The 72,089-nt window shown below is 42.4% G+C and overlaps 3 protein-coding genes across 3 annotated transcripts in view; 1 reads left to right on the top strand and 2 right to left on the bottom strand.

The window, feature by feature from the left end:
• The first annotated feature begins 10,612 nt into the window (after nt 1-10,612).
• On the top strand, nt 10,613-33,197 carry LOC115163143 (glucagon-like peptide 2 receptor). Its single transcript, XM_029714800.1, has 13 exons — nt 10,613-11,489; nt 19,627-19,741; nt 20,075-20,179; nt 20,359-20,480; nt 20,624-20,730; nt 21,101-21,257; nt 22,560-22,719; nt 22,818-22,878; nt 23,045-23,111; nt 32,153-32,241; nt 32,331-32,469; nt 32,680-32,721; nt 32,832-33,197. The coding sequence occupies exons 1-13, from the start codon at nt 11,394-11,396 to the stop codon at nt 33,195-33,197; spliced, it is 1,626 nt and encodes a 541-aa protein (XP_029570660.1). The 5' UTR covers nt 10,613-11,393.
• A 3,530-nt stretch (nt 33,198-36,727) lies between these two features.
• Nucleotides 36,728-38,589, bottom strand: LOC115148472 (recoverin-like). Its single transcript, XM_029690388.1, has 5 exons — nt 38,248-38,589; nt 38,003-38,140; nt 37,738-37,888; nt 37,502-37,613; nt 36,728-37,348 (listed from the first exon to the last, which is right to left on the bottom strand). Exons 1-5 carry the CDS (start codon nt 38,337-38,339, stop codon nt 37,230-37,232), a joined length of 612 nt encoding a protein of 203 aa, XP_029546248.1. The 5' UTR covers nt 38,340-38,589; the 3' UTR covers nt 36,728-37,229.
• A 17,814-nt stretch (nt 38,590-56,403) lies between these two features.
• The window catches only part of LOC115163150 (growth arrest-specific protein 7-like), a 117,481-nt gene continuing 101,795 nt past the window's right edge, over nt 56,404-72,089 (bottom strand). Inside the window, exons 9-13 of the mRNA XM_029714813.1 lie at nt 69,647-69,775; nt 66,609-66,732; nt 59,728-59,807; nt 59,416-59,514; nt 56,404-59,216 (exon numbers count right to left, since the gene is read on the bottom strand). Of these exons, the coding sequence (XP_029570673.1) occupies nt 59,103-59,216; nt 59,416-59,514; nt 59,728-59,807; nt 66,609-66,732; nt 69,647-69,775 (546 nt within the window). The 3' untranslated portion in view covers nt 56,404-59,102. The remainder of the gene's footprint in view (nt 59,217-59,415; nt 59,515-59,727; nt 59,808-66,608; nt 66,733-69,646; nt 69,776-72,089) is intronic.

The following is a 72,089-nucleotide window of genomic DNA, read 5'->3' on the forward strand; positions in this document are numbered from 1 at the left end:
GATACCGTGACGAGATCCTGAGGACCATTGTCTTGCCATTCATCCGCCGCCATCATCTCATGTTTCAACATTATAATGCACAGCCCCATGTCGCAAGGATCTGTACACAATTCCTGGAAGCTGAAAATGTACCAGTTCTTCCACTGCCTGCATACTCACCAGACATGTCACCCATTGAGTTTGGAATGCTCTGGATAGATGTGTATGACAGCGTGTTCCAGTTCCCACCAATATCCAGCCGCTTCACACAGCCATTGAAGAGGAGTGGGACAACAGGCCACAATCAACAGCCTGATCAACTCTATGTGAAGTAGATGTGTCGTGCTGCATGAGGCAAATGGTGGTCACAGCAGATACTGACTGGTTTTCTGATCCATGCCCCTACTTTTTTTTAAGGTATCTGTGACCAACAAATGGATATCTGTATTCCCAGTCATGTGAAATCCATAGATTAGGGCCTAATGAATTTATATCAATTGACTGATTTCCTTATATGAATTGTAACTCACTGTAAATCTTTGAAATTGTTGCATGTTGGGTTTATATTTTTGTTCATTATATACAGTACCGGTCAAAAGTTTGCACACACCTGGCTACCACAGAATTCTGCAGTGATACGACATCCTATCTGGTTTGAGCTTAGTGGGACTATCATTTGTTTTTCGACAAGACAATGACCCAACACACCTCCAGGCTGTGTAAGGGATTTTTGACCTAGAAGGAGAGTGATGGAGTGCTGCATCAGATGACCTGGCCTACACAATTACCCGACCTCAACCCAATTGAGATGGTTTGGGATGAGTTAGACATCAGAGTGAAGGAAAAGCAGCCAACAAGTGCTCAGCATATGTGGGAACTCTTTCAAGACTATTGGAAAAGTATTCCAGGTGAAGCTGTTTGAGAGAATGTCAAGAGTGTGCAACGCAGTCATCAAGGCAAGGGGTGGCTACTTTGAAGAATCAAAAATATTAAATATATTTTGATTTAACACTTTTTTTTGTTACTACATGATTCCATATGTGTTATTTCCTAGTTTTGATGTCTTCACTATTATTCCACAATGTAGAAAATACTAAAAATAAAAACCCTTGAATGAGTAGGTGTGTCCAAACTTTTGACTGGTACTGTACATACATATACACACACAGAGATCATCCTTGGCATGAGGTAGCAATACCAGGGCTACCCTAAGGCCATGTCTCTGTGAAATTGCTTTTATCACATTTAGACTGTCTGGGACCTGAGATCATTTCTCTATATATTTTCATTGTCTTGTAAACCCCCTTAAACTGTTCATTTTTAGTTAAGATAATGCTGACATATGACTACATCTGGACTTTATACAGCCATGTTTAAGGAGCCAAGTGTAGAAAAAAAATGTCTTGTATGTTTAGTATATTTCAAAGTCACAAATGGATTGTGTGACTGGTCACAGTGGAGCCTTAATACCTTTGTCATCATAACCCCTATACCATAGAGTCACTGGGATGGATTCACTGTCAAATCTGCCCTGTTTATCACAGCACTAGATCACTCTGTAATTAAAACACAATTACTCCAGTTGATGGATACCTTCTGGAAACAAAACTCGTATTATAAGGAGGATGGGATCCACCAAAATAATTTGTGTTCCTGGATCCTTTCACAGCATAATAAGGCTGCATTAAGACAATGATTTATCAATGACCCAAATCTAGCTAATTTAATCCCTTCCATTGTGTCACTGATGTACATTATCGTAGGGGCGTTGTAAGAAACAATGTTAAAAATAGCCCGCGTTAACACATGTAGCTTAAGGCTTGGGGGCAGTATTCAGAAGTTCGGATGACTGACGTGCACAAGGTAAACTGCCTGTTACTCAGGCCCAGAAGCTAGGATATGCATATTGGTAGCATTGGATAGAAAACACTCTGACGTTTCTAAAACTGTTAGAATAATGTCTGTGAGTATAACAGAACTCATATGGCAGGCGAAATCCCAAGGAGAATCCATCCGAAATGTATTTTATTTTAGGTCACAGTCCATTCAAATGCTTGTCTATGGGATATTCAAAGGTATTCCTCCCAGATTGCAGTTCCTATGGCTTCCACTAGATGTCAACAGTCTTTAGAAAGGGTTTCAGGCTTGTTTTTTGAAAAATGAATTAGTAGTTGTAGTTTTTCAAGGTGGCTCTCATTTTGACTGTAGTCTTGTGGCGCGCGTGGATGAGGGCGCGCACCTCGTTATTTATCTCCGGTATTGAACATACTACATTCCGTCTTAATTTTTTTAGTTTATTTACATATTAGGGTACCTGAGGATTGATTAGAAACGTTGTTTGACTTGTTTGGACAAAGTTTATTGGTAACCTTTTTGATTCCTTTGTCTGCATGTTGAACGAGTGGAACGGGTGGATTACTGAATCAAACGCGCCAACTAAACTGACTGTTTTTGGATATAAAGAAGGACTTTATCGAACAAAACAACCATTTGTTGTGTAGCTGGGACCCTTGGGATCGCAAACAGAGGAAGATCTTCAAAGGTAAGTGATTTATTTTCTCGCTATTTCTGATTTTTGTGACGCCTCTGCTGGTTTGGAAAATGTTTTTAAAGCTGGTGTATGCGGGGCGCTGTTCTCAGATAATCGCATGGTATGCTTTCGCCGAAAAAGCCTTTTTGAAATCTGACAACGCGGTTGGATTAACAAGAAGGTAAGCTTTTAAATGATGTAGGACACTTGTATGTTCATGAATGTTTAATATTACGATTTTTATATTTTGAATTTCGCACTCTGCAATTTCACCGGATGTTGTCGAGGTGGGTCACTAGCGCCCCACCTAGCCAAAAGAGGTTTTAAGAAACAAGGTTCATGAAATCAATAATTTGCTAGTAACAGATGACATTCATATTCTCTGAAAGTCACTTAGATAATACATTTGATGATACAGTGGTAGCAATACAAGTTTATAACATTTACAGAAAAGACAGAAATGCCAACGAGGGCGGTGTTGTGGTTTATTTTCAGAACCACATTCCTATAAAGATTAGAGATGATCTCATGTTAAATACTGTTGAAGTAATATGGCTACAGGTTCACCTGCCTCACCTAAAGCCCATTCTGGTGGGAAGCTGCTGTAGACCATCAAGTGCTAACTGTCAGCAGTATCTGGATAATATGTGTGAAATCCTTGATAATGTAATTGATGTCAATAGAGAGGTATATTTTCTTGATGATTTAAATATTGACTGGCTTTCATCAGGCTGCCCACTCAAGAGAAAGCTTCAAACTGTAACTTGAGCCTGGAACCTGGTTCAGGATATCAATGAACTTACCAGGGTAGTTACAAACAGTACAGCAGAGGTGGAAAAAGTACTCAATTGTCATACTTGAGTAAAAGTAAAGATTCCTTAATAGAAAATTACTTAAGTATAAGTGAAATTCACCAAGTAAAATACTACTTCAGTAAAAGTCTAAAATTATCTGGTTCTAAATGTACTTAATTACAGTGGTATAAAAAGTCCTCAATTAAACTTGAGTAAAAGTAAAAAGTAAAAGTAAATGTTATACAATAAATTCCTTATTTTAAGCAGTGGTGGATGTATTTAAGTATCAAAAGTAAAAGTATGAAACGTAAGAGCCGTAAAGAGCCAAAAAGCTAAACAGCCATACCTTTAATTTGGTTTTACCTTTTGTGAAAGGTAACAGTCTTATGGATGCAAGAAGAAAAAAGTGGATTCTCAAATAGGTAACACTTCAAAATACATCTCTTACAGACAAAATAGAATTATGCCTTAAAAATTAAGGAATATAGCCAGTAAATGTAAGCACTTACAATCACAGTCACTTTGATTTAGAAACAACATCCTATAATACAACCCTATACACACAACCTCACTGTAGGAATATGAGGACATCACCACTGATGGAACTGTATTAGAAATCACGGTGTCAGGTCATGCCTTTGTAACAAGCACACATATAACATGTGAATTTTAAACATAAATTAACAAAACGCATTAGGCATCAGTGTCCTTGGGCTTGCTAGCGTTAAGCTGTCATTACTTGAATTTGAAGAATTTACAGTTCATCTTCAGTAAAAGCTGGTTTTCAAAGTTTGTGGAATCCAGCCTTGTTCTAAAGGGGCTGGAAACCAGTCCTGCAATGCTGAACAGCCTTTCACAGGCAGCTGATGCAGGTGAGGCTGTGTTTAACCTCAGAGAACAGCTTACAGACTGCCGGGAAGGACTTGAGCAACTCCATATGAATCGCTGAACAGGCCAGGTATCCGTCCAGCTGTTTGGAGCTTTCTTGTGCTTGAGACATTTTCAAAGCAGAGAAGAAGTCCTCCTCATCTGATGAACTGGTGCCATCACCTAGCTGCAGCAAGGGTTCTTCCAGGTGGCCCATGATGTAGTCCATTCCTGAAATACAAGTAAGATGACAATAGACATCATGCAGTTGTGAGCCTACATTAATCCATCCCCCATCCAAGAAACAGGCCTAAGTAGGTTACCCATTGGACCTGAACCACAAAGTCAGGAATGTAGTTTAAATGGGTGCTTCTCAAATCTATGAAGTGTCAAAATGTACACTATACACAGTTGTTTATGAATAATAAAATACTGGTAATTAAACACGTTGTCTTACCCATTCTGATAGTGGCTTCATCCTTTGTCCACATTGTATTACATTTGGGGAGAAGCTGCGATCAGCTCAGGGTCGTGAAACATGTGGCTGAAGTGCTTCTTCAGTCCCAGTTTTAGCGCATCCACCAGAGGCTTACAGGACTTCAGGGACAACTTGATTCAGTCATGTTTAGTGATCAGCAGGTTGATAGTTGGAAGTAGTCACCCCATCTGGACATTGGTTTCAGCCTACAGGATGTTGATGGCCTTTGCGACTGGGCTCATGGCGGCAGCATACTCTGTGAGGAAGGAGAGTTCAGCTGGATTGAACCTATGAAAAAAAATCATAATAATACTGTGTTTCCTAACCCGATACAAAGGGGACCACTAACCATTTCACCTGATTCAACTACAGTAATCAATGGATGGATGAATAGTTGACTAAATTGATCAATGATAGTTCATGGCTACAACATGTGAAACAGTTATTAGTCCCCAAGCAACGAGTCAGGAAACACTGCAACAGATTTAGAGAACATTCAAAACTGTAAATTATGACAAAATAATGCATAATCCTTACTTACATTGGAACCTCAAAGTTTGTGCAAAGAACTCTCTTTGTCGTTGACAATCCTTCTACAGCCATGAACCAGGAGTTCAACCTTGTAGCATTCGGGCGCAGAAGCTGGAGGGTCGCAAGCATCTTCAACAGTATCGGCTGCAATTGTGAATCTTCCACATTTGTTCCAAAATGGTTGGCACTTGCTGAATGTTGAACGGGACACTTTTTTGTAAGATTCACTGATGTGGTCAACTCCTCTCATTGCCTCAGTCACCTTCTTCTTCATTTCCTTGGAGGCTTCATCAATCCTGGAGCGCAGTGTGGGCCTTGATAAGATATTTGAGTTAGGCTGCAGATCCTGGACAAACTCTCTGAATGGATCTTGTTCTACAACAGCGAATGGTTGGAGCCCTTGGATCACATACTTCACCACAGCTTTGTCGATAGATTTATGAGATACTGTCTTCAGTAATGTGCTCATGCATCAAAAACCCACTTATATTGCCAACTACTTTAATGATTTTTACATTTGCAACATTAGCAAACTTAGGCATGACATGCCAGCAACACACGCTGACACTACACATCCAAGTACAGTTGAAGTCGGAAGTTTACATACACCTAACCAAATACATTTAAACTCAGTTTTTCACAATTCCTGACATTTAATCCTAGTAAAAATTCCCTGTCTTAGGTCAGTTAGGATCACCACTTTATTTTAAGAATATGAAATGTCAGAATAATATTAGAGAAAATTATTTATTTCAGCTTTTATTTCTTTCATCACATTCCCAGTGCTTCAGAAGTTCACATACACCCAATTAGTATTTGGTAGCATTGCCTATAAATTGTTTAACTTGGGACAAATGCTTTGGGTAGCCTTCCACAAGCTTTCCACAATAAGTTCGGTGAATTTTGGCCCATTCCTCCTGACAGAGCTGGTGTAACGGAGTCAGGTTTGTAGGCCTCCTTGCCCGCACACGCTAATTCAGTTCGGCACACACATTTTCTATAGGATTGAGGTCAGGGCTTTGTGATGGCCACTCCAATACCTTGACTTTGTTGTCCTTAAGCCGTTTTGCCACAACTTTGGAAGTTTGCTTGGGGTCATTGTCCATTTGGAAGACCCATTTGCGACCAAGCTTCAACTTCCTGACTGATGTCTTGAGATGTTTGTTCAATATATCTGCATCAATTTCCCTCCTCATGATGCCATCTATTTTGTGAAGTGCACCAGTCCCTCCTGCAGCAACATGATGCTGCCACCCCCGTGCTTCATGGTTTTGATGGTGTTCTTCGGATTGCAAGCCTCCCCCTTTTTCCTCCAAACATAACGATAGTCATTATGGCCAAACAGTTCTATTTTTGTTTCAACAGACCAGAGGACATTTCTCCCAAAAGCATGATCTATGTCCCCATGTGAAGTTGCAAACCGTAGTCTGGCTTTTTTATGGCAGTTTTGGAGCAGTGGCTTCTTCCTTGCTGAGCGGTCTTTCAGGTTATGTCGATATAGGACTCGTTTTACTGTGGATATAGACACTTTTGCACCTGTTTGATCTAGCATCTTCACAAGGTCCTTTGCTCTTGTTCTGGGATTGATTTGCACTTTTCGCAACAAAGTACGTTAATCTCTAGGAGACAGAACGCCTATCCTTCCTGAGCGTTGTGACGGCTGTGTGGTCCCGTGGTATTTAAACTTGCTTACTATTGTTTGTATAGATGAATGTGGTACTTACAGACGTTTGGAAAATGTTCTCAAGGATGAGGTTTTGGCTGATTTCTTTTGATTTTCCCATGATGTCAAGCAAAGAGGCACTGAGTTTGAAGGTAGGCCTTGAAATACATCCACAGGTACACCCCCAATTGACTCAAATGATGTTAATTAGCCTATCAGAAGCTTCTAAAGCCATGACATCATTTTCTGGAATTTTACAAGCTGTTTAAAGGCACAGTCAACTTAGTGTATGTAAACTTCTGACCCACTGGAATTGTGATACAGTGAATTATAAGTGAAATAATCTGTTAGTAAACAATTGTTGGAAAAATTACTTATGTCATGCACAAAGTAGATGTCCTAAACAACTTGCCAAAACTATAGTTTGTTAACAATACATTTGTGGAGTGGTTGAAAAACAAGTTTTCATGACTCCAACCTAAGTGTATGTAAACTTCCGACTTCAACTATATATCTGACTAAATTAGGAAAGACAAGAACTGTAATTTTGAATTCCATACAGTAAATGTGGAAGAGGTGAAACAATGGCAAGCCACAGGGGTCTGACAACTTGGATGGAAAATTGCTGAGGATAATAGCGGACGATATTGCCACTATTTGCCTTATCTTAATTTTAAGCGTACTAGAAAGTGTGTGCCCTCAGGCCTGGAGGGAAGGAAAAGGTATTCCCCTACCTAAGAATAGTAAAGCCCCCTTAACTGGCTCAAAGAGCTGACCAATCAAACTGTTGCCAACTCTTTCAGCGTGCTAATAGGAAAGGACATTCTACAAGCACTTATTACAAATTACTGATGATTGGCTGAGAGAAATTGATGACAAAAATTTTATGGGGGCTGTTTTTTTAGACTTCAGTGCGGCTTTTGACATTATCACTCATATTCTGTTGCTGGAAAAATGTATGTGTTGGCTTTACACCCCCTGCTCTATTGTGGATAAAGAGTTACCTGTCTAATAGAACACAGAGGGTGTTCTTTAATGGAAGCCTCTTCAAAAAACTCCAGGCAGAATCAGGAATTCCCCAAGGCAGCTGTCTAGGCCTTTTACTTTTTTCAATCTTTACTAACGACATGCCACAGGCCTTCAGTAAAGCCAGTGTGTCTGTGTATGTGGATGACTCAACACTATACATGTCAGCTACCACAGCGACTGAAATGACAGCAACACTTAATTAACTTCTTTGGGCTCAAATCCCGTTAACGGGATCGATTTGACAACATCCGGTGAAATGGCAGAGCGCCAAATTCAAAAAAAAAATATTACAAGTGCCATACACCAAATTAAAGCTGAACCTCTTGTTAATCTAGCCACCGTGTCAGATTTCAAAACGGCTTTACGGCGAAAGCAAACCATGCGATAATCTGAGGACAGCGCCCAGCATACCAACACATGGAAATCAGATTTCAACCCACCAGGCGCAACACAAAAGTCAGAAATAACGATTTAATTCATTCCTTACCTTTGAAGAACTTCGTCTGTTGGCACTCCAATATGTCCCATAAACATCACAAATGGTCCTTTTGTTCGATTAATTCCATCGTTATATCTTCAAAATGTCCATTTATTTGGCGCGTTTGATAAAAAAAACACCGGTTCCAACTCGTGCAACATGACTACAAAATATCTTATAAGTTACCTGTAATCTTGATCCAAACATTTGAAACAACTTTCCTAATACAACTTTAGGTATTTTTTAACGTAAATAATCAATCAAATTTAAGACGGGATAAACTGTGTTCAATACCGGAGGAAAACAAAGAAAGCGCGTTCCAGGTCGTGCGCATCAAAACATTAGAGTGCACTCGGCTGGACCCTCGTTCTGAACTGCCGTACTTCTTCATTTCTCTAAAGAAAAACATCAACCAATTTCTAAAGACTGTTGACATCTAGTGGAAGCTACAGGAACTGCAAGCATATTTCTATTAAAACGGGCTTACCATAGAAAACCAATGGAAAACAGATTGACCTCAGCTCGAGGTTTTGCCTGACAAATCAGTTCTGTTATACTCACAGACATTATTCAAACAATTAGAATGTGTTCTATCTAAATCTACCAATTATATGCATATCCTAGCTTCTGGGCCTGAGTAGCAGGCAGTTTACTTTGGGCACACTTTTCATCCGGACATGAAAATAGCGCCCCCAAGCCTAGAGAAGTTAACAAAGAGCTGCAGTTAGTTTCAGAATGGGTGGCAAGGAATAAGTTAGTCCTAAATATTTCAAAAACTAAAAGCATTTGATTTGGAAAAAATAATTCACTAAACCCTAAACCTAACCTAAATCTTGTAATGAATAATGTGGAAATTGAGCAAGTTGAGGAGGCTAAACTGCTTGGAGTAACCCTGGATTATAAACTGCCATGGTCAAAACATATTGATACAACAGTAGCTGAGATGGGGAGAAGTCTGTCCATAATAAAGTGCTGCTCTAACTTCTGAACAACACCATCAACAAGGCAGGTCCTACAGGCTCTAGTTTTGTCTCACCTGGACTACTGTTCAGTCATGTGGTCAGGTGCCACAAAGAGGGACTTAGGAAAATTGCAATTGGCTCAGAACAGGGCAGCACGGCTGTCCCTTGGATATACACAGAGAGATAACATTAATAATATGCATGTAAATCTCTCTTGGCTCAAAGTGGAGGAGAGATTGACTTCATCACTATTTGTATCTGTGAGAGGTATTGACATGTTGAATGCACCGAGCTGTCTGTTTGAACTACTGGCACACAGCTCGGATACCCATGCATACCCCACAAGACATGCCACCAGAGGTCTCTTCACAGTCCCCAAGTCCAGAAAGGTCTATGGGAGGTGCACAGTACTGCAGGACATAGAGCCATGACTACATGGAACTCTATTCGACATCATGCCAGCAGTACAATTGAACAACAAAAATCAGTTTGTGCTGGCCGACCACGAGGTCAAGAGAGACAGAGCTGGCCCTGAAACAAGGTAAGGTGGCTGTCTCCTGGGAAGGCTACATGCAGTCAACACCAGGCACCACGCTTACTTCTCATATTAATGCACACATCCAATCAGGTGACAGACCAGTTAACTAGGCCTAAGACCCCTAGACTTAGCAATTGTAACAATATTAGCCGGCTAGTTAATAATTTCGTAACACATAAAGTTTTAAGCCCCTCCCTCTGTCTATAAAGTCCTATTTTTTTGTTAAACATACACAGTAATACACTTTGGATAAAGTTGATTTGATTCAATATGTTGTATCATTTTGTCTGCACCGCCTGCACCGTCTGTACCAACAGTAGCACCACATCTTACCTTGGCTGCTAATCTATCCTGTGTGTTTGGTCACGGCCACTGCAGCTCCTGCAGTGCGTTTGTAGATCCATTGGACCACACAGGGATACCATTAGTGTCAAATACTGTTGATGAGGCTCTCTTACTGTGAGTTAACCACCCACATAAAACTGTCACTGAACCTGTAGCACCAGACATGGATCAACATTGCACGCTTTACCACGAATGTGTTTGTGTTTGTGTGGATGTTTGTGTGGTCGTAGGTGTTTGAGTTTGCATGCATTCATTCAACGTAAGTGTGTGCGTTCCCCTCCTGGACTACAAAGTTAAAATTGCTTTCCCTTGTCTTATCTTGATTGGCTGGGAGAATGCCGGGTGGAAAAGGGGGGCAGGCTGATGGGTGAGGAGCCACAGACGCTCTGTCACTTTCAGGTCACCAGGGAGTACAGACAACAGAACCCCCGCAGCAGACAGTCTTTATCAAATACAAAGAAGCCGATGATAACTTAACTATACACCTGAGGGACAGAGGACAACTTTACAAACTCACGTTATCTAGATCAGAGGACAACTTTACTAACTCACTTGATTTAGTACAAAGGACAACTTTATGAAATACTAAAACTAGGAGACATGTAGAGATCTTTACTAGACTGATCACATCTGGAAAAGGATTGACGTTGAAAGCCTCAAAGAAACGAAGAAGTGACTGGATATCTTAAGAAAACACCTGTCATTCACCTTTAACGCCCAAAACATTGAAGCTTTAAGGAACGATTTACCTTCAGAATATCAACCACAACTAAAAGAAGTGAAACTCAGATCCTAAACAGGAGAGGAGCATGCTCCATTTCTACCAGGCAGTTAAAGAGATTAACCTTAACAAATCACAAATCTTTAGCTGAAAATCCCACCGTTGCAAGAGGAGCCTACATAGAAGAGAGGACACTGCTTTTGGAAAATCTGCGTAGAATCCAAATCAAATTCAATTTTTTTTAACCTAAAAACCTACCACTGAGATCCTGCGCGGTGAATCAGCTTCATTAAGCACATCAAACATAATCATCTTTACCTGGAAAACCACAGTGGTGAAAAGACTGGACCATTTAGAGGAGAGGCTTGTGTCCATGTGGAGTGTATGCGTAGACCTAAGACAAGGACGACTGTGAAGAAGGCATCGATGGCAGGCGGATCCAGGAAGTGCCATCCAGCTTGTATGTAAACAAAGTGCCATGCCCATGCTACGACCGGCCTGGCACAGAGGAGGGTGGGCACTAGGGAGTACAACAGTCTCTCCCTTACTCATACTGCTCCTCTCCAGTCTGCAGGTAAAATGGTCACCAGTTTTGGAACCATGTGACATCTTCCTAACAACTCGTCCTACTTGTTTCCTCTGTCAGCTCAAAGAACGGCCAGTAAAAAATATCCATATAGAATATTCTGTCAAATATGGCAAACATAATATTCTGTAAAAAAAAGAAGTGTGTTGAAGTAATCTCACAAATAATCCAATCTGACAACAGAGAAACATAGTGGATAAACTGAAATCTGATTTAGGTGAGAGGATGAGTTGCTACTGTTGGACTGTAAAACCCATAAACTATCTTACTGACTCGGTGAGATGATAAGCCCTGAATTTATGGTATTTAATACATTTTTTACAGATATGCAACTGGGATAGACAAGAACACTGGAGTTGCTTAGCAACGTGGCTATATGATAATGTACTGGGTTGTATGGCATGGCAAACATATGGCCATAGATATCACTCCAGACATGAATATTATCACAAAATATACCAGAGCAGCCAGAAATGGACATATAGTATACAGCACCTGCTGTAGAATGCACGACAAAGCATGATTCTATCAGAGTAACTCCTAAAACTCTGCTTACTGTAAATACATCCCTTAAAAGGAAATGTTCACCCAATTTGAATATTATATTGTTTCTGTGCATCTCTGAGTGATGTTATATCGATTCCCTGGGTCATTTCATGTTTTCATGTGTATCTGAGTTACTGGCGTTCAAGCAGGCAGAGATCCGTCCGGTATGACGTAGCACTGTGATAAAGTCTCTCTCACTACACTATAAGTGTATAGGAATACGAGTTTTAGATAGTTAAAGCATCTATCATACATGTCAGATTTCAATACCGGCCGATGTCATAACGCGGTAGGTTGTCTTCTCTTCAATGAGCCATTGATCATATTTTTGCGATATTCCTACCTCAAGAAATGTTTTCTTTAACAGAGGGTCTAGCACATTTTTCCTATTTGTCTGTCTCTTTAGTCCAGGGTGCATTGCATGGTGCCATTGCCAGAGATATTACAGAAAGGAGATAAGAATCCAATGAATGAAGGAAGGTATAACGCTCCACCCAGCAGGCTGTCGACCAATCGTGTTCACGTTGTCATGCTGCGTCACGCGGTTGCAAAGCTAATCATCACGTAATCCCTTCTGAAATTCAGGTTATATGTCGAGAAACGACAGATAGCAAGTTAATTATCTCACATTTTGGAAAATATTTGTAATGTTGTATTTCTTATTGATGAAATTTGTGCTAATGTTGGGTTTTTGAGCTGACGCCCAATAGACTCCCATTCCCTCCTTGAAGGAGAGCGCTCCTTGTCCCAAAATTGCCTAAAATGCACCGAGTGGCCCATTGACGTAGAATGGGCAACGTTTCCCATCGCCTCAAAATGTAGATCTGCAGTTGCGAATGTTAGGCTCCACTCTGTGAGGCACATCAATCTGCAGGTTGAACATGGTGAGATTGTAAACCCCTAAATTGATAGTGCAGTTTGTTTAACCCAATTTACAGCTAACTAGCTACATTACATGCTGATATTGTCTTTGGTATTATTGTGTGTAGCTACGTTTGCTAGCTGGCTACCTAGCTAGCAAACTAACAAGCCAGCCCATAGAGAGAGCATTGCATTGTGGATTTTGTAGTTGACTTTGGCTGTAACAGATTTCCACAACGATTTGCCAAGTTGCTACCAACCTTATAACTCCAAAATGAAACATTTGTTCACAAAAATAGAGAACTCTCACATTTAATTTCAGGTTCCTAAATTACATCAGCACTCTCTCGAAATCTATAACTGAGTTAAGCTCAGAATCCTTAAGTGTCTTGTGCATTTTAAAGCCTTTTCTCTTTAAGGTAGAGGACAGCCCATGTATTTTCTTTTCACCCCAGATAAAAGTAGAGACCGACACAAACTCTTTCTCTCTCTCTCATCTGTGATATCTGCTGTCCAGACAACCTGATGATAGGAGCAAAACAACCTGGTGGTAGGAGACAGACAACCTCGTGGTAGGAGACAGACAACCTGGTGGTAGGAGACAGACAACCTGGTGGTAGGAGCAAGACAACCTGGTGGTAGGAGACAGACAACCTCGTGGTAGGAGACAGACAACCTGGTGGTAGGAGACAGACAACCTGGTGGTAGGAGCAAGACAACCTGGTGGTAGGAGACAGACAACCTGATGGTAGGAGACAGACAACCTGGTGGTAGGAGACAGACAACCTGGTGGTAGGAGCAAGACAACCTGGTGGTAGGAAACAGACAACCTGATGGTAGGAGACAGACAACCTGGTGGTAGGAGCAAGACAACCTGGTGGTAGGAGACAGACAACCTGGTGGTAGGAGATAGACAACCTGGTGGTAGGAGATAGACAACCTGGTGATAGGAGACAGACAACCTGGTGGTAGGAGCAAGACAACCTGGTGGTAGGAGCAAGACAACCTGGTGGTAGGAGATAGACAACCTGGTGGTAGGAGGCAGACAACCTGGTGGTAGGAGACAGACAACCTGGTGGTAGGAGATAGACAACCTGGTGGTAGGAGCAAGACAACCTGGTGGTAGGAGATAGACAACCTGGTGATAGGAGACAGACAACCTGGTGGTAGGAGCAAGACAACCTGGTGGTAGGAGACAGACAGCCTGATGGTAGGAGACAGACAACCTGGTGGTAGGAGGCAGACAACCTGGTGGTAGGAGACAGACAACCTGGTGGTAGGAGATAGACAACCTGGTGGTAGGAGATAGACAACCTGGTGGTAGGAAACAGACAACCTGGTGGTAGGAGGCAGACAACCTGGTGGTAGGAGGCAGACAACCTGGTGGTAGGAGGCAGACAACCTGGTGGTAGGAGACAGACAACCTGGTGGTAGGAGACAGACAACCTGGTGGTAGGAGACAGACAACCTGGTGGTAGGAGATAGACAACCTGGTGTTGGGAAACAGACAACCTGGTGATAGGAAACAGACAACCTGGTGGTAGCAGGCAAACAACCTGGTGGTAGGAGACAGACAACCTGGTGGTAGGAAACAGACAACCTGGTGGTAGGAAACAGACAACCTGGTGGTGGGAAACAGACAACCTGGTGATGGGAAACAGACAACCTGGTGGTAGGAGACAGACAACCTGGTGGTAGGAAACAGACAACCTGGTGGTAGGAGACAGACAACCTGGTGGTAGGAGACAGACAACCTGGTGGTAGGAGACAGACAACCTGGTGGTAGGAGACAGACAACCTGGTGGTAGGAGACAGACAACCTGGTGGTAGGAGACAGACAACCTGGTGGTAGGAGACAGACAACCTGGTGGTAGGAAACAGACAACCTGGTGGTAGGAGACAGACAACCTGGTGGTAGGAAACAGACAACCTGGTGGTAGGAGACAGACAACCTGGTGGTAGGAGACAGACAACCTGGTGGTAGGAGACAGACAACCTGGCGGTAGGAGACAGACAACCTGGTGATAGGAGACAGACAACCTGGTGGTAGGAAACAGACAACCTGGTGATAGGAAACAGACAACCTGGTGGTAGGAAACAGACAACCTGGTGGTAGGAAACAGACAACCTGGTGGTAGGAGACAGACAACCTGGTGGTAGGAAACAGACAACCTGGTGGTAGGAGACAGACAACCTGGTGGTAGGAGATAGACAACCTGGTGGTAGGAAACAGACAACCTGGTGGTGGGAGACAGACAACCTGGTGGTAGGAAACAGACAACCTGGTGGTGGGAGATAGACAACCTGGTGGTAGGAGATAGAATGGGTAATTGAAATGTTAGACAGTCAGGGAGCTCTTATCATACAGAGGAACAGGTGGTGGTGTGTACGGGGAATAGAGTGGGTCATTGAAGTGTTAGACAGTCAGGGAGCTCTTATAGGATATAGGAACAGGTGGTGGTGTGTACGGGGAATATAGTGGGTCATTGAAGTGTTAGACAGTCAGGGAGCTCTTATCATACAGAGGAACAGGTGGTGGTGTGTACGGGGAATATAGTGGGTCATTGAAGTGTTAGACAGTCAGGGAGCTCTTATAGGATAGAGGAACAGGTGGTGGTGTGTAAAGGGATAGATTGGACAGGCACAGGGAGGATACACTGCTCAAGATTGAGATATGTATCCCTACTGCAGAGTGAAGGCAAGGCAGGGAATGTTAGTCAGAGATAGAGTACCACACATAGAAATAGAACCCATTGGATGGTACTACACCCCACCCGTGGAACAACAGATTCTAAATGGGAAACTTTGATTCTCTGTTTACCTTTAAAAAGGAAGAGAAGGGTTGGTCTGTCACCAGAATCAGAAGGGTTAGTATGTTACTAGAATCAGAAGAGAAGGGTTGGTCTGTCACCAGAATCAGAAGGGTTAGTATGTTACTAGAATCAGAAGAGAAGGGTTGGTCTGTCACTAGAATCAGAAGAGAAGGGTTGGTCTGTCACTAGAATCAGAAGAGAATGGTTGGTCTGTCACTTGAATCAAAAGTGTTGGTCTGTCACTAGAATCAGAAGAGAAGGGTTGGTCTGTCACTAGAATCAAAAGTGTTGGTCTGTCACTAGAATCAGAAGAGAAGGGTTGGTCTGTCACTAGAATCAAAAGTGTTGGTCTGTCACTAGAATCAGAAGAGAAGGGTTGGTAAGTCACTAGAATCAGAAGAGAAGGGTTGGTAAGTCACTAGAATCAGACGAGAAGGGTTGGTCTGTCCACAGAATCGAGAGGGTTGGTATGTCACTAGAATCAGATGGGTTGGTCTGTCACTAGAATCAGAAGAGAAGGGTTGGAATGTCACTAGAATCAGAATGGGTTGGCCTGTCACTAGAATCAGAAGAGACTGTTTGGTCTGTCACTAGAATTGGAAGAGAAGGGTTGGTCTGTCACTAGAATCAGAAGGGTTGGTCTGTCACTAGAGTCAGATCAGAAGGGTTGGTCTGTCACTAGAATCAGAAGAGAAGGATTGGTATGTCACCAGAATCAGTAGGGTTACTATGTTACTAGAATCAGAAGGGTTGGTCTGTCACTAGAATCAGAAGGGTTGGCCTGTCACTAGAATCAGATGAGAAGGGTTGGTCTGTCACTAGAATCAGAAGAGAAGGGTTGGTCTGTCACTAGAATCAGAGGAGAAGGGTTGGTCTGTCACTAGAATCAGAAGTGTTGGTCTGTCACTAGAATCAAAAGGGTTGGTAAGTCACTAGAATGAGATGAGAAGAGTTGGTATGTCACTGGAATCAGAAGGGTTGGTCTGTCTCTAGAATCAGAAGAGGAGGGTTGGTCTGTCACTAGAATTGGAAGAGAAGGGTTGGTCTGTCACTAGTATCAGAAGGGTTGGTCTGTCACTTGAATCAGAAAAGAAGGGTTGGTCTGTCACTAGAATTAGAAAGATTGCTATGTCACTAGAATCAGAAGGGTTGGTATGTCACCAGAATCAGAAGGGTCTGTATGTCACTAGAATCAGAAGGGTTGGTCTGTCACTAGGATCAGAATGGTTGGTAAGTCACTAAAATCAGATGAGAAGAGTTGGTATGTCAATAGAATCAGAAGGGTTGGTCTGTCATTAGAATTAGAAGAGAAGGGTTGGTATGTCACTAGAATCGTAAAAGAAGGGTTGGTCTGTCATTAGAATTAGAAGAGAAGGGTTGGTCTGTCACTAGAATCGTAAAATAAGGCTTGGTATGTCACTAGAATCAGAAGGGTTGGTCTGTCACTGGAATCAGAAGAGAAGGGTTGGTCTGTCACTAGAATCAGAAGGGTTGGTTTGTCACTAGTATCAGAAGGGTTGGTCTGTCACTAGAATCAGAAGAGAAGAGTTGGTATGTCATTAGAATCGGAAGGTTTGGTTTGTCTCTAGAATCAGATGAGAAGAGTTGGTCTGTCGCCAGAATCAGAAGGGTTGGTATGTCGCTAGAATCAGAAGGGTTGGTATGTCACTAGAATCAGAAGGGTTGGTCTGTCTCTAGAATCAGAAGAGGTGGGTTGGTCTGTCACTAGAATCAGAGGAGAAGAGTGGATATGTCTCTAGAATCAGAAGAGAGGGGTTGGCAGCCATTAGAATTGGAAGGGTTGGTCTGTCATTAGAATTAAAAGAGAAGGGTTGGTATGTCACTTGAATTAGAAGGGTTGGTCTGTCACTAGAATCAGAAGAAAAGGGTTGGTCTGTCATTACAATCAGAAGAAAAGGGTTGGTATGTCACTCGAATCGTAAAAGAAGGTTTGGTCTGTCACTTGAATTAGAAAGATTGGTATGTCACTAGAATCAGAAGGGTTGGTCTGTAACTAGAATCAGAAGAGAAGGTTTGGTCTTTCACTAGAATCAGAAGAAATGGGATGGTCTGTCACTATAATCAGAAGAGACGGGTTGGTCCTTCACTAGAATTAGAAGAGAATGGTTGGTCTATCACTAGAATCAAAAGAGAAGGTTGGGCCTCCTGAGTGGTGCAGTGGTCCAAGGCACTGCATCGCAGTGTTGCGGCATAACTACAGCCTGGAGTTCGATGCATAATTGGCCCAGCTTTGTCCTAGTTAGGGGAGGGTCTGGTCGGGGTGTGCTTTACTTGGCTCATCGCACTTTAGCGACTCCTTGTGGTGGGCCTGGTGCCAGCAGGCTGACTTTGATCATCAGTTGAACTGTGTTTTTCTTCCGACACATTGGTGCAGCTGTCTTCTGGGTTAAGCTAGCAGATGTTAAGAAGCGCGGCTTGGCGGGTCATGATTCGGAGGACACATGACTCGACGTTCGCCTCTCCCAAGCCAGTTGGGGAGTTGCAGTGATGAGACAAAATCATAATAATGAAATTGGGGAGAGAAAGGGGGTTGCCCAAGCATGTGTTAAGAAATCTTAAGTTTTAGACCAAGATCATGAAAATGCAGGTAAGAACCCAAATCTGATTTCCTTTTTATTTCCAATCTTTTTTTCTGACTGTCCACACATAGTTTTACATGTGACCTGTATCAGATTGATGTAGCATCTCATGTGCAGCTCATGTGCAATGAAACTACTTATTTTCCCAATTATTGGCAAAAGATTTGATCTAATTGGTCAAAAGACCAATTAATCCGGTTAAATATCTGAATTGGGCTGCTTGTGTAAACGCAGCCATATGGAAGCAGTATAAATTGGAAGTTATAAGATGAGATTCTATGTGTTTTTTTGTTGTTTTTGCTGAAAAAATCAGATGGGTAACAGATATGCACATAATTGATGAAAGATCTGAATTGAGCTGCCTGTGTAAACGCAGCCTAACTGAGGCACTGCCGGTTAAATCTCCCAAGTTTATTTCTCCCCTCAGAGTAAATGAAACCGGTACATTTACTTCTAGTAGTTTAGACCACATGATATTATGGGCTCGATTCAATCCGTATATCACCGAAGTTCAGCGCGTTTGCGGAGACTGCATTCACAGTTAAAGACCCAGTGCAGTCAAAAACATGATTTTTCTGTGTTTTATATACATATCCACACTGAGGTTGGAATTATACTGTGAAATTGTGAAAATTATGATCATGCCTTTTTATTGTAAGAGCTGTTTGAAAAGACCGCCTGAATTCATTTCATCCTGTTTTCGAGGGATGAAGTTTAGGTCACCAGGTGATAAATTAGGTAATAGACCAATAAGGAGAGTTCCAAACCTCTCTGCTAATAACAGCTACCCCTCCCCATTCAGACCACTCCCAGACAGACAGTCCTGGCAAAATGATTTGTCTTTGCCAAGAAGCTTATTTGAATTTTTTTTAATTTTACATTCACGGTAAGGTACTTATTAATTGTTACCCAGAAATAATTTGATATTGACATAAAAATGGCTGCAATGGACCTTTTCACCCTGGATATGTCGGCTCAATTGGAAATTACCTTAAATTTCAATTGCGAGATAGCGCTGAACTTCAGCGACACGGATTGAATTGAGCCCTAGGCTTGTGAAATTGCCTAAACTGACGCCTAAGACGATTGAGGTTGAGTAGTTAGTAACCTCAGCATGAATTCTACTCAAACACTGCCATCTTGTGGACTCTCACTACAACCACATTCCCCTCTGTCTATCTGACACATTGTTGGGGCCCGGGGGTGGTAAACATTAATATTTTATCATGGACTATTCCTTTTGCATTTTCTTATTTGACATGAAAGGTGGTGGTTCTGTGATTGATTGTATTGTATTTGCATTAGGATCCCCCATTAGCTGATGCCATGAAGCTGACGCTTAAAGAGTTGATCTCTAAAAGGAATGAATATAGGGAGAACTGCACCAGGAGTTTAGCAGAAAGCGTCTTCTCAGGAACTGGTGAGCAGTTTGTTTTTGGCCCATACCGATTTATTAACTAACAAATTTACACACTGCTGCACATACACAGAGCAGGTCCACACACACACACACACACACACACACACACACACACACACACACACACACACACACACACACACACACACACGGCCACTTGCATGTATCACTGTAGCATGTTGCTGCTACAATGTGTATTTTAATTGTACTGCTGCCAGACTGTCAGTGCTGCAATTAATCTGTATGGAAATTAATTTTGAGATAAGCAGTAGCACTTTATTATTCATGTACTTTTCTGTTTTCCCCTTACTCTGTCCTTGTTTGTCCTTTCAGGAACCTACTGTAACGGGACGGTTGATCTATTTGTGTGTTGGCCCCACTCAGCTCCTGGTAACGTGTCAGTGCCCTGTCCTTCTTACCTCCCCTGGGTCACAGAGGGTGATTCTCCAGGCTTCATATCACACACGTTCCATATCCATTATGTCACGTGATGGCACAACATGACATAATACCATTTCTACCAAAGTAGAAAGTTAAACGTATCTTCCAACACGGTTAGCTCGTGAGCACATCTCTCCATAACCAATCTATTGGTTCCTCTTCTCTTCCTGACCCAGATGACTCCAGGAGTGTGTACAGGCAGTGTCTGTCCAATGGGAGCTGGCGACTCCAGGAGAATTCTTCGGAAGCCTGGCGGGACCAGAGAGAATGCAATGAGAATCGTTTCTTTGAAGCCGAGGTGAGGGAAAGGCTGTGAGGAAACTTTTGGAAAAGGTCTTGTAACTGAATTGTCAAACATAAATCATATCCCAGATAAAAAGCAAAATCTTCCATCGAGGTCAAAGGTCACCTCTTTTACTTTTGTTTGTCTGTGTTTTCCAGGAGGATGAGATGTTTCGCCAAGCAGCACTGAGGGTTATCTCCATCGTCGGCTACGCTCTGTCCCTCTTCTCCCTCTCTCTGGCCACTCTCCTCATGGGCATTCTCAGGTCAGCGTCAAGGGGTCAGCGTCAAGGGGTCAGCGTCAACAGCTTAGGCACATGTTGATGATGATTATGATGAATTCTACTATGGTTGGGCGATGACATGATTGCAAATGAATGACATTCTCCTTAGTCACGGCATCGATTCAAACCCACTAGTCAGTGTTCAATGTCAGTATATAATATGTAATGGATATCAGGGGAGGTAGAAATACAAGATCACAGATGTTGTCGATCACTATAAATGACATTATAACAACTACATTGGATTGCCTATGTACTGGGCACTTATCTTAATCACATAATAACAAAATCAACTTCCACGCTAAATAGTCAGTGGTGGTTTTGAGTCAATACCAACCTCTGTCTCTTCCAGGAAGCTCCACTGTACGAGGAACTACATCCACATGAATCTGTTTGTGTCGTTCATGATGAGAGCCATAGCCGTTTTCATAAAGGAGATCGTTTTACATGTCATGTACACCAAGCTACCCAGTGACGACCCAGGGTGGAACTCATACTCCAATTCAGTGGTATTCATCTCCTGCAGAGAATTTAATTAGAAATGACCTTCAGAATATTTATTTCTTATGATATAAGCTCAAAATGGCCAGAAAAAAAGAACTTTCTTCTGAAACTCGTCAGTCTATTCTTATTCTGAGAAATGAAGGCTATTCCATGCAAAAAATTGCCAAGAAACTGTAGATCTCGTACAACGATGTGTACTACTCCCTTCACAGAACAGTGCAAACTATCTCTAACCAGAATAGAAAGAGGAGTGAGAGGCCCCGGTGCACAACTGAGCAAGAGGACAAGTACATTAGAGTGTCTAGTTTGAGAAACAGATGTCTCACAAGTCCTCAACTGGCAGCTTCATTAAATAGTACCCGCAAAACACCAGTCTCAACGTCAACATCGAAGAGGCGACTCCAGGATGCTGGCCTTCTAGGCAGAGTTCCTTTGTCCATTGTCTGTGTTCTTTTGCCCATCTTAGTCTTTTCTTTTCATTGGCCAGTCTGAGATATGGCTTTTTCTTTGTAACTCTGCCTAGAAGGCCAGCATCCCGGAGTCACCTCTTTACTGTGGACGTTGAGACTGGTGTTTTGCAGATACTATTTAATGAAGCTGCCAGTTGAGGACTTGTGAGACATCTGTTTCTCAAACTAGACACTCTAATGTACTTGTTCTCTTGCTCAATTGTGCACCGGGGCCTCCCACTCCTCTTTCTATTCTGTTTCTTGGCAATTTCTTGCATGGAATAGCCTTCATTTCTCAGAACAAGAATAGACTGACGAGTTTTAGAAGAAAGTCTTTGTTTCTGGCCATTTTGAGCCTGTAATCGAACCCACAAATGCTGATGCTACAGATACTCAACTAGTCTAAAGAAGGCCAGTTTTATTGATTCTTTAAACAGGAAAACAGTTTTCAGCTGTGTTAACATAATTGCAAAAGGGTTTTCTAATGATCAATTAGCCTTTTAAAATTATAAACTTGGATTAGCTAACACAACATGCCATTGGAACACAGGAGTGATGGTTGCTGATAATGGGCCTCTGTACGCCTATGTAGATATTCCATAAAAAAATCTGCCGTTTCAAGCTACAATAGTAATTTACAACATTAACAATTTCTACACTGTAGTTCTGCAGTGTAATTTATATTTTACAAGGCAGTATAATGTATATTTTACAAGGCAGTGTAAAGTATATAGTTAAGGCAGTGTAATGTATATAGTTAAAGCAGTGTAATGTATATATTTAAGAAGGCAGTGTAATGTATATATTTAACAAGGCAGTGTCGTTTCTAATATTGAATAGTCTCTCCTCTTCCTGTAGATAGCGGTGGTATGTAAGGCCTCCCGGATGTCCATGGAATATTTTGTAGCCTGTAACTACTTCTGGCTTCTGGTGGAAGCCATCTTCCTCCACACTCTCCTCTTCACCGCTGTCCTCACCAAGAGACGGCTGCTCAAGAGATACATGCTCATTGGCTGGGGTAAGGTTCTAATGTTTCAAAGACATGTTCATTGGCTAGGTTAAGGCTCTAATGAAGATATAACTACGGCAACAAAATACTCTTTCTTCTTCCTAAAGGTACTCCATTCGTGTTTGTGGTGCCATGGACAGTTACCAAAGTTTTATTTGAAAATGAAGGGTAAGTATTTTGAGAGCATTTCCTCTCATTTCAACACTTCTGATCATATTTCTGGCTTTTCGCATAAAGTAATCAATCAGTAGGCATCTGTGTAATTACCCAATATGGCTCTGCTATAAGCTGATACTCTAGGCCTAAATCTGGTTTGAATATCTTCTGTCCTAAGGTGCTGGGCCAATAAGGATAGATGGATCTGGTGGATAATAAGAGGTCCGATCACTTTATCTGTGCTGGTGAGTAGCAACCAACCAGGGCCGTGCACCGACCTTGGAGAGAAAGGTGCTAAAAGTGAAAAAAGGCCCCCCCCAAAAAATCTGTTGACTTAATTTTCTTACATTCAAAGCTAATTAAGCCAAATGAGTGTGTACATATACAGTACCAGTCAAAAGTTTGGACACAGCTACTCATGCAAGGGTTTTTCTTTATTTTTACTATTTTCTATATTGTAGATTAATAGTGAAGATATCAAAACTATGAAATAACACATATGGAATCATGTAGTAATGAAAACAGTGTTAAACAAATCAAAATATATTTTATATTTTAGATTCTTCAAAGGAGCCACCCTTTGCCTTGATGACAGCTTTACACACTCTTGCCATTCTCTCATCCAGCTTCACCTGGAATGCTTTTCCAACAGTCTTGAAGGAGTTCCCACATATGCTGAGCACTTGTTGGCTGCTTTCCTTCACTCTGCAGTCCAACTCATCCCAAACCATCTCAATTGGGTTGCGGTCTGGTGATTGTGGGGACCATGTCATCTGATGCAGCACTTCATCACTCTCCTTCATGGTCAAATAGCCCTTACACAGCCTGGCGGTGTGTTGGGTCATTGTCCTGTTGAAAAACAAATGATAGTCCCACTAAGCGCAAACCAGATGGGACGGCATATCGCTGGAGAATGCTGTGGTAGCCATGCTGGTTAAGTGTGCCTTGAATTCTAAATAAATCACTGACAGTGTCACCAGCAAAGCACCCCCACACCATCACACCTCCTCCTCCATGCTTCACGGTGGGAACCACACATGCGGAGATCATCCGTTTACCCCCTCTGCATCTCACAAAGCCACGGCAGTTGGAACCAAAAATCTCAAATGTTGACTCATCAGACCAAAGGACAGATTTCCACCGGTCTAATGTCCATTGCGCATGTTTCTTGGCCCAAGAAAATCTCTTCTTCTTATTAGCGTCCTTTAATAGTGGTTTCTTTGCAGAAATTTGACCATGATGATTCATGCAGTCTCCTCTGAACAGTTGATGTTGAGATTTGTCTGCTCCAATCTTAAATGCAGTGAATTGATGATTTCTGAGGCTGGTAACTCTAATGAACTTATCCTCTGCAGCAAAGTTAACTCTGGGTCTTCCTTTCCTGTGGCAGGCCTGATAAGAGACAGTTTCATCATAGCGCTTGATGGTTTTTGCGACTGCACTTGAAGAAACATTCAAAGTTCTTGAAATTTTCCACATTGACTGACTTTCATGTCTTAAAGTAATGAGGGACTGTCGATTCTCTTTGCTTATTTGTGTCACACCCTGATCTGTTTCACCTGTCTTGTGCTTGTCTCCACCCCCCACCAGGTGACTCCTATTTTTCCCCATTATCCCCTGTGTATTTATATCTGTGTTTTCTGTTTGTCTGTTGCCAGTTTTTCTTGTTATGTCAAGTATTACCAGCATTTTGTCCGGTTTCTCCTGTTCTCAAGTTTTGTTTTGTAGTCTTCCCTGGGTCATATCCTGAGTCGTGATAGTACAAACTGGTCATGACTGATCCAGCAGATTCGGATAATCTCTGCAACACTGTCTCTTCACAAGGAGCCACCATTGGAAGACATGAAGAGTTACTACATAACCTTATGGAAGGATTCCACACCTTGGCGGAACACCATGACCATGCCATCAGAGCATTGTTGGAACAATTCCACAGACTATCTATTAGGCAGGAAGCAACAACAGAAGCCTCCCAGACTCTCAGTAACCCCACTACTAGCGGTGCTTCTTCCGAGCCTGCCCCGGCTTCCCGAGAACCCCTCTTACCACCTCTGAAGCGCTACACTGGGGATGCTGGAATCTGCCGGGTGTTTCTCTCCCAGTGCTCCTTCATTTTTGAGCTGCAGCCCTCTTCGTTTCTGTTGGACGATTCTAAGATAGTGTATCTTATAATGCTGATGTCTAGGAGGGCACTCGCTTGGGCTACGGCGATGTGTGAGCAATAATCTACCGTTTGCCTAAGGCTGGTGGATTTTGTGGCAGAAGTAAGGAAGGTGTTCGACTCTCCGTTGTCTGGGAGAGAGGCGGAAGCTACTTCAATTGCGTCAAGACTCCTGTAGTGTGGCAGACTACACAGTAGACTTTCGCACTTTAGCCACCGAGAGTGCCTGGAAGCCGGGATCCCTGTTCGACATGTTCCATCATGGATTATCGGAGGGAATAAAGGACGAGCTCGCAGCCCGGGAACTGCCTTTGGACCTCGACTCTCTCATAGCCTTGACCATAAGGATCGATGGGCGACTACGGGAACGCAGTAGGGAGAGGATTGTCGTGGCTCCAGAGGCACAACCTCCTGATTGACTGGGCTATGGGTTCTATCATGGGTTGGAGCCTGTTCTGCCATGTGCATTACCTCAAGGCGGCGCGGCCCGCCCCTGGAAGTCTTTCTGTGGACTTGGATAAATCCTCGGCTTTCTCTGCCATTACTGTCGAGTATCAAGACCTCCGGGAGGTTTTCAACAAGGCCCGCACCACATCTTCTCCTCCGCATCGACCCAATGACTGTGCCATTGACCTCCTCCCTGGCACTACACCGCCTCGGTGGCGGCTTTATTCCCTGTCAGGTCCGGAGATCAAGACCATGGAAGGGTACATTGAGGACTCTCGGGGCAGGGTTCATTCATCCTTCCTCCCCTGCCGGCGCAGGGTTCTTCTTTGTGGGGAAGGACAAAACCCTGCGTCCGTGTATCGACTACTGGGGCCTTAATGACATCACGGTAAAGAACCGCAACCCGCTACCACTCCTCTCCTCGGCTTTCGAGCCTCTCCAGGGGATGACTGTATTCTCAAAGTTGGACCTTCGGAATGCCTACCATCTGATTCAGATAAGGGAAGGAGACGAATGGAAGACAGCCTTTAACACAGCTAGCGGGCACTACAAGTATCTGGTTATGCCAGACTGCCAGCGGACTGACCAATGCTCCCGCAGTGTTCCAGGCTCTGGTCAATGATGTGCTCTGTGATATGTTGAACCGGTTTGTGTTTGTCTACCTTGACAACATCCTTGTCTTTTCCCGTTCAGTTCAGGAGCATGTTCTCCACATCAGACAAGTCCTGCAGCGCCTCCTTGAGAACTAGCTGTTTGTTAAGGCGGAGAAGTAAGAATTTCATCAATCCACTATCTCCTTTCTGGGATACGTCGTTGCTGCCGGAAACATTCAGATGAATCCAGACAAGGTGAGAGCGGTGATGGAGTGGCCCCAGCACTTCATCCAGAGTGCAGCTGCAATGTTTCCTGGGATATTCTAATTTCTACCAATGCTTCATCCGGGGCTACAGCATCCTGGCTTCCCCCCTCTCTGCATTCACCTCACCCAAGGTTCCATTCACATGATCCCCAGCTGCTGACCAGGCATTTTCGGATCTCAAGCATTGGTTCACTACAGCCCCCATCTTAATCCATCCGGACCCGTCCCGTCTGTTCGTGGTGGAGGTCTACACCTCGGACGTTGGAGTGGGGGCAGTCCTGTCCCAGCGTTCTGCCCAGGACCAAAAGCTGTATCCCTGCGTTTTTCTTAACCATCGTCTTAATCCCGTGGAGAGGAACTATGATGTTGGAGGAATGGAGTCACTGGCTAGAAAAGGCGGAACATCCATTCCTAGTGTGGACCGACCATAAGAATCTGGAATATCTCTGCACTGCCAAGTGCCTCAACTCAAAGCAGGCTAGTTGGGCTCTGTTCACTTGTTTCAATTTCACCATCTCCTACCGCACTGGGTCCAAGAATGTGAAGCCTGATGCCCTCTCTCGCTTGCATAGCGCCGCTGCTACTCCGTCTGACCCAGAGACCATCCTCACTACCTCCTGTTTAGGCTGGTCCCTGGTCCTGGAATGGGCTCATTACTCTAATCTAACCTCCCGTCACGGCTCCTGCCATACCCTGGCCCACTATGTTTTCTGACATTCATCGCCGCATGCATAGTGTGTGCTCAGAATAAGACTGTGGCAAGCTCCGGCCTGGCCTCCTTTAACCACTCCCTGTTCCTCATCGCCCCTGGTCCCATATATCCCTGGACTTTGTCACTGGTCTCTCTCCATCTGATGGCAACACCACCATCCTTACAATGGTGGATAGGTTTTCCAAAGTTGCCCACTTCATCCCCCTTCCCAAGTTACCCTCAGCCAAGAAGACGGCCCAACTCATGGTAAGTCTTCTGAATCCATGGACTTCCAGTCGATATAGTCTCCGATCGTGGTCCTTAGTTCTCGTCCCGATTCTGGAACGCGTTCTGCAACATCATTGGGTCGTCGGCCAGCCTGTCCTCGGGGTTTCATACTCAATCTAACGGCCAGTCGGAGCATGCCATTCAGGACCTGAAGACGACTCTTTAGTGCCTCTTCTCGGCCAACCCCACCACCTGGAGCCAGCAACTTGTATGGGTGGAGTATGCCCGGAATCCCTTTCCCTGCTCGGCCGCTAGTCTCTCACCTTTCGAGTGCTCCATGGGTTATCAGCCCCCCACTCTTCCCTGAGCAAGAGGAAGAGGTCAACATACCTTCGACCCAGATGTACATCCGCGTACCTGGAAGAGAGCCCAGTCTGCTCTTCTTAATAAGACCACCTTCAGGTATCGTCAACAAGCGGACCACCACCGGACCCTGGCTCCCCGCTATCATCCCGGGCAGATCGTATGGCTCCCCACTCGGGATCTACCCCTCTGGGTGGAGTCCCGTAAACTTTCCCCCCGCTTTATTGGCCCTTTCCCCATCTCTAAAGTCCTTAGCCCCACTGCTGTTCATCTTCTGTTGCCCTGCACCCTCCATATACATTCCACTTTCCATGTGTCTAGAATTAAACCTCTGTCTCACAGCCTTTTGTCTCCTGTTTCCAGGCCCACTCCTGTCTCCCGTCTTATCGACGGCCATCTGGCATACACAGTGAGGCGCCTCCTGAGTGTTTGACCTCAGGGCAGGGGATTCCAGTACCTGGTTGACTGGGCGGGTTATGGCCCGGAGGAGAGGTACTGAGACCCCTCTAGGAACATCCTGGACCCAGCCCTCTTCGCTGAGTTCCGACCGCCAACATCCCGGTTAACCAGATACAGTTGAAGTCGGAAGTTTACATACACTTACGTTGGAGGCATTAAAACTCATTCTTTAACCAATCCACAAATTTCTTCTTAACAAACTATAGTTTTGGCAAGTCGGTTAGGACATCTACTTTGTGCATGACACAAGTCATTTTTCCAACAATTGTTTACAGACAGATTATTTCACTTACAATTCACTGTATCACAAATACAGTGGGTCAGAAGTTGACATACCATAAGTTGCCTGTACCTTAAACAGCTTGGAAAATTCCAGAAAATTCTGTCATGTCTTTAGAAGCTTCTGATAGGATAATTGACATCATTTGAGTCAATTGGAGGTGTACCTGTGGATGTATTTCAAGGCCTATCTTCAAACGCAGTGCCTCTTTACTTGACATCATGGGAAAATCTAAAGAAAACAGCCAAGACCTCAGAAAAAGAATTGTCGACCTCCACTAGTCTGGTTCATCCTTGGGAGCAATTTCCAAACGCCTGAAGGTACCACGTTCATCTGTACAAACAATAGTACGCAAGTATAAACACCACGGGACCACGCAGCCATCATACCGCTCAGGAAGGAGAAGCGTTCTGTCTCCTAGAGATGAATGTATTTTGGTGCGAAAAGTGCAAAGCAAATCAAATCAAGTGCAAACAGCAAAAGGACCTTGTGAAGATGCTGGAGGAAACAAGTACAAAAGTATCTATATCCACAGTAAAATTAGTCCTATAACCTGAAAGGCCGCTCAGCAAGGAAGAAGCCACTGCTCCAAAACCGCCATAAAAAAGCCAGACTACGGTTTGCAACTGCACATGGGGACAAAGATCGTACTTTTTGGAGAAATGTCCTCTGGTCTGATGAAACAAAAATAGAACTGTTTGGCCATAATGACCATCGTTATGTTTGGAGGAAAAAGGGGGAGGCTTGCAAGGACAACAAAGTCAAGGTATTGGAGTGGCCATCACAAAGCCTTGACCTCAACCTTATAGAAAATTTGTGGGCAGAACTGCGAGCAATTTGCGAGCAAGGAGGCCTACAAACCTGACTCAGTTACACCAGCTCTGTCAGGAGGAATGTGCCAAAATTCACCCAACTTATTGTGGGAAGCTTGTAGAAGGCTACCCAAAACATTTGACCCAAGTTAACCAATTTAAAAGCAATGCTACCAAATACTAATTGAGTGTATGTAAACTTCTGACCCACTGGGAATGTGATGAAAGAAATAAAAGCTGAAATAAATAATTCTCTCTACTATTGACATTTCACATTCTTAAAATAAAGTGGTGATCCTAACTGACCTAAGACAGAGATTTTTTACTAGGATTAAATGTCAGGAATTGTGAAAAACTGAGTTTAAATGTATTTTGCTCAGGTGTATGTAAACTTCCGACTTCAACTGTATGTGCTCGGATAGGACATTAGGTGTTGCCATTTCGTCTTGTTTTGTCAGGTCTTATCAGCGGTTTTCCCATTTGTCCTGTTCTGAAGTTTTGTAGTCTTCCTGGTTTTGACCTTTCTGCCTGTCCTGACCCTGAGCTTGCCTGCCATTCTGTCCCTGATTGACTCTACCTTGGATTACGAACCTCTGCCTGCCCTCAACCTGCCCTTTGCCTGCCTAATTGTTATAATAAATATTCTGAGAACCGTACTATCCGCTTCCTGTGTCTGCATCTGGGTCATATCCTGAATCATGATCATTTGAGCTGTTCTTGCCATAATATGGTCTTTTACCAAATAGCGCTATCCTTCAAACGCATTAAGAAGGAAAGAAATTCCACAAATTAACTTTTAACAAGGCACAACTGTTAATTGAAATGCATTCCAGGTGACTACCTCATGAAGCTGGTTGAGAGAATGCCAAGAGTGTGCAAAGCTGTCATCCAGGCAAAGGGTGGCTACTTTGAAGAATCTGAAATATAAAATATATTTTGATTTGTTGAACACTTTTTAGCTTTCTACATGATTCCATATGTGTTATTTTATAGTTTTGATGTCCACTATTATTCTACAATGTAGAAAATGGTACAAATAAAGAAAAACGTCTAGGGTGTCAGGTAGGGTGGAGGTGATATGATCCTTGTCTAGTCTCTCAAAGCACTTCATGATGACAGAAGTGAGTGCTACATGGCAATAATCATTTAGTTCAGTTACCTTAGCTTTCTTGGGAACAGGAACAATGGTGGCCATCTTGAAGCATGTGGGGACAGCAGACTGGGATAGGGATTGATTGAATATGTCCATAAACACACCAGCCAGGTGGTCTGTGTGTGCTCTGAGGACGTGGCTAGGGATGCCATCTGGGCCGGGAACATTGCGAGGGTTAACAAGTTTAAATGTTTTACTCACTTAGGCCACAGAGAAGGAGAGCCCACAGTCTTTGGTAGCGGGCCGTGTCAGTGGCACTGTATTGTCCTCAAAGCGCGCAAAGAAGTTGTTTAATTTGTCTGGGAGCAAGACGTCGATCTCCGCGACGGGGCTGGTTTCCTTTTTGTAATCCGTGATTGTCTGTAGACCCTGCCACATACGTCTCGTGTTTGAGCCGTTGAATTGTGACTCCACTTTGTCTCTATACTGACGCTTTGCTTGTTTGATTGTCTTACAGAGGGAATAACTACACTGTTTGTATTCGGCCATGTTTCCAGTCGCCTTGCCATGTTTAAATGCTGTGGTACCATGATTAAATGAGGTTGTACGTCCTTTCAGTTTTGCGCGAATGCTGTCATCAATCCACGGTTACTGGTTAGGGAAGGTTTTAATAGACAGACTGACCAGGTGAAAGCAATGATCCCTTATTAATGCCACTTGTTAAATCTACTTCAATCAGTGTAGATGAAGGGGAGGAGACAGGTTAAAGAAGGACTTTTAAGCCTTGAGACAATTGACATATGGATTTTGTATGTGTGCCATTCAGATTGTCAATGGGCAAGACAAAATACTTAAGTGCCTTTGAATGGGGTATAGTAGTAGGTGCCAGGTGTACCGGTTTGTGTCAAGAACTGAAACACTGCTGGGTTTTTCAAGAATGGTCCACCACCCAAAGGAAATCCAGCCATCTTGACACAACTGTGGGAAGCATTGGAGTCAACATGAGCCAGCATCCATGTGGTATGCTTTCAACACCTTGTAGAGTCCATGCCCCAACGAATTGAGGCTGTTCTATGAGCAACTCCATATTAGGAAGGTGTTCCTAATGTTTGGTATACTCAGTGTATATATTAGTTTTCATTATTATTATTAACACATATTTTTTAGCATAGGCCTTTATTTTCTGCAAAATCCCATTGCAACCAAGCTTATAGCCTTCTGCTCAAAGAGAGAGCAAAGAGGGGAGGGCTATCAGCTGATAGCTGATTTATGTAAATCAGATTGTTTCAACAGGATAGCTAACTAACTAGTCTTTACCTGTGATTGGAGTTTATCCTGCTGCTGACATCTGCGTCTTAGGCCTACTAACAAATTGAAGCCTTCCATGTTCCTGACCGTGAGATGACCCATACAACTCAAAAGGGATCCGCTTCGACACTACTGTTTGGTGCCGGTAGCTTCTCCAGGACGAGTGCAGTGCGTGTGCTCGTCTATGGGCAGGGGAGGGGGACTGATACCTAAGAACTTGACACAATGATAAATCATCCATCAAACCATATAGACTGACCCACTGGGGGCATCAGTTCTCCTGAGCGTTCCAGTGATTTCTCACTGATTTCACACTGATTTTGGGATGTCGGTAAGATCAGTAGTTAGTAGAGACAAAGTGTAGATCAGTAGGCAGTAGAGACCAAATGACATAGACTTCAGCCAGAGCAGTCGTTGTCATATGTGATCACAAGCGTATCTATAGGGCAGAATGGTTAGGGTGCACTGATGACAATAAGATGGGGTTTCTGTTCTTAAAGACACTGTTTTGACACACCAGACTAAAAACCGAGACATGTCTTACTGTTTTACAGAAAAAAAACTCTTAATTGATTTGTGTTGCAGGTCATTTTCTACATATTCATCAAAATACTAATGTTGCTGCTCTCAAAGTTAAAAGCAGACCAAGTGAGATTCACAGACTACAGATACAGGTACTGTTGCTCAAAAGGGTGACTGATCTGTTACAGGAGTAAAATCCCAGTACTGTCTGAATGCCATAACGCCTTTCCTTTCCTCTAAGCTTGGCCAGGGCTACACTAGTCCTGATCCCTTTACTGGGAATCCACGAGGTGGTTTTCACTCTCCTGATTGACGAGTGTGTGGAGGGAAATACCCGCTATGCCAGGAACGTCATCAACCTCACCCTCAGCTCCTTCCAGGTGAGAGCTGAGAACAATGGCCGCATGTCACAACAAGAACATAACAATGTTTTATTGTTTCTGTTGATTTATGTTCCTGTTGAGGAAAGAAAGGAAAGCACCCAGATCCCATTGAGAACAACATTTAGTGGGAGAAATTAGTCCTGATAAAAATGCAAAGGAAAATGAGCCAGTAGAGTAATGCCAATCATTGTCATACGTCTCTCTCAGGGATTCTTGGTTTCTGTCCTGTACTGCTTCGCCAATGGAGAGGTAGCTATCCACAAACTATCTGTTAAATGTACTGTAGTCTTACGTGTTTGGCTAACAAATCATAATGGGAAATAATAAATAAAACACCAACATAAATCTGTTATCTCCAGTTCCAGGCAGAGCTGAAGAAGCACTGGCAGCTCTTCCAGTTCACTAACCACTTCCAGGTCACGCCCTGTATTGACTACCGGGACGCGCCCCTCAAACACCTGTGGAAGTGCTCCAGAGGCCGACGCTCCCATCAGAGCGAATCATATGAGGAGGAGGGTGGGCCTGCCACACACTCACACCTGCTGCAGGTGGCCTGGCAGGGGGACAGAGGAGGGGGAGAAGGAGGGGCAGTGGCAGGGTGGAGAGGAAGGGGGAGAGAAATGGGAGGATTGGAGTTCCACACCAGGAAGAGTCTGTCAGGTAGTGACGGAGAGATGACGCTGGGAGAGACCATGGAGGAGATACTGGAGGAGAGCGAGTTCTGACCTCCATCTTGTGGACCCTCCTTTTCTCTCCAGACTGCAATGAACTGTTATGGGGCCTCGTTTCCTTATAGATGGAGTCATTTCTATATGATACAAGTCCTTTGACAGACAACGGTCACATCTTGCGTATAACAATGATGTTGTATCTTTTTACAGATTCTTTGTATGGTACCTTGTGTATCATTGTGTATGTGAACAATGTTCCACGATTAGAATGCTAAATCATAAAACACACACAGTACCAGTCAAAAGTTTGGACACACCTACTCATTCAAGGTTGTTTCTTTATTTTTACTATTTTCTACACTGTATAATAAAAATGAAGACATCAAACCTATGAAATAACACATATGAAATCATGTAGTAACCCCAAAAAGTTTTGAACAAATCAAAATATATTTTTGATTCTTCAAAGTAGCCACCCTTTGCCTTGATGACAGCTTTGGACACTCTTGGCATTATCTTAACCAGCTTCACCTGGAATGCTTTTCCAACAGTCTTGAAGGAGTTCCCACATATGTGACCGACCGCCTTAATTCGGTCTTATGTAGCAAAATTTGACATTGTGTTTTTTACATATGATAAAAGCAGAGACACAGAGCTACAAAATGGTATATCATACACTGCATTTGAGGAACAATGGGAAAGTAATTCTGCTTTGAATGTTGACAAACTTATAACCTCACTTTTGAGAAAATGGCCTTTGAATGTTTTTGTACCTACTGGAGAGCTCTTCTTTGTCTACCCCCATTCAGCATCGTTCACACTCTCTTAAGCGTTAGCCCCCACCCAAACTCTGACCATTTTACTCGCCCTAGCAGAACTGGTTAGGATGTTCTCATGTTATCCAGAGCGATGATGACTGTAACTGTGCTGCTGGCAACAATTTAATTTTTTTTGTTTATTTGCCGACGTTTCCTAACACTGGCCATATTGAACGGGTATTGAGCGTTCTTAAATTCATCAGTTATTCTGCGCTCTGGCACACTCAGACGAGAGTGCTCTGGAATCGGAGTAGATGGCCAGACTGAATTTACGAACGCACCCAAAATGGTTACTTGTATAGTGTAGTCTTTTGTTAAGACATGTAGCTAGTTAGCTACATGTCTTATTAACAAAAGACTCCACTCATTGTTTAGCTAGCTAGCTAATCCCAACTCATGACGTTACCACCCTGCATGAATCTGCTGGTAGCTAACCAACCAGGTTCAATGTTAGCTAGCTAACATTAGGCTATAACTAGCCAAGCAAATGGCTCTGAGATACGAATAATAAGATCATACACGTAACATTGGCTAGCGAGCCAGCCAGCTAACGTTAGCTTGCTAACAGTACACTTTAACTTGAAATGAAACCACTTTCTTTCAAAATTAGAAACATGTAATATCTGAAAATGTAGCTAGCTGGACTATCTTACCCGTATACATCATGGATGGACGTAACTCCTGTCACGGATACCATGGGTGCCCTTACTTTAAATATGTAATCTTGAGACAGGTGTTTTTTCTCCATGTCCTTAGCTATCATACTCGAATTACACTGATTTCAAAACTTGGTCCTCCAGAAAGTGGACAACAACACTTGCAGTTTTAATACGCGATACATAAAAAAAAGCTGTGTTAGACAGGATTACCTACACATACTAACCAGCTCAAATAGACAGAAGCATGCTATATGTCAAACCAATCCAAACTCATCTCTCGGCATGTCCAGACCACTCATTATGTCAGCCAATCATTGCTAGCGGGAAGGTTGCTGTTTTTTTCTGTGGCTAAACCAACTAGGCTAGTAATTTAACCATTTGATGCATATTTACAGATGGCATACACGTTTGTTATTAAGGCACATGAAAGTACACTGTTTCTGCCTTGATAAAAAAATAAAAGTTTACGTTCAAACGGCTCTCCTGTGAAGTAGTAACCCTATTTTCCTGAAACGAGTCACATATGCTGAGCACTTATTGGCTGCTTTTACTTCACTCTGCGGTCCAACTCATCCCAAACCATCTCCATTGGGTTGAGGTCAGGAGATTGTGGAGGCCAGGTCATCTGATGCAGCACTCCATCACTCTCCTTCTTGGTCAAATAGCCCTTACACAGCCTGGAGGTGTGTTGGGTCATTGTCCTGTTGAAAAACAAATTATAGTCCCACTAAGCGCAAACCAGATGGGATGGCATGTCACGTCCTGACCATAGAAGAGCTCTTATTTTCTATGGTAGTGTAGGTCAAGGCGTGACTGGGGGGGTTTATCTAGTTTATTTAGATCTATGCTGTTTGGTTCTAGTTTCTTTTTCCTATGTTTTTTTTTTGTATGATTCCCAATTAGAGGCAGCTGGTCATCGTTGTCTCTAATTGGGGATCATATTTAAGTAGTTGTTTTTCCCACCTGTGTTTGTGGGAGATTATTTTGAGTTAGTGCATGTTGCACCTCTGTCGTCACGGTTTGTGTTTTGTTTATAGTTTATTGTTTGTCTTGCAAAGTTTCACATTAAAATAAATGATGTGGAACGATACTCACGCTGCGCCTTGGTCTCCTTCCTACGACGAACGTGACATGGCATATCGCTGCAGAATGCTGTGGTAGTCATGCTGCTTAAGTGTGCCTTGAATTCTAAATAAATCAGTGACAGTGTCACCAGCAAAGTACCCCCTCACCATCACACCACCTCCTCCATGCTTCACGGTGGGAACCACACATTCGGAAATCATCCATTCACCTACTCTGCATCTCACAAAGACACAGCGGTTGGAACCAAAAATCTCTAATTCGGACTCATCAGACCAAAGGACAGATTTCCACCATTCTAATGTCCATTGCTCATGTTTCTTGGCCCAAGCAAGTCTCTTCTTCTTATTGGTGTCCTTTTAATAGTGGTTTCTTTGCAGCAATTCGACCACGAAGGCCTGATTCACGCAGTCTCCTCTGAACAGTTGATGTTGATGTGTCTGTTACTTGAACTCTGTGAAGCATTTATTTGGGCTGCAATATCTGAGGCTGGTAACTCTAATGAACTTATCCTCTGCAGCAGAGGTAACTCTGGGTCTTCCTTTCCTGTGGCGGTCCTCATGAGAGCCAGTTTCATCATAGCGCTTGATGGGTTTTGCGACTGCACTTGAAGAAACTTTCAAAGTTCTTGAAATGTTCCGGATTGACTGACCTTCATGTCTTAAAGTAATGGTGGACTGTCATTTCTCTTTGCTTTTTTGATCTGTTCTTGCCATAATATGGACTTAGCCCTATGTGGTAAACTACCATCTTCTGTATATCACCCCTACTATGTCACAACACAACTGGGTGGCTACTTTGAAGAATCTGAAATATAAAATATATTTTGATTTGTTTAAAACTTTTTTTGCTTACAAAATGATTCCATATGTTTTATTCTATAGTTTTGATGTCTTCACTATTATTCTACAATGTTGAAAATAGTAAAAAATAAAATAAAATAAAAAAACCTTGAATGAGTAGGTGTGTCCAAACATTTGACTGGTGCTGTATTTATGTAAATGTTATCAGAAAAACTAACAAATGACTCAAATGAAACTTTATCACATAAAGGTACTAACGGCAGATATATAAACATCATTTAATACACTCAAAACAATAGAGCATTGACAGCTAAGTGTTGGTATTGAACATACTAATATCGGTATTTGACAAAGTACAGTGTGAAGGATAAGTATTACAGTAATGTGCATGATGTGGGTATTATCATGTATTTGTCATATCTAAAATGTATCCTTAAAGGAATATATACATTAAAAGGAATTTTGTATTACATTTTGTGTTTGAAATAAATCTCTGCTACTGATTACTAAATAATAAAAATGAACATACGGTAATGTCACAAAGATACCACATAAACGTGCTGTTCCAACGGCACACTTGAACAAGTACTATGTTACAAACTTAACAACAAAAATTGCAAGCTTCAGGTCTCTCTTGATGTGAATATATCGTCCCAGTGAGACTAACCTGGATATATAAAGTTGAAGTGAAAAAAAACAAAAAAAAGATGGCGAAGTCAGCTGCTAATGTTTCATCTCCCTTAGTCTCGCCTGTACCTTCTGTGGCTGGTCAAACTGCACCAGTCTGAGGATGTTCTGGTTGTCTATCACTCCCTGGATAAACTCCTCCTCTGTTAGCTTATCTGAAAGGACAGAATTAATAACAGATAAAATAATAGATACATTTACAATGCTCATTGCGCATGAGGTCAAAATGCATTCATCAAAATACAATATGTATATGATTCTCTTGAACTATTCTTTGAGTGGTTCTTAAACATGAAAACAAGGCTTACCATTTTCTTTCTTGCCGAAGAAGTCCCAGATTTTATCAGCTCTCTTCTCTGGTGTGTTCTCATCATCAGGAAGATTCTTCTGGTCCTCTTTGGAGATCATGTTGAATATCGACTATGAACAGAACCTTTCTTTCATCATTACAGAGATTTGAGCAGCACGCAAAACATGATGTTATCACATCTCATCTCTTACACCTATTTCATTACATCTATTTCACAATGACTCTACAACTGACCTCGACGATCTCCTTGATCTCCTTCTTGGTTATGCTTCCGTTGCGGTCGATGTCGTACAGGTTGAACGCCCACTCCAGTTTCTGTATGGTCCTCCCAGAGGAGGTCAAGTGCAGGGCCATGATGTACTCCTTAAAGTCCAGCATCCCATCACTGCAGGGTTCAATATCATTCAATTACGCTGTTTCTATATCCCACAAGTGCTAATTATGCAGAGCAGTGAAAACCAGCAGGCACGTTGTAATGATCATATAATCCATCCATCACCTGTTGGAATCGAAGCTCCTGAAGACGTGGCGTGCATAAGCCTTGGGGTCTGCGTCGGGGAAGAATTTGATGTAGATTGCCTCAAGCTGCTGCTTGCTGATTCGCCCACTAGGACACTCTTTCAGGAAGGTCTGGTACCTATAGAGGATGAAATAAAGATGGATCAAACAGTAGCTACGTCTCAAATGACACCCTTCTCTCTATAAAGTGTATTTATTTTGACCAGAATTGTAAGTTCTAAGTACCCGGTACATAGCTGCTCCTCGCTGTACTTGGTGTTCAGTTTCAGCTCCTCTAGGAGATCCTTGGACAGGGAGACACTTTTGCTGTTGCCCATCTCTCCTGTGTTTCGGGATCGTTGTCCTGTATTTTTCTCTCTATTTCTTCCCTCTGTCCGTTGCTCTATTTTGCTCGATCCCTCCTTTGTTCTTTATCAGTTTCTTTCTCTTCCACAGTCTCTTTTTTTTCTCTGCACTCTCATGTGAGGGGACCCACTCAATCCTGATGAACCTCTGCTCTGACCAGAAACAAACACTGGCCCTCTTGTTCTCTGCTATTTAAATGAAGAGAGATTGGTATTGGTCCAGACTGGGTGTAGGGGAGATTATAGTACACGCAGCTGGTGATTTTCTACATTGAAATGGATAGGGATTAAACAGCAGGGAACCTCATGGTCTAATACTGTTTGATTAGATTGGTATCAGTGTATAACCTGTTTTACACTGATACTCAGTGACAGGCAAAAACACATATGAACATGAGTCATCACTATCACATGCTGTGATTATTCATAATTATGACATTGAAATGTGTCATTTACTGAGGTAAAAAAAAAAGTTTTTATATATATTTATAAATATATGTATATATTGAACAAAAATATAAACGCAACATGCAACAATTTCAAAGATTTCAAATCAAATTTTATTTCTCACATACACATGGTTAGCAGATGTTAATGCCAGTGTAGCGAAATGCTTGTGATTCTAGTTCTGACCATGCAGTAATATCTAACAAGTAATCTAACCAAACAATTTCACAACAACTACCTTATACACACAAGAGTAAAGGAATGAATAAGAATATGTACGTATGAATGAGCGATGTCCGAACGGCATAGGCAAGATGCAGTAGATGGTATAGAGTACAGTATATACATATGAGATGAGTAATGTTGGGTATGTAAACTTTATATAAAGTGGCATTGTATAAAGTGGCTAGTGATACATTTATTACATCCATTTTTCATTATTAAAGTGGCTAGAGGTGAGTCGGTATGTTGGCAGCTGTACCAAATTGTGTTAGAAGTAGGTGAAGGAGTCAAGCACTCAGGACAGCAGAGATGTCCATGTAGCATCTTTAATAGGCAAGTCCACAACACAAAACGGTCAGGTACAAAACCAAAACAAGAAACCGCCCACAACACAAGAGAACACAGTACTCACGGAAGGAGGAAAACAACGCTCCTAAACTTATACACACTCAGTATAAACGTGAATAAACCTGAGGCACAACCTCAACGAGCAACATAACACGTATAATCCCACACAAACCTAAGCAGGCAACAGGGGTAATTATACACACAGAAATTAAACCAAATGAACACAGGTGTGAGAAAACCAAAGACAAAACAAACGGAAAATGAAAAATGGATCGGTGATGGCTAGTAGGCCGGCGACGCCGATCGCTGAGCACCGCCCGAACAGGGAGAGGAACCACCTTTGGTGGAAGTCGTGACAGCAGCAGCCACTCAATGTTAGTAATGGCTGTTTAAGAGTCTGATGGCCTTGAGATAGAAGCTGTTTTTCAGTCTCTCGGTCTCCCCTTTGATGCACTTGTACTGACCTCGCCTTCTGGACGATAGTGGGGTGAACAGGCAGTGGCTCGGGTGGTTGTTGTCCATGATGATCTTTTTGGTCTTCCTGTGACATCGGGTGGTGTAGGTGTCCTGGAGGACAGGTACTTTGCCCCCGGTGATGCGTTGTGCAGACCTCACTACCCTCTGGAGAGCCTTACGGTTGTGGGCGGAGCAGTTGCCGTACCAGGCGGTGATGCAGCCCGACAGGATGCTCTCGATTGTGCATCTGTAAAAGTTTGTGAGTGTTTTTGGTGACAAGACGAATTTCTTCAGCTTCCTGAGGTTGAAGAGGCGCTGCTGCTGCGCCTTCTTCACCATGCTGTCTGTGTGGGTGGACCATTTCAGTTTGTCCATTTACATTACATTACATTTACGTCATTTAGCAGACGCTCTTATGTGTACGCCGAGGAACTTAAAACTTTTCCCCTTCTCCACTACTGTCCCGTCGATGTGGATAGGGGGCTGCTCCCTCTGCTGTTTCCTGAAGTCTACGATCATCTCCTTTATTTTGTTGACATTGAGTGTGAGGTTATTTTCCTGACACCACACTCCGAGGGCCCTCACCTCCTCCATGTAGGCCGTCTCATCGTTGTTGGTAATCAAGCCTACCACTGTAGTGTCGTCTGCAAACTTATAGTTCATATAAGGAAATCAGTCAATTGAAATAAATTCATTAGGCCCTAATCTATGGATTTCACATGACTGGGAATACAGATATACATCTGTTGGTCACAGATACCTTAAAAAAAACGTTAGGGGCGTGGACCAGAAAACCAGTCAGTATCTGGTGTGACAACCATTTGCCTCATGCAGCGTGACAGATCTCATTCGCATAGAGTTGATCAGGCTGTTTATTGTGGCCTGTTTTCCCACTCCTCTTCAATGGCTGTGCAAAGGTGCTGGATATTGGTGGGAACTGGAACACGCTGTTGTACACGTCGATCCAGAGCATTCCAAACATGCTCAATGGGTGACGTGTCTGGTGAGTATGCAGGCAATGGAAGAAATGGGATATTTTCAGCTTTCAGGAATTGTGTACAGATCCTTGCGATGTGGGGACGTGGATTATCATGCTGAAACATGAGGTGATGGCGGCAGATGAATCGCACAACAATGGGCCCCAGGATCTTGTCACAGTATCTCTGTGCTTTCAAATTGCCATCAATAAAATCCAATTGTGTTCGTTGTCCATAGCTTATGCCTGAAAATAAGGGAGAGCCGCACACTCTAGGAGCTCAGATGCAAAAATGTAATATCCAACGTTTTGACAGCCAAGCTGTCTTCATCAGGGTATGATCACAAACACTACAAGATGACTCGTTCATATAGTGTCAAAAGACACACAGGTGTCTGTAATCATGGCCAAGTGTGGCCTAATATCATTGGTTAATTCTCAAATACAAAAAATGGCATACAAAGAACACCATACAAAAACAAATGGATAGCATACGATCATAGATTCATTTTAGACTACACAAGCTTACAAACAATTACAATGGCAAAGTCACAATAATCACAAGAATGGCTTAAGATCAAAGTCTATGTTGAGACCGAAGGGTGCAAGGGTCTTTAAGTTAAAGATCCAGACAGCCTCTCGTTTTAACAATAAATTATCAAGGTCACCCCCTCTCCTAGGGAGGGTGACATGTTCGATGCCAATATAACCCAGAGACGAAATCGAGTGGTTTGCTTCCAAAAAGTGGGCCGCAACTGGGTAAGTCAAGTTTTTGCACCCATAGCTTATGCCTGCCCATACCATAACCCCACCGCCACCGCCAACACTTTTCACAACGTTGATATCAGAAAACAGCTCGTCCACACGGCGCCACAAGGTGCACCACTTTAATGTTGAATCAGCTTCTTGATATGACACACCTATCAGTTGGATGGATTATCTTGGCAAAGGAGAAATGCTCACTAACAGGGACGTAAACAAATTTGTGCACAAAATTGGAGAGAAATAAGCTTTTTCTGCACATGGAATATTTCTGGGATCTTATATTTCAGCTCATGAAATATAGGACCAACACTTTACATGTTGCGTTTATATTTTTGTTCAGCACATTCGGAAAGTATTCAGACCCCTTCCCTTTTTCCACATTTCATCAATCTACACACAATACCCCATAATGACAAAACAGGTTTTTAGAAATGTTTGCTAATTTATTACAAATAAAAATCAGAAATACCTTATTTACAAAAGTATTCAGGCCCTTTGCTATGAGACTAGACATTTAGTTCAGATGCATCCTGTTTCCATTGATCATCCTTGAGATGTTTCTACAACTTGGAGTCCACCTGTAGTAAAATCAATTGATTGGACATGATTTGGAAAGGCACACACCTGTTTATATAAGGTCCCACAGTTGACAGTGCATGTCAGAGCAAAAACCAAGCCTTGAGGTTGAAGGAATTATCCGTAGAGCTCCGAGACAGGATTGTGTCGAGGCTCAGATCTGGGGAAGGGTACCAAAACATTTCTGCAGCATTGGAGGTCCCCAAGAACACAGTGGCCTCCATCACTCTTAAATGGAAGAAGTTTGGAACCACCAAGACTCTTCCTAGAGCTGGCCGGCCAAACTGAGTAATCGGGGGAGGTGACCAAGAACTTGATGGTGACTCTGACAGAGCTCCAGAGTTCCTCTGTGGAGATGGGAGAACCTTCCAGTAGGACAACTATCTCTGCAGCACTCCACCAATCAGGCATTTATGGTAGAGTGGACAGACGGAAGCCACTCCTCAGTAGAAGGCACATGGCAGCCCGCTTGGAGTTTGCCAAAGATTCTCTGGTCTGATGAAACCAAGATTGAACTCTTTGTCCTGAGTGCTAATTGTCACATCTGGAGGAAACCTGGCACCATCCCTACGGTAAAGCATGGTGGTGGAAGCCTTATGCTGTGGGGATGTTTTTCAGCGGCAGAGACTGGGAGTCTAGTCAGGATCAAGGGTAAGATGAACTGAGCAAAGTACAGAGAGATCCTTGATGAAAACCTGCTCCAGAACACTCAGGACCTCAGACTACGACAACTACCCTAAGCACACAGCCAAGACAACGCAGGAATGGCTTCAGAATAAGTCTGAGTGTACTTGATTGGCCCAGCCAGAGCCCGGACTTGAATCCGATCGAACATCTCTGGAGAGACTTGAAAATAGCTGTGCAACGACTCTCCCCATCCAATCTGACAGAGCTTGAGAGGATCTGCAGAGACGAATGGGAGGAACTCCCCAAATACAGCTGTGCCAAGCTTCATACCCAAGAAGACTCCAGGCTGTAATCGCAGCCAAAGGTGCTTCAATAAAGTACTGAGTAAAGGGTCTGAATACTTATGTAACTATTATATTTAAGTTGTTTATTTTCAATAAATTAGCAAACATTTCTAAAAACCTATTTTTGCTTTGTCATTATGGGGTATTGTGTGTAGATTGACGAGGAAAAAACTATTTAATCAATTTTAGAATAAGGCCGTAACGTAACAAAATGTGGAAAAAGTCAAGGGGTCTGAATACATTCTGAATGCACTGTACAGTATGTCATGGCATTTGTGCATAATTTACTTTGAAAATGTCCTCCCTTGATCGAAGCCGGCTTTCATTTGTTCCTTACTATATACTTTGAGGAAGGAGAATGACGTGCAGGTGCTGGCAGGGATTTGTAATCTTGCATGATGTCTACTTTGATGCTAATTAGCATTTTTGAAATTGAGAGTAAATAGAGCTGTCACGAATGTAGCCGTGTTGAATAGACCAAAACGCAGCCGGGATATGTATGCTCATCTTTAATTATATTTGAATAAAGTGAACACGGGAAAACAATAAACTGGAGCATTCCCGGTCCTCCCCAGCCTTCTTCCACGGGCCCTCTCCGGCCAGAATCTGTTCCCAAGTCCATCTCTCTCCATAGTCCATATACTCCACCTGCTGCTCCTTTCTCCGCTGCTTGGTCTCTTTATGGTGGGTTGTTCTGTCACGAATGTAGCCGTGTTGAATAGACCAAAACGCAGCCGGGATATGTATGCTCATCTTTAATTATATTTGAATAAAGTGAACACGGGAAAACAATAACGACTAGTAACAGTTTTACAGGCTATACAGACTTTAGCAGTGTAAAATAAACAACCCACAACCCCAGGAGAAAAACACACACCTAATATATGACTCCCAATTAGGAACAACGATATCCAGCTGTTCCTGATCGGGAGTCACACAGACTAACACAGAAACAGAACAACTAGAAACTACATACAACACACAACTTCTGCCACGTCCTGACCAAATACTAAACAACTACTCCCTCTGCTGGTCAGGAAGTGACAAGAGCTAAATATATAGATTTACATGGTTATCAAAATGTCATGCCAAGGTAAACCTACACAAAACACAGCCCTTATTTTAAGTGTTTCTAAAATCCCCTTTCAGAAAAATGTATGGTGTAAAAAAATGATTGGATATATTTCCCTGTTTGACCGCAAGGTATTATGGGTATTATGACATCTCCACTGTGGGACTCTAGTAATTGCATTTTTTGTTGTAGGCATTAAGTCCTGCCATGTTTCATTGGACAAAGTAGATAAATGCTGAAAATCAGGCCTGTGGAGAATGAATAGGCCTAGATTTTAAAGACGTATTGTCGGTATTGCAGATACCCTCCTTATTCTGGAGTAGTTTAAAAAATGTTTTTATTTCAAATTATTTCTAGTGTTTATTTGTTGTAGAGTGAGAATGAAAACATCTGTAGTGTCCAAACTATTATGACGTCACTGTAGAAAAGGGAAACTCTAATGAACATAATGGTGGTCTCTGTTCTGTTCTACAACCCCCACAAGTGTCATGGGACTAGACTGAAGGTAATTAGTACCGGTTTATAAAACAATTTTGGAAGTATGGAGGTAGTTTAGTGCCAACAAAAAAGGGGTAAAATATGTGTCAATTTTTTTTAAATATATTTTCTTAAAAATATATAGAAAAATGCATGTCAAAGATGTTATAAATTGATTTGCATTTTAATGAGGGAAATAAGTATTTGACCCCCTCTCAATCAGAAAGATTTCTGGCTCCCAGGTGTCTTTTATACAGGTAACGAGCTGAGATTAGGAGCACACTCTTAAAGGGAGTAAGCTCCATTTTGGTCTCATCTGACCACAACACTTTCACCAGTTGTCCTCTGAATCATTCAGATGTTCATTGGCAAACTTCTGACAGGTATGTATAAGTATTCTTGAGCAGGGGGACCTTGCGGGTGCTGCAGGATTTCAGTCCTTCACGGCGTAGTGTGTTACCAATTGTTTTCTTGGTGACTAAGAAAACAATTGGTAACACACTACGCCGTGAAGGACTGAAATCCTGCAGCACCCGCAAGGTCCCCCTGCTCAAGAATACTTATACATGCCCGTCAGAAGTTTGCCAATGAACATCTGAATGATTCAGAGGACAACTGGTGAAAGTGTTGTGGTCAGATGAGACCAAAATGGAGCTCTTTGGCATCAACTCAACTCGCCGTGTTTGGAGGAGGAGGAATGCTGCCTATGACCCCAAGAACACCATCTCCACCGTCAAACATGGAGTGGAAACATTATGCTTTGGGGGTGTTTTTCTGCTAAGGGGACAGGACAACTTCACCGCATCATTTGACGGGGCAATGTACTGTCAAATATTGGGTGAGAACCTCCTTCCCTCAGCCAGGGCATTGAAAATGGGTCGTGGATGGGTATTCCAGCATGACAATGACCCAAAACACACGGCCAAGGCAACAAAGGAGTGGCTCAAGAAGAAGCACATTAAGGTCCTGGAGTGGCCTAGCCAGTCTCCAGACCGTAATCCCATAGAAAATCTGTGGAGGGAGCTGAAGGTTCGAGTTGCCAAACGTCAGCCTCGAAACCTTAACGACTTGGAGAAGATCTGCAAAGAGGAGTGGGACAAAATCCCTCCTGAGATGTGTGCAAACCTGGTGGCCAACTACAAGAAACATCTGACCTCTGTGATTGCCAACAAGTGTTTTGCCACCAAGTACTAAGTCATGTTTTGCAGAGGGGTCAAATACTTATTTCCCTCATTAAAATGCAAATCAATCTATAACATTTTTGACATGCATTTTTCTGGATTTTTTTGTTGTTATTCTGTCTCTCACTGTTCATATAAACCTACCATTAAAATTACAGACTGATCATTTCTTTGTAAGTGGGCAAACGTACAAAATCAGCAGGGGATCAAATACTTTTTTCCCCCATTGTACGTCATCTCTGAGGTTGCACCAATCCTGACCTATCCTGAGATAGTATATAACCCAGAAGCTAACTCCACTCAGTGGGCTCTCCCTCCATCTCACCTGGGGGGAGGGGAATCTCACTTCATCTCACTTACGTGAATGGAGTGACAATCCTCCTTGTTATAACAAGTCTTTTAATGAAAGTAATACCTTGATTGATTATCAATTTTGCCTCTCCACATTATGGATTAAGGGTAGAATTCCACCACATGCTGCACAGCTATTTTCAGGTCTCTCCAGAGATGTTCGATTGGGTTCAAATCCGGGCTCTGGCTGGGCCACACAAGGACATGCAGACTTGTCGCAAAGCCACTCGTGGCTGTGTGCTTAGGATCGTTGTCCTGTTAGAAAGGGAACCATCGCACCAGTCTGAGGTCCTGTGCGCTCTGGAGCAGGTTTTCATCTAGGATCTCTCTGTACTTTGCTCAGTTTATGTTTGCCTCGATCCTCACTAGTCTCCCAGTCCCTGCCATGGAAAAATATCCACACAACATGATGCTGCACCACAATGCTTCACAGTAGAGATGGTGCCAGGTTTCCTCCAGATGTGACGCTTGGCATTCAAACAAGAGAATCTTGCTTCTCATGGTCTGAGAGTGTTTAGGTGCCTTTTGGAAAACTCCAAGCAGGCTGTCATGTGCCTTTTACTGAGGAGTGGCTTCTGTCTGGCTATTCTACCATAAAGGCCTGATTGGTGGAGTGTTGCAGAGATGGTTGTGCTTCTGGAAGGTTCTTCCATCTCCACAGAAGAACTCTAGAGCTCTGTCAGAGTGACCATCAGGTTCTTGGTCACCTCCCTGACCAAGGCCCTTTTCCCCCCATTGCTCAGTTTGGCCGGGCGGCCGGCTCAAGGAAGAGTCTCGCTGGTTCCAAACTTCTTCCATGTAAGAATGATGGAGGCCACTGTGTTCTTGGGACCCTTCAATGCTGCAGATTTTTTTTGGTAACCTTCCCCAGATCTGTGCCTCAACACAATCCTGTCTCTGAGCTCTACGGACAATTCCTTCGACCTCATGGCTTGGTTTTTGCTCTGACATGCACTGTCAACTGTGGGACCTTCTATAGACAGGTGTGTGCCTTTCCAAATTATGTCCAATCAATTTAATTTACCACAGGTGCACTTCAATCAAGTTGTAGAAACATCTCAAGGATGATCAATGGAAACAGGATGCACCTGAGCTCAATTTTGAGTCTCATAGCAAAGGGTCTGAATACTTTTGTAAATAAGGTATTTCTGTTTTTCATTTTTAATGCATTTGCACAAATTTCTAAAATCTTGTTTTTGCTTTGTCATTATCGGGTATTGTGTTTAGATTGCTGAGTAATATTTTGTATTCAATCCATTTTAGAACAAGGCTGTAATGTAACAACATTTGGAAAAAGTCAAGGGGTCTGAATACTTTCCGAAGGCACTCTATATGTGTGAATGGATACGACAGTGGATACTGTCTCCTTTGGATCAAAATGAAAGTAGGTAGTTACTGCAACACAACACTTAGCAGCAGTAAGAGATAATCTGCTGAGCAGACCCGCTCCTGTGTCTGAACATCTCTGACTAATCTCAAGGGAATTAACTCAGTAAAAGCATTGAGACGCCAGGGAGACGGTAAAAACTAGAACATCTCTGATTAAACCCATACGATTAAAAAGCTTTTTCCGTGCATTCATTGTTGTTGTACAAATTGTATAGTTGACTTTAAAACACAGCTTTGGCTTGTTCATTGATTATGCTTTATAAGGCAAATTGACGATTGTGGAATGAATAGATTTTCCTCTAACTATTTAGGCTTTGTTTTCGCCCAGGTGAGCACCAATGGTTTTGTCACTGTGTGCTGAGTAAAATAAGAAAAAAGAGGGAGTCTTAAATAATCCACAGCAAGCGCAGCATTTCATAACCTATATACCTCAGTGGCGTAACATCCACTGTGAGACGATTATTAGTTGCATTGTTTCCTCCTATTCATGTCTTATTGCTATGAAACAAGCCGATACAAGAAACAAAGTAGCGCATTGGATACGTCACGAGTCCAGAGTTTCAGTGTGTGCCACCGAAAACAACAATAGAATAGACAGCTTGGGATGCAGTGTTGCTTGCTTTCTAGAGACGGATGCAGAGGCTGCGAGAGCAAGGTGGACAGAAATCTGATATTATTTGGTTTCCAGTGAGTCGTTTCAGGATGAATCAAATTAAACCTGTGGCGTCGATCCACAAACCCTCCCTCTCTTCCAGGCCTGGATTTGACTTTTAGGATTTGACAGTGTAGCTGTAGACTGTGTTTTCCACTAGTGCCAGCTACTACAGCCTACTACAGAGTCATTTTCCTTCGGTTTCTATTTTCCACTTAAATTAACAAGGCTACTTTTCAATTCGCTAGTCAGTTGATGTCCTCTCCTGCTAGAATGAACGATATGCATCTTCTAGCGATTGATAGGACAGGCGCCTGTCAGTCACAAAGTGAGCGATGACAGTGAAACACTGCTGGTTTAACAGTCTGCTGTATGTCCCGCCTCTCGGTACCTGGGTGTGTGTGTGTTGTGTGTTGTTGCAGTCAAATTTCTACATGGGGGGGGGGGAATAGAACATGAATTTGCATGTCTTTTATAATGTGATAACAATGTATAAATCTACTTAGCCTATTGCTTTCTGGCACATTCATGTATTTTCTTTCGCGTGCAGGGTCCGACATTAATGACGATGGCCCCTGGGGTAAAACAGTAAATGTAAAAACATGTCGGGCCAGTGGATCTCCTTCAGTAGAGCCCTGCACAGGCATGACTCTTAATAAGCATGAGCCCTATCCATGCCTGCAACATTCAGGCCCTTCCCTACCCAGGGTCAATTGCTTCTGCCAAATTCAAGGCCCAGACCAAAACCAGAAATAACTTCCTCCGTTAGTAAATCAATTAGCTGCTTCTCTCTGTCTGTCTCTCGCTCCTGCTTGCCTCACTCTGCATGCGCTCTGCTCATGGTGGCTCTGGGTCTGTGAGTATCCATAGCAACGGCTCCGCTTTGGCTGCTCTGCTCAATGAGGAGACATTAGAGAGCAGTTAGTTGTATACCGTAATTTCCGGACTATTGAGCGCACCTGAATATAAGCCGCACCCACTGAATTTTAAAAAATATATTATTTTGAACATAAATAAGCCGCACGTCTATAAGCCGCAGGTGCCTACCGGTACATTGAAACAAATGAACTTTACACAGGCTTTAACGAAACACGGCTTGTAACAAAAATAAATAGGCTTTAACGAAACACGGCTTGTAACAAAAATAAATAGGCTTTAACGAAACACGGCTTGTAACAAAAATAAATGGGCTTTAACGAAACACGGCTTGTAACAAAAATAAATAGGCTTTAACAAAACACGGCTTGTAAAAAAAAAAATATATTAGCAGTAAACAGTAGCCTACCAAGAAAGTCATTGGTCACTATCTTCCTCCTCCTGTGCACTGAAACCACTGAAGTCATCTCCTTTCAAAAAAAATTTAAAGCGGGAAAAATCCATATATTAGCCGCGTCATTGTTTAAGCCGCGAGGTTCAAAGCGTGGGGAAAAAGTTGCGGCTTATGCTTTGTTGTGAAATAGGAAGCCAATTCTTGATTTAACTTTGGATTGGAGATGTTTGATGTGAGTCTGGAAGAAGAGTTTACAGTCTAACCAGACACCTAGGTATTTGTAGTTGTCCACATATTCTAAGTCAGAACCGTCCAGAGTAGTGATGCAGGACAGGCGGGCGGGCAGGTGCAGGCAGCGATCGGTTGAAGAGCATGCTTTTGCTTTTAGTTTTACTTGTATTTAGGAGCAGTTGGAGGCGACGGAAGGAGAGTTGTATGGCATTGAAGCTCGTCTGGAGGGTTGTTAACACAGTGTCCAAAGAAGGGCCAGATGTATACAGAATGGTGTCGTCTGCGTAGAGGTGGATCAGAGACTCACCAGCAGCAAGAGCGACATCATTGATGTATACAGAGAAAAGAGTTGGCCCAAGAATTGAATAATGGATGTAATGGTGCTCCGTGGGATGTTCAAAGTTTCTGATATTTTTTTATAACCCAACTTTGATCTGTACTTCTCCACAACTTTGTCCCTGACCTGTTTGGAAAGTTCCTTGGTCTTCATGGTGCTGCTTGCTTAGTGGTGCCCCTTGCTTAGTGGTGTTGCAGACCCTGGGGCCTTTCAGAACAGCTGTATATATACTGTGACAGATCATGTGACACTTAGATTGAACACAGGTGGACTTTATTTAACTAATTATGTGACTTCTGAAGGTAATTGGTTGCACCAGATTTTATTTTGAGCTTCACAGCAAAGGGGGTGTATAGATATGCACGCACCACTTTCCCGTTTGTAATTTAAAAAAACATTTAAACAAGTTATTTTTCTTCACCAATTTGGACTATTCTGTGTATGTCCATTACACGTAATTCAAATAAAAATCCATTTGAATTACAGGTTGTAATGCAAGAAAATAGGAAAAACGCCAAGGGGGATGAATACTTTTTCAATGCACTGTACATGGTATTTTCAAAGATATTTTTATAGGTCTACTGATTTAATCAAAGAGTTGACAATGGAGTCATCGCCTGCTGCTTTCTGTGTAGCAAAGCACATGATTAATACCTGCTTCATTCTATAAACAAACCTGTATTGCTGATAGCTGAGAAAATGCCTATTCAAAGGAAGCTTAAAGCCCATGATAGTCAGCAGCCCCTTACTGTACAGGATTAGATATTCCATAAAAAAGCTGCTGTTTCCAGCCACAATAGTTATTTACAACATTAACAATGTCTACACTGTATTTCTGATCAATTTGATGTTATTTTAATGGACAGAAAAATAGCTTTTCTTTCAAAAACAAGGACATTTCTAAGTGAAACCAAACTTTTGAACGGTAGTGTATGTAAATAGTGCCAGACATGCACTCAAACATATACAGTTGGCCTTGCTGTTATGATTTTAGTTGTCCTTGATGTTCTTTGTTTTTTTGCATTGTTGTTTTCTCTTTTCTTTTTCTTTTTTTCTCATGAAATAACTTTCTTGGTTGTTGGTGCATTGGGGGGGTTCTTGGGGTGGGGAATGGAATATATTTTATTTTTTATTTTATTATTTTATTTTGTATTTATTTATTTTTTCTTGGTGTGACTGTGGGAGGGGTCTCGGATGTTTGAGGGACAGCTATGGGGAACTGTGTGGGGATCTTGTAGGGTTCACGTCCCTGTTTTTTTTTGTCTTGTGGGAGATCTGTCGACGTGCTCTTGAGCAGGGCGTTGACCCTGGTTGCTTCTGTGTGTCGCTCTGAATGGGAGTCTGTTGGATGTGTGGTGTGGTATAGTTGTTGAGTGGCTTCACTGCAAGTATATTGTATGTTTTGGTTATACATTTCTTTTTTAAGTCCCCACAGCAATGTTCCAACATCTAGTGGATAGCAGCAAAGGGGGGACCAATAGAGCTTGTTCTGCCAAAATAATCTTAACACCATAAACCCTGGCTACTTTTTCTATTTGGCTTGTGGAAAACACTTGAGAGTATTCATTCATTCATTAATTTTATAATTTCAAATTTACAGCACATTATACAGAAAAAGGAAAATAACGCATTCATGTATTACTGTGTTATTATTTACAAACGCATGTATAATCATGATTCTGTTGCAACATCAAATCCTGGATAAGGATGTCCCCTATTTTGTTGTTGTTGTCAGGTGTGTACCTCTCTCTATTGGACTGCAGGCCCATTTCATCAAGGCAATGGGTGGCTACTCGTTTAACACTTTTTTGGTTACTACATGATTCCATATGTGTTATTTCATAGTATTAATGTTTTCACTATTATTGTACAATTTAGAACATTGTAAAAATAAAGAAAAACCCATGAATGAGTAGGTGTCCAAACTTTTGACAGGTACTGTACATCTACCATAGAGTACAACCAGAATGTACCTGACTACAGACTGACCACAGATCTGAATGCTCATAGCCCGGTAATCAGCTTGACTTGACTGAATTGTCTAGTATATCAAATTGTCTAACAAAAAAACAGTTTCAGAGACTTTTAGTCACGTTTTTCATGGGAACAAGCTACGATGAGCTTAGAAAAGCCATAATTGCTTATTGTTCAGCACTATCATTATCAACTGAAATTGATTAATTCATTGCGGGGCAGACAATATTGTGGATTGTCTCACATCGACTTGGAGAGACTCTTCACTTACCTTTTTAAAAACAATACATCTTGTGACTTGTATAAGATACATATGTATGTACAGCAAGGAACCATTATCTACCCTCCTCGCTATCTGTCTCTGTCATCTCTGATCTCTTGTTATTCTCCACAGGATAAGAAAGTATGTGTATGTATACTGTAGAATAGAAATAGAAGGGACTTGGAACCTCTAACCCTGGCAAGTTGACTGTTAAACTCATGGGTACACTCGCAATGGCTGCCTGGTATTGTGATGCAATTAGTTTCCATGGTAATGTAGAATGTTCATTCCAATGAGGCTAACTGATGTGGCTTGGGATGATACATGTAGATGCGATGATGACACTGAAACGAGAGGGCCTGTCATGCCAAATAGTCCCCCCTGTGTCACAATGGGATTCGATGAGACAGGCCCTTCTCTGCCAGAGTTATAATTAATCTGAAGAATGTACTGGGTGGATGTACAGTACAAGGCATAATGTAACCATGGCAACAACCCACAACGAATCAGATTCCATAAAGGTGCGTCATGCACCTCCAGACCTGCTGCTATGATCATGCTGGAGCATGACAGAGTCTGTCCAAGTTGCTCCTTAGAAATGGATCAGTTTAATGGTTTCACTCCCAATGGTTTTCACTCCCAATAATGGTTTTCACTCCCAATGGTTTCACTCCCAATGGTTTTCACTCCCAATGGTTTCACTCCCAATGGTTTTCATTCTCAATGGTTTCACTCCCAATGGTTTTCACTCCCAATGGTTTTCACTCCCAATTGTTTCACTCCCAATGGTTTCACTCCCAATGGTTTTCACTCCCAATGGTTTCACTCCCAGTGGTTTTCACTCCCAATGGTTTTCACTCCCAATGGTTTTCATTCTCAATGGTTTCACTCCCAATGGTTTTCACTCCCAGTGGTTTCACTCCCAATAATGGTTTTCACTCCCAATGGTTTCACTCCCAATGGTTTTCACTCCCAATGGTTTCACTCCCAGTGGTTTCACTCCCAATGGTTTCACTCCCAGTGGTTTCACTCCCAATGGTTTTCACTCCCAGTGGTTTTCACTCCCAATAATGGTTTTCACTCCCGATAATGGTTTTCACTCCCAATGGTTTTCACTCCCAATGGTTTCACTCCCAATGGTTTCACTCCCAGTGGTTTTCACTCCCAATGGATTTCACTTCCAATGGTTTTCACTCCCAATGGTTTCACTCCCAGTGGTTTTCACTCCCAGTGGTTTCACTCCCAATGGTTTTCACTCCCAGTGGTTTTCACTCCCAGTGGTTTCACTCCCAATGGTTTTCACCCCCCTTTAAAGGATTTAGATGCACTATTGTAAAGTGTTTGTTCTACTGGATATTATAGGTGAATGCACCAATTTGTAAGTCGCTCTGGATAAGAGCGTCTGCTAAATGACTTAAATGTAATGTAATGCTTTCACTCCCAATGGTTTTCATTCCCAATGGTTACATTCCCAATGTTTGGATCCGGGGGAAGGTAGGTTGATGCTAGACCTGTGCCTAAGGGCAACTTTTAACTTCGAGCAGTAGATATGTGACTCGAAGCACGCCGATTTGATTAATTCCTCCAACTATATTGACAAGCATATACCACATATCAGTTATAATGGTCTCACGAACAACCATATCCCACATATTTTTTATTTAAAAAAACTAAAAAAATTAACCAGGCAAGTCAGTTAAGAACAAATTCTTATTTTCAATGACGGCTTAGGAACAGTGGGTTAACTGCCTTGTTCAGGGGCAGAATTATATATTTTTACCATGTCAGCTCAGGGATTCGAACTTGCAACCTTTTGATTACTGGACCAACACTCTAACCACTAGGCTACCTGTCACCTAATATCAGTTATAATGGTCTCACAAACATGTATGAAAAGTCCCCGTCTCCCATACCCCCCCATTTTACAGACAAATACTTGTTTTTACAGAGAAATATGTTGGTTTACATTTGTTTGTAGTTTTACTGTGGCTGGGATATGCCTCTGAGCATCCAACACCTTGGCCCCACAACCCCTCACTACAACAACAGTGTCCCGGGGGGGGGGGGGGGGGCTGAGCTGAGGGGGCTGAGGGGGCTGAGGGGAAGAGGGCTGAGGGGGCTGAGGGGAAGAGGGCTGAGGGGGCTGAGGTGAAGAGGACTGACGGCAAAAGGGCTGAGGGGAAGAGGGCTGAGGGGGCTGAGGTGAAGGGCTGAGGGGAAGAGGGCTGAGGGGAAGAGGGCTGAGGGGGCTGAGGTGAAGGGCTGAGGGAAAGAGGGCTGAGGGGAAGAGGGCTGAGGTGAAGAGGACTGACGGGAAAAGGGCTGAGGGGAAAAGGGCTGAGGGGGCTGAGGTGAAGGGCTGAGGTGAAGGGCTGAGGTGAAGGGCTGAGGTGAAGGGCTGAGGTGAAGAGGGCTGAGGGGGCTGAGGTGAAGAGGGCTGAGGGGGCTGAGGTGAAGAGGGCTGAGGGGGCTGAGGTGAAGGGCTGAGGGGAAGAGGGCTGAGGGGGCTGAGGTGAAGGGCTGAGGGGAAGAGGGCTGAGGGGGCTGAGGTGGGTTTTAGGAGACTGCTTGATGGACTAAGGCAATTCATTATGGAACCCAAGGGTTGGAATTCAATCAAACCGAGGACTTTGTTTATTGCAAGCACATACTTGAATTTTCTTTTAAGCATTTGGGTCGTTCCACGAAAAGAGTGCCTTATGAGTCCATTTGATATTTAACTAGAAATTGTGCACCAATATTGTACTGTATTAGCCTTGTATATTAAACGAAGTGCCCTCTAATATAAAACACAGATAACTAAATAAATCAAATGTTTTATATGAATAAGGACTTGCTAACCTGCAAAAAAAATCAGCATTTTGACATGTCCTTCCATGCACCCTCTGTGACTTCTAGGAAGATTTGACCCACTTAACCCCAAAATGTATCCACAGTTGTCACCATCATTGTAAAGCCCTGGTTATTTTGTTGCTTTGACAAAGTCATTTCCGAAGATGATTATTATTGCGTTTGAAAGTGGCAGAGCTAGAGCAATGCTTGTCAGTCAGTCTTCTCACGTCTGAATGGTTTGACCTAATAACTAATATGACCACTCTACGGAAAGGGGAGACTGTCACAATGGTGTTCTCCGTTTTGCTCTATGACCCCACTAGCCCAACGGGACTCGTCTGAAGTCGGTACCGCCGATGTGCTAACTTCTGTCTGTAGCTTCCGAACAGTTTGACCTACAAACTAATATGACCCCACTACAGAAAAGGGGGACTCTGACGATGGTGTTCTTCATTTTGCTCTATGACCCCCAAAAGTGTCACAGGACTTAACTGAAGGTTACTGGTACCGGTTAAAAAACTAAAATATTTTCTGAGCTTTCTTAGATCTCCTAGATATACACTGAACAAAAATATAAACGCAACATGCAACAATTTCAAAGATTTTACTGAGTTACAATTCATAGAAGAAAATCAGTAAATTGAAATGAAGTCATTAGGCCCTAGTCTACTGATTTCACATGACTGGGAATACAGATATGCATCTGTTGGTCACAGATACCTTAAAAAAAGTAGGGGTGTGGATCAGAAAATCTCCTTTGAATAGAGTCGATCAGGCTGTTGAATGTTGTTGGATATTGGCGGGAAATGGAACACTCTATCGTAGACGTCGATCCAGATCATCCCAAACATGCTCAATGGGTGACATGTCTGGTGAATATGCAGGCCATGGAAGAACTGGGACATTTTCAGCTTCCAGTGGGACAACATTCCACAGGCCACAATCAACAGCCTGATCAACTCTATGCAAAGTAGATGTGTTGCGCTACATGAGGCAAATGGTTGTCACACCAGATACTGACTGGTTTTCTGATCCACGCCCCTGATCTACTTTTAACCAACAGATGCATGCATATCTGTATTTCCAGTCATGTGAAATTCCTAGATTAGAGCCACATTTATTTATTTCAATTGACTGATTTCCTTATATGAAATGTAACTCAGTAAAATCTTTGAAATTGCTGCATGTTGCATTTTATATTTTTGTTCAGAATATACATTATATCACTGCCAAAAAATGTAAAATGACTTTAATGTGAAAATGTGTTTATTAGAAATAAACCCTTATTCATTCCTTAAATATATCAATGTACACTCAATATATTTTACCTGAACCACAAACACTTCCAAAAATAATAATATATCAATAATAATCCAGTATTTTGTCAAATCAAAACAGCCGAAAGAAACTACCAGAGATAGTTGTAAAATAAAATGTATATCTATTTATTTATAATATTAATGCCAAAAACATTAACGACAAACATTCAGGAGTTATGTCCATGTAGAATCCTTAGAACTTTCAAGGTTTTTGAACCAGATAGTAATGGAACACTCTGTATAACATGTATGTATCTGCATTGGACAGTAGGACTGTAGGCCTATATGTGTAACACTTACCGGATAGATACAAGACAACGCTACACTAAAATTCCATTATTCATTTCAACTGTACCCGCACTCCTGTGCACTGTGTGTGTATATACAGGATAGATAAACACACTGAGTGTACAAAACATTAGGAACACCTTGCTAACATTGAGTTGCACCCCATTTTGCCCTCAGAAAACAACCCAGAATCAAATCAAATTTATTTAGAAAGCCCTTCTTACATCAGCTGATACTTCTTACATCAACGTTCACCTTAAAAACCTCACTTTATAGTTCACATTTAGATAAAATATAATCTATACATTTGATTGCATTTGATGTACGTTGTATTACATAGCAGCAGCAGTAGCTGTTCAATTTCCTAATTAACCTCTGTGTTAGTATTTCAATTGGTCAACAATTTACTGAGTGTGTTTATACAGACAATTCTAACAAAGATTTTCATGACTAAACCAAGATAGACCACAGCTTGTCGTTTCCAAAGGGAACAAATTAGTCATAATGGGCAGAACAAGGAAGGAGGTGGGCAGAGCCAAGCACGCCCTAGCAATATCCTATTGGCGCATTCTAGAATATATCTGCATATTTCCGTTACGGAACGCCTACTCTGTGAAGTGCGCCTGTGCAATAACTCAATTCGCCTTTGCACTCCTAAACAGCGCAATTTTTTCAAACTTTTGAAAAGATTAAAGTCTACAAAAATTTGTCCACTCTGTTCATAATTTATTCTAGTTTTGGGAACAGAAAACTGTATTAAGATCAAATGTTTAATCAATTAGAAAATGTGCAGGAATGTTGGCCAAAATCCATCTTGTTCCATCTTCTCCCACTGCCCGCCAGAGGGCTTCCTCTCACTACCAGTGAGAGGAAACATCAACCGGTCTGTCTACCATATAGAATCCTCTAGGTCATAATGAACACTGTCTGTCTACCATATAGAATCCTCTAGGTCACAATGAACACTGTCTGTCTACCAAATAGAATCCTCTAGGTCATAATGAACACTGTCTGTCTACCATATAGAATCCTCTAGGTCATAATGAACACTGTCTGTCTACCATATAGAATCCTCTAGGTCATAATGAACACTGTCTGTCTACCATATAGAATCCTCTAGGTCATAATGAACACTGTCTGTCTACCATATAGAATCCTCTAGGTCATAATGAACACTGTCTGTCTACCAAATAGAATCCTCTAGGTCATAATGAACACTGTCTGTCTACCATATAGAATCCTCTAGGTCATAATGAACACTGTCTGTCTACCATATAGAATCCTCTCGGTCTAATGAACACTGTCTGTCTACCATATAGAATCCTCTAGGTCGTAATGAACACTGTCTGTCTACAATATAGAATCCTCTAGGTCGTAATGAACACTGTCTGTCTACCATATAGAATCCTCTCGGTCTAATGAACACTGTCTGTCTACCATATAGAATCCTCTCGGTCTAATGAACACTGTCTGTCTACCATATAGAATCCTCTAGGTCGTAATGAACACTGTCTGTTTACCATATAGAATCCTCTAGGTCATAATGAACACTGTCTGTCTACCATATAGAATCCTCTAGGTCATAATGAACACTGTCTGTCTACCATATAGAATCCTCTAGGTCGTAATGAACACTGTCTGTCTACCATATAGAATCCTCTAGGTCATAATGAACACTGTCTGTCTACCATATAGAATTCTCTAGGTCATAATGAACACTGTCTGTCTACCATATAGAATCCTCTAGGTCATAATGAACACTGTCTGTCTACCATATAAAATCCTCTAGGTCATAATGAACACTGTCTGTCTACCATATAGAATCCTCTAGGTCATAATGAACTGTCTGTCTACCATATAGAATCCTCTAGGTCATAATGAACACTGTCTGTCTACCATATAGAATCCTCTAGGTAATAATGAACACTGTCTGTCTACCATATAGAATCCTCTAGGTCTAATGAACACTGTCTGTCTACCATAGAGAATCCTCTAGGTCTAATGAACACTGTCTGTCTACCATATAGAATCCTCTCGGTCTAATGAACACTGTCTGTCTACCATATAGAATCCTCTAGGTAATAATGAACACTGTCTGTCTACCATATAGAATCCTCTAGGTCTAATGAACACTGTCTGTCTACCATATAGAATCCTATAGGTCATAATGAACACAGTCTGGTGGTGGTGCTCACTCTCTCAAGAGCAGACAGGTGTCTGTGGAGCGAGCCATCCAGATTTCTCAGGATGTCCATAATATCTCAAAGTTGGCATTGAAGCCCCCTGTAAAGATCCAGGCTTGTGGATCCACATGTGTGTGACCCCTGGGAACCAGGTGTGTTATATCTCAATGTCCACAGGCCTGATGTCTCCTGTCTTCTGCTCCTGGACCCAGAGCTCTCTGTCTCTAGCTGGGTCCACACTCTGTAACAGCTGGTCCACTGGCTCCATCGTCTGCAAGGACACGTGGAAAAACAGTCAATACCCTGTGTGTGTGTGTGTGTGTGTGTGTGTGTGTGTGTGTGTGTGTGTGTGTGTGTGTGTGTGTGCGTGCGTGCACGTGCGTGTGTGTTTGTGTGCAGATCTGAAAATATACAGAAAAACAAGGCATTGAGTGCTCTCTACTGGTAATACAATGTGGTGCTTGACTTACACTCTGGTTAAACATGTCCGTCTCGTGCCGTAAGGTGGTGTACTGACACAGATGCTGTCGTATCATCTCCACCCTCTCTACCTCCAGCCTCTCCAGCTCCTGAAGGACAGAAAGGATTGAAGGGATTATGGTTTTTGGATTACGTGATTCAGACGAATCCTTTCTGTAGTTTGCCAGACTCACTGATAGCCAGCCTCACTGTTCCTGAAGATGGCTGAAGTAGAAACAGACTAGCACCCAGGCTACCAAAGCAATACGCTACATACAGATTCACCATCAGTGAAAAGGAGGAAATACAAAGGAGAGTCTTACCAGGCTTGTGGTCACCATCTCCTCAAACCATTTGGACTGCGACTGGTTGTAAAGGTCGACACAGCGCATCAGGTCGTCTCCTGGTAGACAGAAAATACTGTTTTTGCCAAGCTTATCTCTGCTTTGGACACTGGCTGCACCTTTCTTTCCTCCGGGTTTATGAAGCTTGAAATGGTTGTTATATAACTTCAGGGGGAGTCAAAGTCCAAATATTAATTTACAAAAGCAACAACATTTGACATTTTACCAGTACATTTAAAGTCAATTAGCAGATGCTCATATTCAGAGCAACTTACAATTATTGCATTCATCTTAAGATATCTAGGTGAGATACATCACAATCGTATCAAGTACATTTACCAAAAACAAAGTACACTACATGACCAAAAGTATGTGGACACCTGCTCATCGAACATCTCATTCCAAAATCATGGACATTATTATGGAGTTGGTCCCCTCTTTGCTGCTATAACAGCCTCCACTCTTCTGGGAAGGCTTTCCACTAGATGTTGGAACATTGCTGCGGGGACTTGCTTACATTCAGCAACAACAGCATTAGTGAGGTCAGGCACTGATATTGGGCGATTAGGCTTGGCTCACAGTCGGTGTTCCAATTCATCCCAAAGGTGTTTGATGGGGTTGAGGCCAGGGCTCTGTGTAGGCCTGTCAAGTTCTTCCACACCGATCTCGACAAACCATTTCTGTATGGGCCTTGCTTTGTGCACGGTGGCATTGTCATGCTGAAACAGGAAAGGGCCTTCCACAAACTGTTGCCACAAAGTTGGAAGCACAGAATGGTCTAGAATGTTATTGTATGCTGTAGTGTTAAGATTTCCCTTCACTGGAACTAAGGGACCTAGCCCGAACCATGAAAAACAGCCCCAGACCATTATTCCTCCTCCACCAGATTTTATAGTTGGCACTTTGCATTCGGGCAGGTATTGTTCTCCTGGCATCTGCCAAACCCAGATTAGTCTGTCGGACTGCCAGATGGTGAAGTGTGATTCATCACTCCAGAGAACGTGTTTCCACTGCTCCAGAGACCAATGGTGGCGATCTTTACACCACTCCAGCTAACGCTTGGCATTGCATATGGTGATCTTAGGCTTGTGAGTGGTTGCTCGGCCATGGCTCGGCCACGGCCATTGTGTGTGGCTGCTCGGCATATTGTGCTGATGTTGCTTCCAAAGGCAGTTTGGAACTGGGTAGTAAGTGTTGCAACCGAGGACAGATTACTTTTATGCGCTACACGCTTCAGCACTCGGTGATCCCATTCTGTGAGCTTGTGTGGCATACCACTTTGCGGCTAAGCTGTTGTTGCTCATAAACGTTTCCACTTCACAATAACAGCACTTACAGTTGACCGGGACAGCTCTAGCAGGGCAGACATTTTATAAATAACTAAATGGATAACTAAATGGATAACTAAGTGGATAACTAAGTGGATAACTAAGTGGATAACTAAATGGATAACTAAGTGGATAACTAAGTGGATAACTAAATAGATAACTAAATGGATAACTAAGTGGATAACTAAGTGGATAACTAAGTGGATAACTAAGTGGATAACTAAATAGATAACTAAGTGGATAACTAAGTGGATAACTAAATAGATAACTAAATGGATAACTAAATGGATAACTAAGTGCATAACTAAGGCTCACACAACAACTTACTATAAGTTGATCTATATCTGATTTAAGTAGGTTGTTTTAGTCTTATAGATGATCAGATATCAGAAGTCTTAATCAGATAGTTAAATATTGATAATCTAATACACATTTCAGTCTGATACATTCCAATTAGCTTACATGGTAATACATACTGACAAAAACATGTTTGTAGTCTAACCTATCCTACTCATACAATAACATCAGATAGATACTTTTAAAATGACACAGATATGACACTAAAATGCCCAACTCCTCTGTTTCATAATGTTTTGCCTGAGACACAGAGATTATCCTAAATTGCATTTTTAAACCTCTTATCCAACACAGTGTTAAATTCCCTTAAGACCTAGTCATATTATGTAGTTGGAGAAATATAGTACAATGTGTTTAATTAATTGTCTTTAGTCAGGGAAGATAACATGGGAGACTACTGTCATAGCTGCCACACACACACTATCATCATCACCAATAACTGATGCTGTTTTTCACACAGACGGCGTAAGCAAGAAGGTGTGAGTGTGTGCGTTTGTGTGTGTGTGAGTGTGTGTGTGTGTGTGCGTGTGTGTGTACATGTATGTGTGCAAGTGTGTGCATGCACTGTTAGCTGTTTTGTCATTTTATCACTAACTTCCTCTATTAATCAACAGTATGCTACTGTATACACTGAATACAGTAGATTACTGTAGAATGCACAGTAACATACTGTAAATGTGTTTTACACTATTATTTATGGTGCATTGTGGGAAAATGTTTGAGGATGGGGAAAGAGTCTCTGGCTCATTAACATATTTAAGGCGTGCATTTTAAGAGGCAATATTTGTCGCATCCGTGAGTGAGAATACTCTACCCCAGCAGAATATGGTAATATACTGTATTTTAGGAATTTGACAAATGTCATGCTGTGGGTAACTGGTGCATGGAATCAGGCGCAGGAGAGCAGAGATGAGTGTACAAGGTAATTTATTCCACGAACAGCACCAGTATAAAACAAATACTAAAGGTGCGTGAAATTACCGGTCACTCGTAAATAACGGGCGTAATAACGAACCCGGCAAACAATAGCAGCCAACAAGTAACGACCTGAACATTATATACAAACACGCACACAAACATGGGGGAAACAGAGGGTTAAATAATGAACATGTAATTGGGGAACAGAAACCAGGTGTGTAGAAAACAAAGACAAAACAAATGGAAAATGAATCGGCGACGGCTAGAAAGCCGGTGACGTCGACCGCCGAACGAACAAGGAGAGGGACCGACTTCGGCGGAAGTCGTGACAACAAATCTTGGCCTGAAACTCTACAGTAACTTACTGGCCAATTGCTGTAATTCAGAATACAGTACCATGCTGCATTTTTGGAGTGCAAAAAAAATTTCAACACTTGTGGGTGCATGGTATTGTTGTTTCTCACTCATTAACATATTTGAGGCATGCCTTTAAGTGGCTATATTTCTATCACCCATTAGTGAGAGCTCTGTACTACCGTAAATTCCGGACTATAAGCCGCAACTTTTTTCCCAGGCTTTGAACCTCGCGGCTTAAACAATGACGCGGCTAATATATGGATTTTTCCCACTTTCAATTTTTTTTCTCCAAAAAAACACATTCTGTGACGTGCTCAGTTTTTTGCCAGCATGAAGCTTTCATTAGACCAATGAAATTGCCGAACGGGTTAAGGTCAAACAACTTTTCTGTTTACTGTTTAGATTAAATAGAGCGCTCTCAAACTTCCCATCATTCTGATTATGGTAGTCATTTTGTCACCCTCATCATGGCAAAGACACGGAGAAATGCATATGATGCAGCTTTCAAGTTGAAGGCGATTGATCTGGCTGTTGGAAAAGGAAATAGAGCTGCTGCACGGGAGCTTGGTCTTAATGAGTCGATGATAAGACGTTGGAAACAGCAGCGTGAGGAATTGACTCAGTGCAAAAAGACAACTAAAGCTTACTGCTAATTTATTTTTGTTACAAGCCGTGTTTCGTTAAAGCCTATTTATTTTTGTTACAAGCCGTGTTTCGTTAAAGCCTATTTATTTTTGTTACAAGCCGTGTTTCGTTAAAGCCTGTGTAAAGTTAATTTGTTTCAATGTACCGGTAGGCACCTGCGGCTTATAGACATGTGCGGCTTATTTATGTTAAAAAAAAAATAATAATTAAAATTCAGTGGGTGCGGCTTATATTCAGGTGCGCTTAATAGTCCGGAAATTACGGTAATTTAAGTGATATATGGTAGTGGTTCCCTAACAATTACATTTATTTAGGGAACAGATCAGAGTGGATGCAAGTTTCAAACCTTTAATGGTTGAGTGTTTAGCCATGTCCTTTTGATCTGTTCTGCCCAGTAGTCACTGTCAGTCACTGTCAAGCTTTGTTAAGGCCTAAAGTGCAAGTGATATGAAGCACCTAATATCAGTTGGTATAGTTAATATACAGTATAATACTATTAGCAATTGCTGATGTTATTTTCAATACAGTTCAACAATAAAGTACTGTATTGCTGTTTGCTATATATGCACTGCAGCATACTGTAAATTCTGGTGCATTGTGGATAAAAATTGTGGGAGGAGAATGAATTGGTGGCTCAATAACATATTTTATTGCATGCCTTGTAAATGGCTATGCGGTGCACCTGTTAGTAATATTCCGGTACCAATTTAAGGGATATATGGTAGTAGTTCCCTAACAATTAAATGTATATAGGGAACAGATCAGAGTCGTAGCGGGTCTTAGAGCGGTGGGAGTGAGATTTTTGGAAAGAGTGGATTCCTGCTTTTTTGCAGACCCATATGTTGTGTCAGGCTGGGTAAAGGACAAACTGGGAATGGTTACATCTGGGAAAGTTTTGAGAAGTGGAATCATTTAGATTTTTTGTGCATCCTCCACCCAGAGGAAGTGGGCGCTTCGCATCACACAGCTTGGAGCTCAACATGTGGCATGCTTTCCTCTCTGAAACAGGGCGCCGCTTAAATACTGTGATCTGTGAGGAAGCGTTGAGTATAGAGATGGATCAAATGAAAAATAATATTCCTGGTGTTTGCGATAGAGAAAGCACTGTGTGTCAACTGTGGGGGGTGGCCATGCAACGTGGGATCCGAAGTGCCCTATGAGAGAGACAGGTTGAGATTGCCACAGTTCGAGTTGGGGCAGGTTTCCTATGCTGAGGCAGTGAAGAGAGTAGAGGATAGCCCAAGGGTGAGTTATTTGACTGGGAGACCCCCCAAAGAGTAGGCCTGAAGAGAGAGAGCTCCAGAGAGGATGAGCTTTAGTAAGGTTGTATTTCTTGCGTTTTATAGCCATGGTGATCAACTGCACTGCACTGATGGAGCGGAATTCACAGAAGATAGATGTGGTAGTTGCAGCAGCAGAGAAATATTCTGGGGAGATTTTAGTACAGAATATCTACAGGAAGTATTGAGAGAAAAAGGGTTCCATCCTCCCAGGCCGACGGCCTGGTGTAGGATCTTTTAGGGCCAAAGTAGTGGGATGGGGTGGCTGGATTTTGGGGCATAGTGTATAGGTGCAGGGTTAGATAGTGGTGCAATTCTCCCATTCCCCTTTATCCAGTTTTTTTGTTTGTGACCAAAATGTGCAATTTACACTCCGACCTGCGAAAGGCAGCAACACAGCGTCTATTCTGCCGGAAAGCTACACAAAGAAGAATAAGTAGTAGTAGTAGTAGTAGTAGTAGTAGTAGTAGTAGTAGTAGTAGTAGTAGTGGTCATGGTAGTAGTAGTAGTAGTAGTAGTAGTAATAGTAGTGGTAGTGGTAGTGGTAGTAGTAGTAGTAGTAGTAGTGGTAGTGGTAGTGGTCATGGTAGTAGTAGTAGTAGTAGTAGTAGTAATAGTAGTGGTAGTGGTAGTGGTAGTAGTAGTAGTAGTAGTAGTAGTAGTAGTAGTAGTAGTAGTAGTGGTCATGGTAGTAGTAGTAGTAGTAGTAGTAATAGTAGTGGTAGTGGTAGTAGTAGTAGTAGTAGTAGTGGTAGTGGTAGTGGTAGTGGTCATGGTAGTAGTAGTAGTAGTAGTAATAGTAGTAGTAGTGGTAGTGGTCATGGTAGTAGTAGTAGTAGTAGTAATAGTAGTACTAATAGTAGTAGTAGTGGTAGTGGTCATGGTAGTAGTAGTAGTAGTAGTAGTAGCAGCAGCAGCAGCGGGTCTTAAACCTTTTAATGGTTGAATATTTACCCACGTAAATATTCTGTTCTGCTCTGTTCTGTTCTGCACTGCTAGTTTGGAAAGCTTTGTTTTGGCTCTAGAAGTGCAAGTGATATAAAACACCTAAGTATTGATTAATATGCTGTAATATGTAAATGCCTACAGCCAACCTGCTTGAATTGATCCCATAAAATAATGTAAAATACCAACATGATTACAGTAGCATTTACTTTATTCAGCATTGTACTGTGTCACTGCTCTGCAGTTTACAGTAACTTATAGGAAGCAGATTGCAAGTTACTGTGAATATTACAGGAACGTACTTTGCAATTGCCAGAGATGGAAAAGGTATTTTGTTATAAATACAAGATATTTTGAAGACCAATGTAGCCTTAACTTACAAAAACATTCCCAGTAACGGTTACATAAACGTTTTACTTGCTATGACTGTGATGTGTGTTTTGTTTTTTTAATCAACTTTAGATCAATGCACTGACTGTAAGATGCCTTGTTTGGGGGCATTAGAATAACACCCAGCAGTGTGCTTTGCAAGTCTTTGAGACCACAAAATCTACCAAAATAGCACTGCTAATAGCTCTACATTCAAAATGCTGTGATAAAAATGATAATAAAAGAGATTAAATTATAAAATAAATAAAAATATTTCTACACACTTTCTGCCTGGTTTAAGTCGTTTAAATTCAGAGTATACATTTATTTTTTAAATATATTTATTTCTTATTTACTCATACACAGATAGCAAAACCTCCCGCGACCCACCATTTGAGAATCGTTGGTTTAGAGTGTCTGTTTATCATGTCATAAACAACTTTTTGTTTGAAGTTAGCTAGCTATACCCTAGTCTCGCTTGGTCAGATTTGTGCTAGAATAACCTGTAATCTGCACAGATAAAACACTCAAGACTCCCAGATGGGGACGAAACAAGTAACACCAATATCAGTTATAACAAACATGTGAGTCTTTGACCCCACTGGCTAACCCCACAGTGACCTTTGATAACCTTTGGTTTGACCTTTGACCCGGCTCTAACCTGCTTGTGTGGATTTTCGCTGAGCCTTCTTGATGTCTTCCTCGATCTTGTTGCTTAGTTTGATCTCCAACTGCTGGGTTTTCACCTCCAAGTCCTTCTGTCTGTCCGCTAGAGCCTTACGGGCCTACAGAGATACATGCAGATCTTCAAATCAAATCAAATTTTATTGGTCACATACACATGGTTAGCAGATGTTAATGCGAGTGTAGCGAAATGCTTGTGCTTCTAGTTCCGACAGTGCAGTAATATCTAACAAGTAATCTAACAATTCCCCAACAACTACCTAATACACACAAATCTAAAGGGATGGAATAAGAATATGTACATATAAATATATGGATGAGCGATGGCCGAGAGGTAAAGGCAAGATGCAAACGATGGTATAAGATACAGTATATACATATGAGATGAGTAATGTACAATATGTAAACATTATTAAAGTGGCATTTTTTAAAATGACGAGTGATCCATTTATTAAAGTGGCCAGTGATTTCAGTCTCTATGTAGGCAGCAGCCTCTGCGAGTTAGTGATTGCTGTTTAGCAGTCTGATGGCCTTGAGATAGAAGCTGTTTTTCAGTCTCTCGGTCCCAGCTTTGATGCACCTGTACTGACCTCGCCTTCTAGATGATAGCGGAGTGAACAGGCAGTGGCTCGGGTGGTTGTTGTTCTTGATGATCTTTTGGCCTTCCTGTGACATCGGGTGCTGTAGGTGTCCTGGAGGGCAGGTAGTTTGCCCCCGGTGATGCTTTGTACAGACCGCACAACCCTCTGGAGAGCCTTGTGGTTGAGGGTGGTGCAGTTGCCGTACCAGGCGGTGATGCAGCCCGACAGGATGCTCTCAATTGTGCATCTGTAAAAGTTTGTCAGGGTTTTAGATGACAAGCCACACTGTCGGTGTGGGTGGACCATTTCAGTTTGTCTGTGATGTGTACGCCGAGGAACTTAAAACTTTCCACCTTCTCCACTACTGTCCTGTCGATGTGGATAGGGGGTTGCTCCCTCTGCTGTTTCCTGAAGTCCACGATCATCTCCTTTGTTTTGTTGCCGTTGAGTGAGAGGTTGTTTTCCTGACACCACACTCCGGCTGTCTCGTCGTTGTTGGTAATCAAGCCCACTACTGTTGTGTCGTCTGCAAACTTGATGATTGAGTTGGAGGCGCGCATGGCCACTCAGTCATGGGTGAACAAGGAGTACAGGAGGGGACTGAGCATGCACCCTTGTGGGGCCCCAGTGTGAGGGTTAGCGAAGTGGAGATTGTTTCCTACCTTCACCACCTCGGGGCGGCCCTTCAGAAAGTCCAGGACCCAATTGCACAGGGCGGGGTTGAGACCCAGGGCCTCCAGCTTGATGATGAGCTTGGAGGGCACTATGGTGCTGAATGCTGAGCTGTAGTTGATGAACAGCATTCTTACATGGTTATTCCTCTTGTCCAGATGGGGTAGGGCAGTGTGCAGGGTGATGGCGACTGCATCGTCTGTGGACCGGTTCGGGCAGTATGCAAACAGAAGTAGGTCTAGGGTGGCAGGTAAGGTGGAGGTGATATGATCCTTGACTAGTCTTTCAAAGCACTTCTTTGGCTGTTATAAGGTGTTATGAAGGCTTATAGCTGCTGAGTCTCCTCCTCCAGGTCCTTCTGTCTGTCTGTTAGAGCCTTACGAGCCTACAGATGCATTCCGATGTTATACAGGCTGGCATAAGGTTGTTATAAGCTGTTATGAATGCTTATAGGAAAGTAAATGGGGACATACTTCAGCGTATTGCACTAGGCTATTACTTTCTATTAGCCACTTGTGTGAATGCGTGATGAATGTCTAGATGACTAACCATAACCCTAGATGACTGATGGTGAGGAGATGACAGGTCTGTGATGAATGTCTAGATGACTAACCATAACCCTAGATGACTGATGGTGAGGAGATGACAGGTCTGTGATGAATGTCTAGATGACTAACCATAACCCTAGATGACTGATGGTGAGGAGATGACAGGTCTGTGATGAATGTCTAGATGACTAACCATAACCCTAGATGACTGACAGTGAGGAGAGGACAGGTCTGTGATGAATGTCTAGATGACTAACCGTAACCCTAGATGACTGACGGTGAGGAGATGACAGGTCTGTGATGAATGTCTAGATGACTAACCGTAACCCTAGATGACTGACGGTGAGGAGATGACAGGCCTGTGATGAATGTCTAGATGACTAACCGTAACCCTAGATGACTGACGGTGAGGAGATGACAGGCCTGTGATGAATGTCTAGATGACTAACCGTAACCCTAGATGACTGACGGTGAGGAGATGACAGGTCTGTGATGAATGTCTAGATGACTAACCGTAACCCTAGATGACTGATGGTGAGGAGATGACAGGTCTGTGATGAATGTCTAGATGACTAACCGTAACCCTAGATGACTGACGGTGAGGAGATGACAGGCCTGTGATGAATGTCTAGATGACTAACCGTAACCCTAGATGACTGACGGTGAGGAGATGACAGGTCTGTGATGAATGTCTAGATGACTAACCGTAACCCTAGATGACGATTGGTGGGGAGATGACAGTAGAAGCTGAAGTGATCGGTCCAATCTTTATTTATAGAACAAGGAAGTGGTAGTGTGTGTGGGTGTGTGTTGACAGGAAACGGTCTTAGTGGGGAGTTGTGGAATTTTAATCACGTCTGAGAAGATTCCTGAAATTCTACAGCTGCAAAGTAAGTGCAAGAACAGTTAATATTACGTTGAGTTCTGTATGTTTTATGAGTGTGTATTTGTGCCTCTGTGTGCATGTCTCTGTGTGTGTGTTTGTGTGTGTGTGCTTGTGTGTTTTTGTGTGTGTGTGTGTGTGTGTGTGTTTTTGTGTGTGTGTGTGTGTGTGTGTGTGTGTGTGTCTGTGTGTGTGTGTGTGTGTGTGTGTGTGTGTGTGTGTGTTTTTGTGTGTGTTTTTGTGTGTGTGTGTGTGTGTGTGTGTGTGTGTGTGTGTGTGTGTGTGTGTGTGTGTGTGTGTTTGTTGCGTCTCACTGCGTCAGGATGCGTACCTTCTCCACGGCTGAGTGTCGTCCAACCAGCTGTTTCCGTAGTTCTGAGATGTGATGATTGAACCGCTTCATGTCCTTCTTAAAGTTATCTCTGAACGTCAACAGAGGCTTCTCCACCTCACTCTGGAGCTGAAAGAGTTAAATAACAGAAGTTTAAAGGCAGACCTGTTTGGAAGGCCTATCCGTGAAGTTTTTTCCTGGTCAAGTCACATGGTTAACAAAAACAGCTGGCCTTTCCTACAAATAGATAATAAATAATGATACAGTTGTTTTGTTTTGTCTTGTTTTTTATGCCTGTATCTCATATCCTCACACAGCAAATGACTCAGTGTTCCCTACAATGTAAAACCCAATGTGTTGTCATTACTCAAAACTGTCATTACTACTGCACTTAAGATACACCGAAGGCCAGTTTATTAGGTACACTCATCTAGTACCGGGTCGGACCCTCCTTTGCCTCCAGAACAGCCTGAACTCCTCGGGGCATTGAAACATTGCTCAATTGGTATCAAGGGACCTAACATGTGCCAGGAAAACATTCCCCACACCATTACACCACTGCCACCAGCTTGTACCGTTGACACCAGGCAGGATAGGGCCATGGACTCTTGGCCCCATCCACTACTCAACTGTCCAGTGTTGGTGATCGTGTTGCCACTGGAGCCGCTTTTTCTTGTTTTTAGCTGATAGGAGTGGAACCCAGTCGTCTGCTGAAATAGCCCATCCGTGACAAGGACCGACGAGTTGTGTGTTACGAGATGTCGCTCTGCACACCACTGTTGTACTGCGCCATTATTTGCCTGTTTGTGGCCCACCTCTTAGCTTACATGATTCTTGCCATTCTCCTTCGACCTCTCATCAACGAGCTGTTTTCACTCACAGGACCACAGCTGACTGGATGTTTTTTGTTTGCCGCACCATTCTCGGTAAACCCTAGACACTGTCGTGCGCTAAAAGCCCAGGAGACTGGCCATTTCTGAGGTACTGTAACCGGTGCGTCTGGCACTGACGATCATACCACGCTCAAAGTTGCTTAGGTCACTCGTTTTCCCCATTCTAACATTCAATGTAACAGTAACTGAATGCCTCGATGCCTGTCTGCCTGCTTTATATAGCAAGCCACGTGACTCTCTGTCTGTAGGAGTGGGTGGTGTATCTAATAAACTGAGTACAGTTACTTAAAGTGATTTTGTAGTCATAATTCAAACCAAAAGTGTCACTGTGATCCTGTAGGAGGTCCAAATTTGAGTTGCATCAGCTTGATGTTTTTGTATTTGTTAGTGACAAAGACATGGTTGTTAAATTCATCAAGTTGAGTTCAACCAGGAGCTTCAGGCCACTTTGTTGAGGTAAAACTAGACACTCAAAATAAGGCCTTATGATATATGTAATATATTGTCATATATAGTTAGGCACACTGGGAAATATGCAAATTAGGCTTTGTGTTAAAACAACACCCCAAAGGGAGTTACCATAAAACTACAGGTATAATTTCCTTACACTGAGAAGGTTTAAATGCGTCAGCACTAAGCAAAGGATTAATTTAACACTGAAAAGTGTGGACCCGTATAGACACTGGAACAGTGTTAAATGTAACACTCCATGTTGATTCAATACTGTAGAATTTGCTGTGTAAGGATAGCTATTGCAACAAAAAAAATGAAATTCCCATTAGATGTGTATACAAGAGATGTCAATGATTTCCAGTAACAAAGTTGTCTCCTCTCTAAAATATAAAAGTAGGTCAATGTAGAGTTTGACTAGTGAACTGCTTAGATTCAACTGTAGAGTGTCGGCTGAGGACCAGGAGATTATTAGCGGGAGGGTGAAAAACAATCTATATGTGTCACAACGTCCACAGAAGGTGGCGCCACTCCCCGGTCGGGCGGCGCTTGGCGGTCGTCGTCGCTGCCCTACTAGCTGCCACCGATCCATGTTTCATGTGTCTGTTGGTTATGTCTGTTTAGTACGCACCTGTTCCTTGTTTGTAATTAGTGGGAGAGTATTTAGTTTGTCTGTTTCTTGTTTGGGATTTGTGCGGGATTGTTCTGTGTTACGTTGAGGTGAAGGGCTGGATGATTTTTCCTATGTGTTTTATTTACACAACATTTTTGATAGGCTATAGGGTTGCCGGGCTGCGCCCCGTGTATTTTTTGAGTTTGGAGCTGTTCTCCCTCTTGGTTGTGGTTTGCACCCTGCCTAGTCGTTGTATTCACTCTGGACATTATTAAATATATATTCTACGGACATTTCGTCTCCTGCGCCTGACTCATCCGTTTCCTGCTCCTTGAGATACGTGACAATATGAATGATATGGCCAAATCAATCAATTAAGACAGTATGAAATTAATTAATGTACATTCTTGCAGTTGCAAGAGGAAATATTACTAAATTACTCCAGAAACCTGATTGAATAGGACACTAGGTATTTTAGGTTAAAAAA

The sequence above is a fragment of the Salmo trutta genome, chromosome 2 (genome assembly GCF_901001165.1).
Source record: "Salmo trutta chromosome 2, fSalTru1.1, whole genome shotgun sequence".
NCBI classification, from domain to species: Eukaryota; Metazoa; Chordata; class Actinopteri; order Salmoniformes; family Salmonidae; genus Salmo; species Salmo trutta.

Coding starts and splice junctions, on each gene's coding strand:
- LOC115148472 (XM_029690388.1), bottom strand. CDS start 38,339: ATGGGCAACAGCAAAAGTGTCTCCCTGTCCAAGGATCTCCTAGAGGAG. Junction 37,614..37,737: donor AGATCAAGGAGATCGTCGAG/GTCAGTTGTAGA, acceptor TTCTGTTCATAG/TCGATATTCAACATGATCTC. Junction 37,349..37,501: donor CTTCGGCAAGAAAGAAAATG/GTAAGCCTTGTT, acceptor CTGTCCTTTCAG/ATAAGCTAACAGAGGAGGAG.
- LOC115163143 (XM_029714800.1), top strand. CDS start 11,394: ATGCCCATGCTACGACCGGCCTGGCACAGAGGAGGGTGGGCACTAGGG. Junction 21,258..22,559: donor ACTCATACTCCAATTCAGTG/GTATTCATCTCC, acceptor CTCTTCCTGTAG/ATAGCGGTGGTATGTAAGGC. Junction 32,242..32,330: donor TTCACAGACTACAGATACAG/GTACTGTTGCTC, acceptor CTTTCCTCTAAG/CTTGGCCAGGGCTACACTAG.